Source organism: Cryptomeria japonica, chromosome 8, assembly GCF_030272615.1.
Source record: "Cryptomeria japonica chromosome 8, Sugi_1.0, whole genome shotgun sequence".
Lineage (NCBI taxonomy): Eukaryota > Viridiplantae > Streptophyta > Pinopsida > Cupressales > Cupressaceae > Cryptomeria > Cryptomeria japonica.
This window is the reverse complement of record NC_081412.1, coordinates 300,709,010-300,781,098: the sequence shown is the minus strand read 5'-3', so window position 1 is coordinate 300,781,098 and position 72,089 is coordinate 300,709,010. Positions and strand designations below refer to the sequence as shown.

The following is a 72,089-nucleotide window of genomic DNA, read 5'->3' as shown; positions in this document are numbered from 1 at the left end:
TTCTTTTTTTAATTATTCAAGATCTTCTCTAGATTTCAAAAAGATACAAAAAAGTAGAATCTGATTTCTTTCTTTTAAATAGATCAAATAAATAGATTAACAAATAAAGAGAAATCTGCATTTGTATTTTAAAAGAAAAGAATTTTTTATCACTGCATTTCTTTTGTGAAAAAAAATAGATTTTCTTTCTATCTAACAATTGAAAAATGATTTCTTTCAAAAAGCTATATTCAACTAAAGAATTTAGGAGGAGATATTTCATTTTGAAAATAAAAATAATTTACATAAGGAATTGACAAATGCAAAGAGGGAACCTAGAGAAGCCTTTTGATGTTGAATCCTCTCCAAATCCTCAAGCCTAGCCTTCCTTGATCCTTCCTTGCAAGCTTGGAAAAATTTCTTCAAAACAACCGTAACTATTCTCCAAATGAAAATATGACTACTAAAACAAACTTATTTGAGAAAACTTTCTTCAAAGAATAAGCAACTCCTTCTTTTGAAAACTTGCATACAATATATAGGAAAAATCCCTTAATTCCACTATCTAGAGAAATTAATTAAGAATGAGATTCTTTTCCAATATTGGACTCATGCAAAATTGATTAAAATCCTAGTGGGGGAGTTACATGCAAGGTATTGAAGATTCCTCTAGAAGCTTCTAATTCCTCCTACAACATGTGCCATAATTGGGAATAAAAATAAAAATAAATAATGCCTTCTGAATTATATTCTCCAAGTGTGTGTGTGGGTTCATTATTTATTCTTTTATAATATTTATTCAATCATTTTCAAAAGCTCAACCAAAAATATAATAGAATTGCATCAAATCAAAAGTGATAAAGGAGGGTTGTGACATCCTCCCCCCCTTAATTTGTGCATCGTCCCGATGCACTTATTGAATGTATCCAAAAGAGTCTATAGTTCATGATTAGATTAAAAGAAAAAAGGAAACAATTGTTGCATTTCCCTAGTATCTTCCCACGTGGCATTCTTTTCATCATACTGATTCCATTGTACTTTGCATTGATCAACCTCTCTGTTGCGCAATTGGCACTGGCGCCTCTCCAAGATTCTGAATGGCTCTATCATTATTCCTCCCATTTCTTGGACCTGTAAAGCATCCCAATTCAAAATATGTTTCTCATCAGGTACATACTTTTTAAGAAGAGATACATGGAAGACATCGTGGATTTGGCTCAACTGGGGAGGTAAGGCCAACCGATATGCAACTGGATTAATCCTTTCCAATATTTCAAAAGGTCCAACATAACGAGGTGCAAGCTTGGTCTTTTTCCCAAACCTTATGGAACTCTTGTGTCGCCTAACCCTTAGGAAGACTTTCTCTCTCACCTCAAACTCCCTTGGTGTCTTGTTCTTGTCTACATAACTTTTCTGCCTATCTAAGGCTTCCTTCAATCTTTGCCTAATTTCCTTAGTTTTCCTTTCCATTTCCTTCAACATATCTAGTCCAACAATTACTCTATCTTCAAGGCTATCCCAACTCAAAGGTGTTTGACATGGCCTACCATACAATTCTTTGAAAGGTGCCATTCCCAAAGATGTTTGATATGTATTATTGTAAGAAAACTCTACCAGAGGTAGGTAATCTTCCCATTTCTTTTGTTGGTCCATGCAGTACATGCGAAGTAGGTCTTCCAAAATCTGACTTGTCCTCTATGTTTGACCGTCAGTTTCAGGATGGTATGCAGTACTAAAATTTAGTTGAGTTCCCAGAGTTGATTGAAGAGTTGTCCAACACCTTGAAGTGAATCTAGCATCTCTATCTGATATGATTTTCTCTAGCATTCGATGCAACTAAATATTTCCTTAACAAAGCACCTTGCCACAATAGGTGCATCATCCTTTAGATTCCCTAATATAAAGTGTGCCACCTTAGTGAGTTTATCAATTACCACCATTATTGTATCATGCCTAGAAGGTGACATGGGCAACCCTTGCACAAAGTCCATGCTAATAACTTGCCACTTGTGTTGAGGTACATCATGTAACTGTAATAATTCAGCTAGATGTCTATGTTCTACCTTTACTCTTTGACACTCCAAACATTTAGCCACATACTTGACTATGTCATTCTTCATCCCTTGCCAGAAGTATAACTTCTTTAGATCTGCATAAAGTTTGTTAACCTCCGGGTGCCCTGAGTAAGGGGCATTATGAGCCTCCGACAAGACTACTTCCCTTAAGTCTCCTGAATTAGGGATATAGATTATATTATTGTATCTGAGCAATCCATCTTCATCTAATGTATACCCTTCGACCTTAGGATCGGTTGGATTGTATTCTAAAGTCAATTTGACTTGCTCATACCATGGGTCATGTCCCTACTCATTCATTACTTGCCTTTTGAAAGAAGTTTTGAATGTTGTTATAGTCATCAAGTGTCTCCTCCTACTTAAAGCATCTGCCACCCTATTTTCCTTCCCCTTAATATATTCAATTTCAAAATCATATTCACTTAGAAACTCTAACCACCTTCTTTGTCTAGCATTTAAGTGGGGTTGGGTAAGATGTACTTTAGTCCTTGGTTATTTGACTTTAACTCAAAGGGCTTCCCTAGTAAGAAGTGTCTCCATATCTGTAGGGCATGCACAATCACTGCTAACTCTAAGTCATGGGGTGCATAATTAACTTCATGAGTCTTTAGCTTCCTGGATTCGTAAGCTACTACCCCTTCATCCTGGACAAGTACTCCTCCTAAACCTTCGATAGAAGTGTCAGTTACAACTGTGAAGTGTCCATTCAAATCTGGTACCTTTAGAATGGGTGTTAAAGTTAGTTTCCCCTTCAAAATTTGGAATGCCTTATCACTTTGTTCTGTCCACACAAACCTTTTACCCTTCCTCTATAATGAGGTGATGGTGTTTGCTATCTTAGAGAATCCTTCCACAAACCTCCTGTAGTACCCTACTAGCTCCATAAAGCTTCTTACCTCTAAAACATTTTTAGGGATTGGCCATTCTACTATTGCCTTTATCTTATCTGGATCAACTGCTATTCCTTCCTTTGAATTTATATGCCCAAGGTAGTGAATATTTTCCTCGAAGAAGGCACATTTTGATAGTTTCCCATCTAACTTATGTTCCCTCAACCTTTGCAAAATAATTTGTAGGTGTACTAAATGTTCCTCCTCATTCCTAGAGTAAATCAATATGTTATCCAGAAATACCAAAACAAATTTGTCCAAGTAGTCATGGTGTACACTATTCATTATGTTCATAAATACAGCTGGGGCATTGGTTCCACCAAAATGAACTACTGTGAATTCATAATGCCCGTATCTAGTCCTGAAGGTTGTCTTCGGAATGTCCTCCTCCTTAATCTTGAGTTGATGATATCCTGATCAGAGGTCTATCTTTGAGAAAACTATTGCTCCTTTCATTTGGTCAAAAAGATCCTCTATTCGAGGTAAGGGATACCTATTCTTTATTGTGACCTTGTTCAACATCCTATAGTCAATGCATAGTCTTAAGGTTCCATCATTCTTCTTAATGAATAGGACTGGTTCTCCCCATGGCGATACACTTGGCCTTATTAATCCCTTAGCTAAGAGTTCCTCTAATTGCATTTTGAGCTCTTGTAATTCAGTTGTGTTCATTTGGTAAGGTGCCCTTGATACTGGTTCAGCTCCCGGTAGTACGTCGATAGAAAAGGCAAACTTCCTTTTAGGGGGTAATCTAGGTAATTCTTCTGGAAATACATCATTGAATTCTCTTAAGAAAGGGGTATTTTCAAAAGTTGGGGTTTTTTCCTCTTTTTCTTCATCAATTTCAACCATATAGATTAGGCCTCCTCTTCTTCTTTCCTTGTTTAATTGCATGGCTGATATGGTTTCTATATTAATGGGTTTAAAATTTCCTTGGATTTTGACCCTTTTCCCCCCATCATCCAAACATTCAACAACTTTGTTATAGCGATCTACATTAGCTTGATGATCTGTTAACCAACTCATTCCAATAATTACATCATATAATCCTAGGGGTGCCACATAGAGATCTACCCTTGTTTCAAACTCCGGAAATTGTACCCTTGCCCTCAACAAACACTTAGTTGCTTCCCTAGTTGCCTTATCCCCATATTGAACCGTCCATGATGAATCCATTTGATTAACTTTTAATGCATATTTGCTTACTAATTCAGGTGAGATGAAACATTCAGATGACCCAGTATCAATTAGAATTGAAATTGGTTGTTCAAATAGTGTACCTGCAGTTTCCACAGTAACATTCTAGAATCTTGCTCTTCGGTTCCTAACTGCTGTATGAATCCTTTAATGGGGCCCTTGTTGTGGTTTATTGGCCCTAATCTGACCTTGCATCCTAGGACATTCTCTAGCAAAATGGTTTCCCCCACACAAAAAACATCCACCTAGAGGACCCCTCCTGCCTTGATTCCTAGGCTGATCATTCCTTGTTTCATTGGCCTTGGGTGGATAAGTTATCCTATTCTAGTGGTCATTCCTATTATAGTTTCCTCTGTTATTATTGCCCCTGTTATTATTATTATTTCCATTCCTCTGATATTGATTAGGGGGTGGCCTTCTTTCGGAAGAATTATTCCTTTGACTTTTGTTGAAGTTAGTGTTCCCCTTAAATTCCTGCTTCCTTTTAAAAGAGTGGTTCCCATTGTAGTTCTGCCCTGCTGCTGTTAGGATTTGAATCTTCCTCTCTTGCCTTAGGGACTTTTCAAGTACTTCGTTAATGTTTTTGGGTCCATGCATGTCAACCTCTGCCCCTATGTTGGTATTTAGTCCCAAAATGAACTTCCTCGCTTGGCCTTCTTCATCTTTCTAGTACATAGGTACATACTTAAGCAATTTGGTGAACTTATCCCAATATTGTTGGACTGATAGGGGCCCTTGATGTATATTATGGAACTCCATCACCTTCTCATCAAAGAACAATTGAGGGAGCCACCTTTTTCGGAAGTGGTGAACAAATTGATCCCATGTGATCGTATCCCTGCTATACCCATTTTGCTCCTTGGTGTTGGTCCACCAACTAGCTGCCTCCCCTGTGAGTTGATAGGAACCCCATAAGGCCTTGGTTTTTTTTCTAAAATCTCTTAGTTCAAAATACTTTCCCATTTCAACCAATTCTCAGCTCCTTCACCAATTTGCCTCCCATCGAACTTAGGGGGGGGTGATTTCTTCAAATCCTTAGAGAGTTCCAATATGTTATTTTCTTTTCTATTGCCCATCATATTCCCCTGATTGCTACCAAGGTTCCCATTTTCAGTTCCACTTTGATTTTCAATGTCATTTTGCCTTGCCCTAAGGTCCTGCATTGATTGTTCCAAGAAGTTGATTTTATCCCTTTGTTCAGTTAGCAGGTTGATTATAGCCTCGACACCATCTTCGTTATTCCCTAGGTTATGTTGATCCCCTTCATGGTCTTCCTCATGATTTTCTTCCTAGTTTTCTTCATGATTTTCCTCATGGCTAGCTTCCCTTTGTCTCCTAGTGGTAGTACGTCTTCCATTACCCCTTCCTCTTCCTCTTCCTCTTCCTCTTTCTCTTCCTCTTCCTCTAGCCATTCTAGGGTTTTACCTGGAACTTAAATTATGTAGTTAGTTCTTGATTTAAGATTTTTAAAATTCATTTTCTACCATTGCAAAACATTCCCTTAGTTGTGTAAATTGAAGTGAGCACAAGGCCTAGATCTGAACCTTTTCTCATATACCACATGTAATAACCCACTATACTTAACAGAAAAAAATTTGATCCAATCGCATACTTTGGGCATCCATCCATTTGGATTAGGCATTCATCCATCCAGGATGAGCATCTAACCATATGGAACAAAAGGTTTCATCCATCCAATACAGGATAGGCATCTACCCATACGGCATAGGCATCTATCCAATTTGGGATAGGAGGTGCTCTGGCCATTGACTTAGACTCATCGGGACCATTCAGGTTCTGAGTCACTCACTAAGTACTACACTCTTCTGATAGGAGTGCACCAAGGTTGTCATCCTTAAGAGAAATCAAAATAACATAATACAAGATTAAATTCCACCTCGGAATTTGGCTTAAAGCCTCGGGAAGTCAAGCGAATCCATACGGGATTCCTTCTGAGTATGCATTGAATTACTTTTTCCTTTTTATTATACTTATCTTTCAAATTAGGATTCTACTCAATCCTCCTCCTTACCAAACCTAGACCACATCCACGAATGCCTGAGAACTACGGACAACTTCGTCCCAAGACTGCCTCCATACTCGTTTCGGCACGGGATCAAGGCGTAAATTATGTAGTTCTATTTTCTACTTTATGGTTTGATGTAAACTGATTAGTGGGTACGCAACCCTTTCTATGGTCAGTGTCCTAGACAATTTCTATGCGGTTGCTACCCATGGTGGTAGCACTTAAGCAAAGGCTCAAGATGGCCTATTGCTTGTGGCCTAAAACAACTAGATCTTAATACCTATCATAAGCGTCACCCTTGACCAAATTGTCAATCGACATCAACTCTTCAAGATTAATCAATTTCATAAAAGCATTTCACTCAATCAACCTTAAGGGGGTTTATTATGGTTTAACTAAGTGGAAGTAAAGATCATTTAAGGATTATCTTATTAGATTATCGATCCAAGGGGGATTACCCACCCCTTGGATTTTAACTTCCAAGTGTCCCTTATTACTCCCCGACGATTTAGAGGGATGATGCCACAGACATCATTGATGCAGCTTTATTAGGCATTAAGTGCAGTAGTTCAACACAGCGGCATTACCCATAAGCGTGACCTAGAGGCAATGTATATACCGAATGCTGCTAAGTTTTAGTTTTCCAACTTCCTTTATTTAGTTTTCTAACTAAGAAGCTATGAGAAACATCATGCTTGGAAACAATTATGAATTGAACGTGTATAATTAGACATTGCAAAGCTTAATTAATTGAAATAACTACTTGATGAACCACATGGAATAAAAAACATAACTAAATTATTTGATATTCAAACTTGAAATATAACTTGCATAATAATGACAATTATGAAACTTGCATACTAGTAATTAAACGTGTAACTTACATGAAGATGAAGAAAATGTAACTTTGACATCAATAAATGCAAATAATGAAGCAAGGATAGTGTAAGTTACATGCAAGGTTAAGCAATGTGTTGATTTCTACCATGAGAATAATCACTTATAAAGTCACTAGTCCCAAAAATAGCAATTAGCTTAGAAATAGACAAATTTTGGCTCAAATCATAATAATATAAATTAATTACTTTTAATGAATCTAAAATTACCAACCAAATAACCCAATAAATCTCAAATGGATTGAGGGATTCCAATTATATACATTAATTTAAAATTACCAATTTATTACACAATGATCCTAATTGTTTATAAATTTTCCTAAGTTTAATTTTTAATTTTCAATTTAATATATATATATATATATATAAAATAAAAAAACCGAATCTTTGTTTTAAGAGTTAATGGGGAGGGTGGGGGCCATGGGTCCCATCACCCCTATGGATCTGTGGTTGTAGGCCCGCAGGGATGAGGGGACACCATGGGGCCCTCCACTCCCCCTGCGGCCACTGCCGTAATAGTGACCATAGGGGAAGTGGAGGGTACCACTTCCCCGGCAGTTATATAAACCCGCCTCCCCCTGCACGCTGCCCGATACTTTATTTGCCATAATTTTCGAAAACCACTTTTTTCTAAAATAAAACACTTTGCAATATTTCGCATATTTATTATTGCTTTGGTATAAATTTAATAATATATATATATATATATATATATATATATATGTTTGTGTGTGTGGTTTTTTTATTTATTTCCAGTTTATTTAAAAATATAAGACAGATATATATATAAATAAAAGATATATGTACAAAAGTAATATTATTTTAAAAATGAGAATATGAAATTAATCACAAGGATGAAATAAAATAGAGAAATCTGTTACAAATAACTAAATTATCACAGAGATAGGTAAATGCTTAATTTTTTGATTTCATAGTGATCATATTCAACAAATCTGCTATTATGTTGAGATAAACAACTTTCTTTGAGAGATTCTCATGAAAATAATATTCACAGAGGGAGATTTTTGGAATAAATAAATAGCAGAACAATATTGAGAGGAATTCATACTGATATACTATTTCTCATAGTGAGATTCCTAAATACAAATGATTATATGAAGAGAGAGAAAATAAATTACTTACAGAGATAGGAAAAAAGGAAAATTGAGTTTTTTCAAAAAAATAAATAGAGATGTTAAAAAACATGATTTGCCTTCTTTTTTTTTTATTCAAGATCTTCTCTAGATTTCAAAAAGAAACAGAAAAGCAGAATCTGATTTCTTTCTTTTAAAAGATCAAATAAATAGATTAACAAATAAAGAGAAATCTGCATTTGTATTTTAAAAGAAAAGAAGTTCTTTATAACTACATTTCTTTAGTGAAAAAAAATAGATTTCCTTTCTATCTAACAATTAAAAAATGATTTCTTTCAAAAAGCTATATTCAACTAAAGAATTTAGGAGAAGATAATTCATTTTGAAAATAAAAATAATTTACATAAGGAATTAATAAATGCAAAGAGGGAACCTGGAGAAGCCTTTTGATGTTGAATCCTCTTCAAATCCTCAAGCCTAGCCTTCTTTGATCCTTCCTTGCAAGCTTGGAAAAATTTCTTCAAAACAACCTTAACTATTCTCCAAATGAAAATATGACTACTAAAAACAAACTTATTTGAGAAAACGTTCTTCAAAGAATAAGCAACTCCTTCTTTTGAAAACTTGCATACAATATGTAGGAAAAGTCCCTTAATTCCACTATCTAGAGAAATTAATTAAGAATGAGATTCTTTTCCAATATTGGACTCATGCAAAATTTATTAAAATCCTAGTGGGGGAGTTACATGCAAGGTATTAAAGATTCCTCTAGAAGCTTCTAATTCCTCCTACAACATGTGCCATAATTGGGAATAAAAATAAAAATAAATAATGCCTTTTGAATTATATTCTCCAAGTGTGTGTGTGGGTCCATTATTTATTCTTTTATAATATTTATTCAATTATTTTCAATAGCTCAACCAAAAATATAATAGAATTGTATCAAATCAAAAGTGATAAAGGAGGGTTGTGACATATGGAGTTGCGATCTTTAGAATCAGATCTGAATCTAATTATATTTCTTAGATCTAGGTGCATGCCTCAATCTGACGACTGTAGCTTGTTGTTTATGTGTTTTTACCTTCATTTTCAGCACTTTACCCTAATGTCAGCAATTCAACTTACAAAAGAGGGCAAACAAAGTCATCCCTTGAATCCAATTAGTATATTCAATCCCTCTCTTTGTTGGTTTGTGACTAAATCTATTGGACTCAACACTCTTTTGAATGTAGTGGTCCCATATTAGCAGTTTTCATACATCTAATGGTAGAAACCCTAACATTTTCACCCATTACAGTTATATTCATATTTATTTATCATTTTGGTTGATGCTCTCAATTAGTCTATTGCTTCTAAGCATCGCCTTCAGTTGTGAAGAGGGATCAACATTCCTCACTTAGAGATGGCCATTACAAATATCCTCTTTGGTGACAATACAATTTTGTTTGGTGAAGCAACTATGCAGGAGGCCCAAACTATCAAATTGGTGTTGGACAAGTATTGTGTTGTCACAGGTCAAAAAATCAATGTTGCCAAATCAAAAATATTTTTTCATAACTGCTCTTTAGTTGTTTCTCAGAGATTATTTGAGTTCCTTTGATTTTTCGTAACTGCTCTTTAGTTGTTTCTCAAATATTATCTGAGTTCCTTGGATTCAAATAGGAATTGCTCCCAAGTAAATATTTAAGCATTCCTCTCTTTGTAGGGAAAAACAAAAGATCATTTCGGGTCTATTCAAAATAAAGTTTCTTCATGGAAAAACATTTGGCTTTCTCTAGTAGATAGACTCCTCATGATCAAATTAGTTTTGGCTACCATCCGTAATTACATCAAGCCAGTTCTCCCTATTCCTAAGGGGTCTTTGGCTGGCATAGAATCCAAACTTAGGAGATTTCTCTAGAAAGGTAATAAAGATCCCAAAGAGAAACTTCATCTCTTATCTTGGGATAAGGTATGTACACCCAAATCTGCTAGAGGATCAAGTATACACAATTTGGAATGCATAAATGTGGTCATAGGTGCAAAGCTTGTTTGGAAAATTTTTGTCAACCACAACTCTAAATGGGCAACTATCATGAGAGAAAAATAATTGGATTCTAATGTCCCAGAAAGAATTTTCATAGCCCTAAATCCACCATCAGGTTCCCAAATATGGAACTTCATGGTTAACAATAGAAAGATCTTTCTTCCTTTCTTAATTTGGGTTATTCATTATGGGAGATAGGCCTCTTTTAGGGAGGACTCTTAGAATACCTAAGTTCCTCCTCTAAACAATCTAGAATCATCATCACAATCAAAATCTCTCCTCAAAGAAGAATGGGGTGACAATCTAGAATCATCATCACATTGGAAAGACCTCTCCACCACTCCTATTCCCGCAGATCAAAGAAGCACTCTACAAAAGTAGCCCAATCAAATATTTTTTCACTTAAAGACTCCCAAGGCTATCTTATTTGGTCTCCTACTTTGGGCAATTATTTAGTCAAACAAGGGTACAATATTATTAGGGATCCTAGACCAATTGCAAAGGTGAGATGTTTTTTCTTCTGTTGATCTGATGTAGGTCTTGCAAAGGCAGGTTCATTTTCTTAGTTAGAATTGAAAGGTAGAATTTTAACCAGTGACAGACTCTCTTCTAGGGATTACACCTATTTTCAATTGTGTGCTATTTGATTCTATATCCGAAACCAAAAAACACTTACTTTTGAAATGTCCCTTCTCAAGGTCTTGTTGATTATGGTTGCAAGGAAAATTGCATTGGAGTGCACCACGTCATTAAGATTTGCTAGAAGTATTTGAATCCTAGCCTCTTCTCTACCAAAACTCTTTCTTTGATGTAATTTGGAAGGTTTCCCTAGCTATCTTGATTTGGAACATCTGGTGGGAAAGAAACGAGTGTGTCTTTAGGAATGAGAAAAATACTCTGGAAATTGATCTCACGAATAATGAAAAATTAATGCAGTCATGATCCGAAGGGTCCTTAAAGAGAATAGTCCAGATCATGTAGCAAGAGTAACACAATGGAAGAAACAACAAAACATAGGGAAAATGTTGATTCAAACATCCACAACATCATGGATTCACCATAAACCAACAGGCAACATCCAGTGTACATACGGGCTAACAGGCCTAGAACAACTTACATTCCATATTACAATCCATCCAGACCCTGAAGAGATCCAAATTACATAGCATTAATTCATCTTCATACCATATTTCGCATTTGGAACACATTTGGGTTGGCCACAAAATATCGCATTCTCCAAAGATAGGAAATGAAACATGTAAGATAGGTCGGACCCCATGTGTGAAGATCGCCTCCGTCAAAGATAATAATGAAGTATGGACCACCAAGGAATGTCAACCAAGGGCCTAGGAACATCGTACATGGTTCCAATTAGATCCACAAGTCGATAAATCACTCTGCAAGAGAAGAAATCTCCAACTAGTCGTTAAGCTCAAAAACTACTCCAAAATCAAGAAACAGCCAGTCCAGAAGAAATAACTTATTGGAAAAGAGTCCAAATGAACTGGAAATCTAGAACACGTCTGCAAGCCAAGAATCTTGCCGAAGAATTCTGGAAGTAGCACAGAAACTACAACACAGAACAAAACAATTGAAAAGCAATTTTTTTTTTGGGTTGATGCAAGATTGCTCAAAGACCGGGGATGCTTCTACATCAAACACCCCTGGTGGAAAAAGATGTTCCATGAGAGGTAACTCATAAACATCGAAAAGGATTCAGAATATAGACCCCATGCTCATTTTTTATCCAAATTTCTTCTTTGTCTACAAATTTCTTCTTCCTTACCTCTTCTGGTAACTCAGCTGAATTTCCTAACTTTCTTTCCTCTTCTCCTTTTTTTCCTTGCTTCATACCTGCACACTTTCTCTTATTACCACCCTCTTTCTTCTGCAAATCTGATATATTCCTTCCACCGGAACTCATCTTATATGTCACCACAACTCTAACTTCCTTGTCAACTGGTACCATCTTGCTAACATACCCATCCACAAGATCCTTCCTCAAATCCATGCCATAATCCGGTATAACCTTTGCATCCTTCTTCTCAACATTGCAACTATCCACAAGACTCAAGTTCTTCACTTCCTTCTCTTTCTCCTTCAAAGAAGCCAAAGAAAACTTTTGTCCACCCTTCTCAATAGTGATCAGGTTTCTTCTACAATCATAGAGAGCTCCTCTATCATACTACCAAGGTCTACCCAACAAAATATGACAAGCACTCATTGACACAACATCACACAAGCCTTCATCTTCAAAAGGCCCAATATTAAAATCCACCAAGCACTGCTCTCTCACCTCTACTACATGATCATATTTTAACCAACTCACCTTGTAAGGACAAGGATGCTCAAGCCTCTTCAAACCAAGCTTCTCTACCATCTCCTCGGATACCATTTTTTAGTACTTCCAGTATCCACAATAACCGTACAACACTTACCTCCTTATTTGCATACAATTCTGAAAATATCCTTCCTTTGTGTAGGTCTGGTTTCTTTTTTTCTCTACTCCACTAAGACTCTTCTAAACATAAGGGATTCTCCCTGGTCTAGTGCTATCATGTTCTCCTCTACAGCTATAGTATCTGGTCGCTCACGTGCTAGGAAATTCCTTGTCATTCCTTTATCAATCCTCAAGGAACACTCATAAAATATGTGTCCGTTTACCCCACACTTGTTACATTTACCCATGAATTCCCTGTTGCTACTACCATTCCCTTTTATGTGTGTCTTCTCATCTGGTTCTTTACTGCATTTAGATCTTGACTCATCTTTAGTGATCTGATTCTCCATACTTCCACTCATCTACCCTTTATTCACTATGTATCGCTCTCTTCCCTTAGGGTTATTTTGTTGTCTTATTTACACTTTATCTTCAGCCTTCAAAGCATATTGATAAGCCTCCTCCATTGTATTAATCTTTAGCATACTCATCTCATCTTGAATGTTAAATCCAAGTCCATTTATGTATCTATCCACCTTCTCTTTGTCCAAATCTGATCATCACCTTGTAGAATTCCTCAGTATAATGAATTTAGCCTTCAATCTTGCAACCATATGTCTCCATTGAGTGACTTTCATCTCACCATTCTCCACTCTATCTCTCTGCAACTCTTTCCACCATAATGCAGCATGCCCTTTCAACTTAGTTTGTGCTAACCTAACACTCTACATATCTCTAATATCCTCAAACTCAAAGTAGTCCTCCAATTCTTTGATCCAATCTATTAGGTCTTATGGATTAAACGTACCCGAAAAGTTAGAAACCTCCAGTTTATGAGCCTCACTCACTTGTGCCACCACTCTAAGGAATATTTCTTCCCTTTCATCTTTCGGTCCTTCAGCCTCTTCGACCTCCAATTCCTCTCTATCCTCCTCATAGTCATCCTCTGATTCTGAATTCCTACACAAACCATCCAATGCGTTTCGGATCTCATTCCTCATCTCATTTTTAAAATCCTCCATCATCTACTCTACCCTTTAAGGGTTCATCCTTCTTGGCAGCATCTCCTCCCTTGCTCCAATGCAACTACCTTAGCTCAGTGATGTGACTAAAAGTTTCAATTGCCTCGGCATCAGTGATCTATTGAACACACTTGTAGCTTGGCTCAAATCAGCGATCTATTCACTCAAAGGAATTCCCTAAGGTTCGCAACCAGCTTTGATACCACTTGATGCAGTCATGATCTGAAAGGTCTTCAAAAATAACAGTCCAGATCATGCAACAAGAGTAACACAATAGAAGAAACAACAAAGCATAGATAAAATGTTGATTGAAACATCCACAACATCATATATTTACCATAAACCAACTGGCAACATCTGGTGTACATACAAGCTAACAAGCCTAGAATAGCCTAAATTTCATATTACAATCCATCCAGACCCCCAATAGGTATCCAAATTACATAACATGAATTCATCTTCATACCATATTTTTCTACCCCCAAAGGATCAATTATAACAATATAAATAGTATCTGGAACACATCTGGGTCGGCCATAAAAGATCGCATTCTCCAAAGACAGGAAAATGAAACATGTAAGATAGGTCAGACCCCAAGCATGAAGATCACCTCTTCCAAAGATAATAACGAAGTGCAGACCACCAAGGAAGGTCAGCCAAGGGCCTAGGAACATCGTGTGTGGTGCCAATTAGATCCACAAGTTGAGAAATCGCTCTCCAAAAGAGGAAATCTCCAACTAGTCGTTAAGCTCAAAAACTGCTCTGGAACCAAGAAACAGCTAATCTGAAACCAATAACTTGTCGGAAAAGAGTCCAAATGAATTGGAAATATAGAATAAGGAATAAGAACACATCTAGAAACCAAGAATTAGATCTGCAACGGAAAATGAACAACTACCAGATAATTTTGGAAGTAGCACAGAAATTGCAACATAGAACAAAACAACTGAAAAAGAAAATATATTTGTTTTTTGTTGATGCGAGATTGCTCAATGATCGGGGATGCTCTTGCATCAAAAATCAATATCAAAATCAGTAAATGCATATGCTATTAAATATAAAATAATAGACTCTTGTTATTCATCTAAGGATGACATGATCCTCTCAGAATAGAATATCTGTTGGATACATATTTTGCATGTGGTCTATTCAAAGAATTGCATCATGCTTTGAGCAATCCTCTTGAGATGTTCCTAAGGAAATTTGGATCTGTTCGAATATGTTGTACTCCTACATGCCTCCCCTAGCTCCTCCCGTGATCAAGGATCACATGCCTCACATTTTACTTCTTTCTAAGGTCCTCAAAGGCTTTCTAAGTTTCTAACAGGAAAAATCTCTCAAGTATCTCAAGTATGCTCTTTTTTGCTTCCATTTGGGCTTCATTATGTATCTTGGTAGACCTGCTACTCTCTTTGAAATGGTGACATACTTTGGTGTGTCATCAAATGTGACAATGATACTTTGGAACAACAATGTCATCAACTCTTCCATTTTGAGGATGAGACAGTTTGGGAGGCAATATCCCTTATCCTCAAGCACCACTAGCGATGATGGCTCCCATATTCACAATGGTTAGTTTTTTGAGCTTTTCTTCATCCCATTATTGCAAAAGGTCTCATTCCCAAATGGGTTCTGCATGGTGGGTAGCAAATTGTTGGCTAGTCAGTATTGGCCAAAATCTAGCTCAAGCTTTGGGTGGTATTGATTCTGATTCGACATTGATCTCTTTAGGTAAATTATTTGATCTTTTAAGGGAGGGAAAAGAAGATAAAATGAAGGAGACATGGAACCTCTTCAAATCCTGTGTAACCTATGATGACTATGTGCTCATGAACATCTTCTTTACAAACAATGAGGATTTCTTTTTGGAAGCACACAAGCGAAAGATTCTAGATTTCTTTACAAGCCTTGCTCCAATTGTGGTCAAGTTCAATTAATTGCCTTCTATGTTGGTGCCTCCCTCTCCTTATTTGTTTTGTTTAGGTGCTTCTCTTCAAGTATTTTGTTTTGCTATGTGTCTTTTGTCCAATCAGCTAGTGTTGGGCTCTTTTAGTTCTCTATGCCTTAGTCTCTATTAGTTCATATCTAGGGGTGCTAGATGAGTAATCCTCCTATCTAGTTAATTTTTGCTACCTCAATGATTGAGCCTTGCTCCCATATTTTGTGTAGCCTCTACTTGTATGTAATTCTCTCATGTATTTTCCCTATTATTAATATATTATATGCTCTATACATTTTATCCAAAATAAAAAAAACAATGAAACTTTTACGACGAGTTTGACATCTAAAATATTATGTCGCATGCCTTTAGGAGTAGGAGAGAACAAACAAATTCCTTTTTTTATAATCTAAAATAAATGAATTTACTTATAATTATTTTAGTGCGAAAAATGTTCACCTATTCATATCACATAACTTAGTATCCTCTCATATCATGTGATAGGGAGCTATTGGATTATTTTCAACCTAAATGCATAGCAAGAATTTTCCTGTTCCTTTTAGAGGTCTTCATGTTCTAATAATTTTGTGTCAAGCTCTCTAATCAGAGCCTTATCATAGACATTATAGTGAATTGTGGAAGCAATGACAAATTAACAGAATATATGCTTCTTTCATTTATGAATATAGATTATTAGTGATTGTTTCTACTTCTTTATGGCAACTTGAACCTTTTTCTTATACAAAGCCTACAAGGAGCCTTATGTAATACCCGCCAAAATACCCTAGAGAAAATAAAGCAAACTATCATACTAATGGAGATAAAAAAAAAAATTAAAATAACATCTAATGCATCACATAACATCATCTATGCAATATAAATTAACATCAATTAACTCATAATCATTGTTAACTTTAACATATCACCTAAACTAATTATGCAAGTGGAATTAAACATAACATAATCGTCACCATCATCTCCCTAGGGTATCTCAACGTCATTACTTACTCTACTATCATAAGCAATAACAATCTAACCATTTTCATCACAACACTTAACATCCTTCATCATTAATCATGCACATATGCAATACACTTAGTATTTATTATTCATTAACTATGCACATGCAGCTCAATTACTTATGTCCTTCATGGTATGTAGCCTGCTTATTCAGTAATCTAATATGATATGTTACTCTTTTCAATGCAAGACCAATCCCTTTTTCCTTATGTTCATTTTATGCACCAAATCCAAATGTGTCTAAAACCCTTAATCATTTTCTATTAACATGATCTCTACTCTCCTACAATGATAATGCATAGACATAAATTTTCCTTTCTTATCCAATACTCATGATTTCATAACTCTAGCATGATCATTTTCCTTTACATGATTCCTAAGTGCATAATGCAATAATCATAAAGTCCTTCTTTAACCAAGCATCTTAAATGCTATACATGGTCCCTTATTTCTTTCTAACACATCCATAAATATAAACGCCATTATCACATTCACAATATCATTTATCAACTACAAGTCCTACACTACAACAATCCTACTTAAATAGGTTTTTTTCCACTTTTAATCTACAATCTCATCTAACAATCAACACACACACGTAATGATAAATGCATATAATAGATACAATTACATTATTTTTATTAATTAAGCAATATTTATTACTTTGAGATGCACTCATGTCTTACTCAACTACTAGAGTCGTAACCTCATTCCACATTAACTAAAACAATCTAAATCATTTCCTTAAGGTTAACTATTCATCTTACCAACTACCCATTCATTCTCACAATCTAGAAATATCCGTTTATCAAGAACATCAACCTTTCAATAAGAACATTCATTCAATATTTGTATTTACATCCATACTCAAAGATCATCCTATTGTAGCATAATTATTGCAATCCATCCCAACATACAAATATTTCATCTTACTATGAGCCTTAATACTTATATCTACTAAATGCAAGCTATATAGATACATTTACCTTATCATCTTAATTACCATATCTGATTTCCTATCCTTTTCTATCTTAACAAGAACATAAATTCCTATTACATGATCTTGATATCAAAACTCATGAATCCCTTTTACGAACCATCACAAGATAATCTACAACATATCTATTAACATGAATTGCATTCCATTTCAAAGATAATTACATTTCAATACATCACAATATCCATCTTACAAATTTAGGCCCATTTACTAAGCATCATCTACTATATAATTACTTGAACCCTTCAACAAGAGCATGGCCCTCCTAATTACATAGTCTCATCTACAACTCCTACATTATGATTAAATTGCATAACCCATGATATTAATTACATTATTCCACTATATTATTCAACCATAAGCTGCATTGAAGAAGAATCCACAACCATGCATATGAATCCAATGAGAACATCCCAAAGGTAGAAGGGAACGAACCACACAATCAGAGGAACCAAAGGAACCACCCCCCATGCTAGGAGATGACACAAGGTCCCAACACACACTCTAGACCTAAGTTGACACCAAACTACCAAGGAGACTCACAACTCAAGGATCGCAACTACACATACGCAACAACCAATCATGTGGCAACCACAAATAGAAACTCCCATAGGCGTAACAAGAGTCAAGGCATTACTACAACAAGCAAGGACACATGTAGGAGTGGAGTGTCATCACATATTATTCTTCAAATAAAGACACACAACCCTTCAAGTCTTAACCCAATAGACATGTGGAGTCATCTCAACCTATGAGAGAATCAAGGGAGATTGACTTACCACCGCAATGGCCTTCCAAATCTTATCCTAAAACATCCTCCCTAGGATCAAGTCTTGGGGCTCAACTATTAATTATCTTGATTAGGTGAGTCATAATTACCCAATCCATCTAATTCATTATTAATGTTATCACTTTTTTATAATAAGGAAAACTTCCTATGTGCCCTGGCAATCTAGACAGGAGGCTTATCAACTCACCATCTCTCATGATCTTGGTCATCACATGAAAGCCCACTCCCCCCTAACATGTTCCAAAACAATAATAACAAGGAGGCTCAAAAACATCCAAAAGGTGTCCATAAACAACATATATGCAACCATAGCCATCAATATAATAATCAAGATCCTCAATGCCAAAAGTGAATCAAAACCATCTCAAGGGCAATCAAAATCTGCCATAAGCATAAAGTAAACCTCTACAACGAGGCTCATCAACTTGTTGGAGAAGCACATAGCGTAAATTCATGATCACAACATGTCAACAAGGTGAAGAAGCACCAAACCTCTACTACAAGGCTTATCAACTCGCCGAAGTATAAAACCATAATAAAACATCAAATCTAAGAGAGCACCAAACTAGAAAATGTCAAAAATCCTCAATACAAGCAAACACATTTAGAAAATTCATCACAGACTGAGAAACTGAGCAAAACACATTAACCAGGCAGTTTAGCACATTCACTAAGCAGAGCAGCACATTTGCTAAACTCTGCAACGCCTTTATCTGACCCTACAACACATTTACCAGACTATGCAGCGCATCTACTAATAGTTACAATGCATACATTATGAGATAGCGCATTTACACAATTAAACAACACATACAAAACACAGTGTAGTGCATTTACCAAAAGAAACATCGCATTTACATAAATAAATAGTGCATACGTTCAAATAGCGCATTCGTCCACAACCAAGCACAAACTTAGCAAATTTGCAACAAGGAAATAAAATCCAAGAGACTACGAAAATGACCAAGTAAGGGCTCAAAAGAAGCACCCAGGCAACACGAAATGAATGATATAAACAAGAAATAAAGCCATAAGCAATAGGGAAAGAAAACCCAAAACAAAACTTCACAGTAATGGAGCAAAAAAACTCTCACAGAGAACACACAAAGAACCGAAATGACTCCCACAAATCACAAGACAACAAAATCTCTCAAAGATATATTGCTAAAGCCTTGAAACCTCACACCCAAAACTCTTACAAGAACGGGATTCCAAAATCCAATACACAGGAAGCCATTCACAAAGCCATATACTCATGGCAACAATCTTCAAACCGCTGATAAATTTCCCAAGGAAACTATATTGAAAACCATATAATATAAAGTTTCCCCCATGAAATATTTTTCTATAACTATACAAAACTATATAATAAGATTCATTTCCCATAATACCTTGCACACAGTATTTTTCTGCAGACAAGGAGAAGACATGGAAAATTAAAAAAAATCAAAGGAAAAGAATCCCCAACCTGGGATTTGAAGTGATGGCAACAAGGATAGGATGAAGCGCCCACAAAATCCAAACAAGCTCCAAGGCAAAAATCCAAAGCTCCCAAAACAAAGTTGCAGAAGAAATTCTCAAGAATGGTTGCAGAAGAAATTCTCAAGAATGGTAACCCAACACAAAGCTCAAGCTACTGAATAAAAAGAATTCCAAACCAAAAACCCTAGTCTCAAACCGGCCAATCAAAATAATCCAAAAACAATATATCTTACCTACCCATCATATATTATATTTTATTTCCCCAATACACATGCAGCCAATAGCATTTAACGGTAGGTAGGAATAATAATAAAACGCATTTACCCTTATAACAAGAAAAATTAATAAAATATTATAAAGTATTAATTACCATTGCACGAACAATAATAACCATGCCCTATTAAATATCTAAGGGCCATTTAAAATAAAACCAATTAAATAATTAAATACAAATTGCCAAGGCTAATAAAATAAAAGCCGACTAAATAAATAAATATAAAATAACCAAGGCTCAATAAATAAATAAAAAGCCACCAATAAATATTAATCAACATTAAAATATAAAAGCACTATTAAACAATAAATAATAAATAAATAAATAGATAGATGATTAAACAATAAATTCCAATAACCAATAAATCGATAATACATAAATAAACACTAAATGTCTAATAATAAAATAATCAAATTAAGCAATAATTAACTACCAATTGAATTAATCATTAATAAACCATAAAACCACACATTAATTAATTAATAATTTAAATAACCAAATACTCACAATCACCAAGAGACCATACTCACTAACTGACATGGCAAATTACGCCCAGACACTAATGACTCAAGGTAGACATCTTAAGCCTAGAGAATGTGAAGGGAACTCATGTGATCTCTGACAACTTGCCATTGGGATTTAAAGACATGCTCAGACTTGTGGAGCCAGGTGGAGTCGATGTCTGGTACCTGCAAATCCTGCAACCACAAAGCCACGATACAACATATACAAATATATAATAACAGGAAAGTGATAGAGAATCGCGACGGCATATCATGCTCGCAATGAGTGATATGACATCGTCTCTACTCACGAATACATTCACACAATAACCAAACACATCATAGCACCAACTCGGCACATATAGTCAAGAAGTAGGATTAGCATAATCTTAATGCTATCAAATCCTTAATCCATATAATCAATCTAACATAGCAAGTGCATATAGAGACCGTTAGTATAAATCCATCATATCAAGATCATCAATAACAAGTATCATCTTAAGCATCTGAAATATAACTAAAGTCGGCACATCGTATATTACCATCAAATATTACCATAAAGTAAACTAAGCTATGCCAATAGAGTCTATAATGTACAAGGAGAAGGATGATTCAGGGTGGGGCACTACACCCTACATCGACAGAACCCTTCCAACGCCCATATCTTTGGCCCCATCTACTTTACTCACCCCAATTTGTTTTTCAAACCTTAGCTCACTCCAACCATTATTTATTTAACATTTATTAATTATAAGATATATGAAATAACATTGGATTTAGATAGATTTAGGTTTCTAAAGAATATTTTGGTATAAGAATTTTCTCTCTTATAATGACCTTAAGAGATCTGTAGCTAAAAATCCATCAACAAAATCCCCTTCTCCAAACATATCAAAATAAATGGTCCTCTCTTAAGAGTATCTAGCATTAGTTTATTTGCTTCCTCCACATATAGCTACATGTTGGAGGTACCATCAAGATCCGATATCTAATAACATTGTCCTTTGCAATAGAAAATAGCACACTTTTATTCTTTAAGCATCTTATGCAACCTCCTTCGTCCTATAGGTTTCATATCATCCTCCTCTAATCCTTGTCAAAAATTCAATTTTGAAACTTTTTAAATAAGCTACAGTTGGCAAGCGTAAAGCCAAATTACACAACCTCTACTTCCTCCACAACAAATTTCCTTTCAAATTGTGGAAGCGTCTATAGAGCATGTTAGGGGAGGGCGAATTATTTTGAGCGTATTTATTTTTATTTTATTTTTTCATTTGTTTGTTTTACTATAAACATTTCAATTGAAAATAGTCAAGTTTCATCTATGCACCCCACAAGGTAGCAACTTTAGACTTTTATCTTGTATCTTTACATACATATAAGATGTGAGTTCATTTCCAAAAGTGAAAGGCGTAGATTCATTTCATAGAGGTTACAGTGTGTTCGGTAGAGCTTAGAGTGCATGTATATTGCTCCACACAATATGTTCGACAAGAAATTTGAACCAGTTTAAACAATATGCATACATAAATGATTGAAATGGTAAAATTTGCATTGCATTGTCAAACTACATATTAACAAGCATACTCTTGTGTTAAGTTTTGTTGATGACCCAATACTAACAAGAGCTCTCCAAATTGTTAATTAGCCTAGATTTATAAAAGATTTTATTTTCATGCAATTATATAAGTAATGAGTATATATCTGCACATTTCACAAAATAATACAATTATTCAAATGTAAGAACACATAAGTCCTAATATTATTCACATGCATATGCAATCTAACTACATAACTATAGTGAGTGTGTCTATCGATCACACCATGAGAGCTTACTTCCATTGACTATAACATTTTTTATGATACTCTCTCTCAATCTAAGAAAATGTTAATAGTTCCTAGTACACTTACGAAAATAGAACACATAATTAGTTATCACCATCACAAGTCATTCTTGATTATACTTCAAAAGACATTTAACATATTCAAATTTTATTTCCTAACTATTTGCTAATAAACAATTAACATAATAACTTAGTAATTAAACTAGACAAATTAAATGGGATGTGACATTCTTCCCCCTAAAGATAGTTGATTGGTTTCCATTATGTCCATTATGTTGTTGCAGAATGTCATGCACTCAACCTAGTTGAGGTATTCAATGGGGTAACCTAATGTCCTAATGGAGGTTCACTTAATTGTCAACCAAGGTGTATCTTCAGAGATGGTACTGGCACTATATGTACAGAAAATGATTCCTAAGCTTCTATCGTTATATAAAGAAATCTTTAACTAATGAAGATATAATAGTTCTTTAACTAAGGACTACCTAATACAATGGTTGTTGATGGAGACATGCAAAGTAACTCAGCAATGGTTGCAGGTGACAATGAATAACTAACAATGAGTGATAGATTGGTTGCAACCGAACTCCTACCTATGACAGTATTAACAGACCAAAAGCATGTGCTCACAACAATTAAGAAACTAATTGTAATCAACTTTGCATTCATACCAACTTAATTAACAAAAAGGAAAGAAGGAGAATTACATTACCTCAAGTGGCCCTTGTTGGAGGAGTGCAATCTCCGAAAAGTAACAATACACTTAACTCAGAAGATAACAATCATTGTATATTTCATCCATAATGCATATCCCAGATAACAGAATTACAACTACACAAAAAATCTAGCAATAGTCATTGTTTGTATTATCTAATTCTTTCGTAAATTAACTTGATAGCTGAAAGAACAACTTAACACTAACTAAAGAAGATCTTGACTAACACAACACTTCCTCCTTTCAAAGCAATTTGGACGAAGTGGATCATTACTTCTTCCAACTAATCTTGGACAAATGTCGCATCTCCCTAACACTGAGGCAACTTCTTAATTAAGAAAGACATGAAACAACAAACTATAGAGTCCCATTCTAAAACAAACTCTTTTATTTGCTAGTAACACGGAATCAAGGACATGGTCCTATGCATTGAATTGGATTTAATGAGGCATAACCTCCTTGTGCTTCATAATGTCAAAATTCCTCCATGTTTGTTAAAGACACACAAGAACTCCAACACAATTGGAACTCTCTTATCATTCCTTGATTGTTTCCACACGGCCAACAAAGTATGTCTCCCTTGGTTGTGGGTGGATCAAAGATCTATCAAGTTGTTGTTGGCTTAAGACTCCCTTCAAGCTACACATTAGTCCTTTGCAACAAATAATAATCCAATCAAACCATAATCAATAACATTCAACAATATATCAATCATAAAGTCACATAAAACATTCTATATCAATATGCCAATTATATATTATAATTGCACATAATGTAGCTATGTAGATAGTTAAAACATAGAAAAGTCTGATAATAAGTTGGTAAAAGTCTTACTAAAGTAGCAAACAAACTATTAAAAGTGGAACATTCCCAGGACTCATCATACCCCCCAACTTTGCATTTTGCTTGTCCTCAAGCAAATTGTTCACTAAGATTAAACCCTAAACCATCTAATCTATAATCTAAGGAATAAGTAATGTCTAAGCACTTATTCAAATAGAAGTTGTAGACACCCAATTCTATCCACTTAATTCAAACTATTAATTAAATAAATAAGACATATTTGTTTAATTAATTCATCTTATCCCCTCTCACATTTAAATAGATATTTATTTAGATTCCTAAAATCACTCACCTACTCGCATCTTATAGAAAATGCAAGTTGCAAGTTAACCCCCCTCCTAACCATTTCTAAACCCCCTATCATTAGCCTAATCACCCTTTAATGGTTTGCACATTCCTAAACCAAAGGTTAACCCAAAACCCATCAACTCAAGCCTTTTATGGCTTCCTCCAAATTCTTCAAGCCTCTAATGGCTTCCTTCAAAGTCTTATTAAGCCTTTAATGACTTCCTTCAAATTCCTCTTCAGCCTTTGATGGCTTCCTTCAAGTCTTCAAGCATTTAATGCCTTGTCCCCCTCTCCTCTCAAGCCTTCCCTTGTTGACACTTGTCAACATGTGATTGGTTTAAAAGAGAGCACAAGGATTGAGGATCAACACTTCCTCAATCAATCCTAACCCTTCCTCCACCAATTCAATCTCAACCCTTCATTTGCCTATTTTCCCTATAAATAGAGCTCTTTCTTTCATTGTTAGGGGTACAAAAGGTATCCATATGCATTGTTACTTTGTTTTTTAATGCTTGTTTGAAGGAAATCTTTGTATTATGTTTTAGCTCTTCCACTAGTTGGAATTGCTATTTGACATCTAATACTCCATTCACATCTTTAAACATCCACACTTGACTATCATCAACCATCTCCCATCCTCCATTTGACATCCTTTGTGCTAGTGCTCAAGTTGAGGGCATACTTCATGTAGTGGCGGGATCTTGGAGTGGAGGAGGACAAGGAAGAGTCAAAGCATGGGAGCATCATGAGGGAAGTAATATTCATTTTGTTTATTGTTACTAACTTGCTTCTTTGCTAATCTTCTTTAATATATTGTTGAAATGGTTTGAATTCGTTGTGCTTATGGTTGGGCTCTTTCTTTTAATGAATTCATGTTTATTCCTAACCATCTCCATTTCTAGTGATATCAGAAATCATTATCATCCACAATTCTCTCCCAGTGTTCTCTTTCTCTTGATTGATTAATCATCTGATGCCTTGAACAATGTGGCACTGGATAGAGAAGAAGTGGAGGATGAAATCTAAGTGTCATCTATCTTATCCATGCATCCTCTGAGGCTTTCATGTATCTCTTAGCTCTGAGCTCTAGGGCAATATAGTTGTATAGGGAGTCCGACTCCCTTTTCTTGAGTTCATTGGTTAGTTCTAACCATCTATGTTGACAATGTGCCAATGTTTTCTCCTTCCTTGTATGCATGAAAGTCTTGAATCTATGTTAGTCCTCACTTCTTCACTCATGGAGTTTAATCACAACATGGCATGTTATTCATTCTAAACCATTCCACTACAATCTTATTTGTATCATCACTTACAGCTCTAATCATTAACGGGTGTGACTTTTCTTGTTCGTCATAGAGCTGATACAATTCCCCTCTTTCCTGTTCATCCCTAGGATAGGTTGTGATCACCTTCAATTGTAAGTCCCCCACATAGAATAAGGGGTTCCAAGTAGTATTGTAGGTGATTGCCAAATTGTGAAGATATAATTCACATATCTAGTCTTAAGTATCTAGAGTAGCTTTAGAATAAGTTATTAGAAATGATCTTGGTGATAAAATGGAAAAGGTGAATTATTCAACAATTAACTAATTTAGAAACATAAAAACTTCTCTTGCAGATACAGAGCATATACCGGAGTAGGAGGACGGTAGTTGCAGAGCTGATTAACTAAATCAGCCATTTTCTCCAAATTAACAGTCAATTTATTGACTTTTGTAATCTTTTCTTCTAATTCTACCTCGTGTTTTTCCTAGAGTGTTTGTTTCTCTTCTCCCACAAGTGTTTATGTCACTTAAACTTTAGATGATGTTTCCATAATGCCATACCATGAGTAACTATGGTTACTGGTGCGAATTCACCCTTCTTATTAGTGGTGAGGCGTTCTTTCCTCTATGATTATATAATAGCCAGATTGTCTAATGTTTGTAGGGCACCACCTTCTTGTAGTTGCAATTCTAACTGTGTCTATAATTCCTACTCCTTTCCTTTTAAAACCATTTATCTTTCCTTATAATCGGCTAGTTGTTGCTCATGTTATTTTATCCTTTGAAGAGTTGCATGCAGCTTTGCTTTTTCTTTTCCTTCAAAACTATATTTAGGACTTTTGAAAATTCAAGAACCAATATCAAGTTCATCATCAAGGCTATACTGGTCCATGGGAGAAATAATTTTGTAATCTTTTGGGATAGATGGTTTGGTAGGTATCTTTTCAGGGTCAAAGAGATCTTCTTTTGTCCTATGTTCAAAAATTTGTAGTGATCATGCTCCCCTTGTATTTCTTCTCTTACATTTTCTGCTTTAATTTCTCCTACTTTCTTCTCCTCGGCCTCTTTGTATCTAAACATATCTTCCCTCTCAGAATTTGTCTTTCACATCTCTCCCAGACCCTTCCACTCTATCACCCCTATTTGTTCTTCCACTGTATCTAAACATTCTCCTTCACCCCTATTTTTTCTTCCTCATCTCTCCCAGACCCTTCCACTCTATCATTTATTTGTTCTAAAATGTGTCTTAGAAACCTACTGTAAATATCATCGCAAGTTTTGAATTCTTCCCAACTCAGATTTTAAAATTGCGAAGATAAACTCCTCTTAACCAATAAAACAACCAAACAATGTTGCGATAAGGAAGAGAGTTTCCTCTTCTTCCAACATTCCACAACCATTGTGGTTAACATGTGATGTAGAAAATTCAGCACATTAACCAACCTTCTCTGAAAAATGACTCAACAATTTCAAATTAGTATAAACCATAGAATGTCTACTGTCGTAGGTAAAATACCTAATAACTTGAGAAGCCATGGTTTGCTAGAGCAAAGGAAGAGATAGACGATAATTGCCTTTAGAAGTTGACTCAAACTCCTCATTGGGGAAAGCAAATTCTGCCCTCGCTGCTGTTGTATCCAATAATGTGGGAAACTCTTCTCCCATTCTTGGAAGACCAAAATCTTCAAAAATTGCCTCTTCAAAAGCATCTACCCTTATACCCTTGATAGTCGCTTCATTATTCCTAAAAGTGGCCACGAATTCTTTTGTTATTTCATTATTATATTCAATCAGCTATAGGCAATAATATAACCACCCTGCTCTCTCAAAGAATGGCAAAGTGTATCTCTAAGCAGCGAAGCATGGTCTAAAGGTTCCCTTCTGATGGGGTCACCATCCATCTTGCTTCTTCTTTCCCTCCCTTTGTCCTACTCTTTCTACAATTTGAGCTTTAATTCCCTACTTTTTAGCTCCAAAATTTCAATTCTACTCAAAATGCAGCTCAATTCAGATCAAATCCACGTATCCCTGCTTAAACGCTACTAGTCTGAACCATGGTGATTGAAGAATTTATGAAGTTAACACTTTTAAGCAAAGTAAAAAAGATGCTCGGTTGATTAAGTTGCTCCTTAAAAAAAATAGTTGCAAACAAAGGGCGGATATTACAAAGTAGTTGTATTTGATAAATATAAACCTTAAATAGCTTTATGACACTCTATTGAAGCATATCTGAAATTAGAGTTGCAAAAACTACCATGTTTGAGATAATCCTACCTAAATTTCAAAAGTATACATTTCGGAAATCCAATGTTAGAATCAACTATCTACAAATGTATGTTTAATCAAATGATGTCCCATTTCAAGTCAACTGGTGCACCTTGCTATTCAAACTTCCTTTAGCAACTTTGCCAACCATATGTTTGGTCAATGGTACACCCTAATATTTTCCCCCTTCCAGTAATGCAGAGGTGGATCTTTGTCCGATCAAATCCAAAAGACAAGCAACAAATATGACCATATATAATTCTATCCCATTGCCACTCATAAAACAAAAATTTGCCTATTAGAAGCAACAAACTGTTTGAGGTAAAAATGTAGAATAGTAATGAAAGCAAAAACAATTCTGATTCTGTTGAAATTAGATGATTCTTTTGAGAAAACAGGTTTTTTAATAGTCATTATATGATACAAAATGGAGAAAAGTGTCAAATTGTGGAAGCATATTTGATAGCTGGGAATGCCAAAATTTACATGCACTTACAGTTACAATGCCAACAGCATCTCTTGAACCGATGCTACAAGAAGATCAAACATTAATGAGACTGTCAACTTATAGTAAAACTGATTGAAAAGTTGAAAAAAGATCTTAATATCGCTGGTTCTCTTTGTGATTCTCAACAATTATAGGGCAGGCAGAGATCTGTACTTTCTAGGAAAAAGCCTTCTAGTTTTGAATAAAATCCCGACCATGGATTGCATATCTCATACCAGAATCCTTATTTTTCATACGTGCAAGTGGGCTTGAATATTTGAAGTGAATGGCCACTGGCCAGGTAATATTTCGGGCATAACATGTGAATGCCACCACAAGGACAAAACCCAGTGGGAATCAATGAACAGCGATATCAAAGGATGGTTGAATATGAATCATTAGTTGTGAATATCTAAAATAAAAAGTGTGTCACTAAATAAATGAGTTAAAGGATGCTACATACAATATGAATTTAAACATACACTTGTTGATTCCAAAAGATGCATTATTCTTTATGGTTCATCATAATTATATCATTTATATCCTCAATTCACATGACAAAATGTGGTGAATTTTTTTTCAAGGAAACTGGCATTAAACCTTTCTGTTGTAGAAATTCAACAGATCTATTTAGCCTCATCTTTTTTTCCTCTCTTAATATTGTGTAGAAAAAAGTGCAAGGGTGATAACTATCAGGTTTAACACTGCGTTGGCTTAGTAGCACAATCTGAGCTAGGAGAAAATTATTTTTTCTGTGCTTGTTTTATCATGAACTGGCTAACCTATTTTCCGCTTTTCCCTTTACACCTGTTTTCAATGTTGAATCAAAAGTAATGCCAGCTGTTCATCAGAAATTTTTTCCTCCTTGTATAATTTATGTGCATCTGCCATTTTTGCTGCCAGCTGATGCTTGCACTGCAAGTGAAATGTTTGTTTTTAAAAATGATAGAAAGTAATAAGTCCCAAAAGAGAAAAAATTGAGAAACATTCAAGAATGTCTGAAGAAAACAAACTTACACATAATTGTTCTGCTTTATTAACAGTCTCATAAAAAAAGGAATAGCATGTACAGTGGTGCTCTGGGAAACATATATATTGATCCTTGTTTTTTGATTCTCCGGCAACCTGAATGTCAATAAATGAAAAAAGCATCCCAATGTCTCATGTTAAAATGAACACATAAGTAAATTGATAAAGCAAATTGGGTACCATGAAAACTGAACGGTTGCTGGGTTCACCAATTATGAGCTTTACACCACCTTGATCTAATATCCGCATAGCTCGTTCAAAATTCTTCCCATAAAGAAAGTGAAGGCTGTGTCATGAAAACCACAAGCTACAAAATAAACAATATAATCAATATGCCTTCTGTAAAAGGAAAAGCAAAGAGAAGGGTTTAGTGATGTATAATGAATCTCTCTTTGTTGGGTGTCAAGGCAGTAATCATAAGGCAGCTTGTATATTCCTGGAAGACGCAGATTCAAGCAACTAACATGGCATCATTTTACATGCATTTTGTCTCTACTATTTTATTACATTAACTAGTAGCGACCATAACATCTAACAGATGAATTGAAACAATTATTTCTAGCATCCCTAGACAAATTGGTCTATTGGATCTGTTACATATACCTACATTGTATCTGGAAAATGTATACATTTTCTTGGATCTTAAAGATAATTTCTGAAAACAATTTGCTCCTACCTTCTACACAACTTTGTATCTTATGTGTTTCTTAAGGGATGAAATTTGGTAGTAAATATTCTAGGAACTTATCATATGCTAAGCACCTATATATACTGTTTTTTCTGATCAAAGACGCATTTGTTCTTCCAAATGAGCTTTTGGGAAAGTGTAGCTAACAATCTCATTTCTCAGATCATTGGAATTTAATTAGTCTGACAAAAGTGCACTATGTTTCTTATCTCTAAGGTGTAGAAAAGTAACATGGCAAAGTGAGTTGAGAGCTCAGAAGTCATGTTTTCATTGCAGTCATTTGTAGTTCCCTACAGTTTTGACATGCTCCAGTTCCCAGTTTTATGTCATATGCTTCACAAACATATTCTCCCAGAACCAAGCATTCTGTCCAATGAAGTTTAGTCAAAGGTCAACAACTAGGTGCTTCGAGTGCTCATGCCCAGGTTCAAAATTTGATAATAATACGAGGTTGCAAGTGATGATTTACTTGCAATCGTTTTCTGTTTTACATCATCCTGCTTCTGTAATTTAGGCAATGTGTTTCACATACAAATTTCAGTTTGTTTCTAGCATTCAAAAATTCCGTACAAGGGGAGTTTGGTCAAGCAGTGATATTCTTAGATGCCTTGCATACCCATACCCAGATTTGAATTCCATAAAAGGAAACGTCTCCAAATTTTCATTACTGCATTAGTGCAGGAGTTAATTACGGTGTACAAAACAAGGTGCAAGTCCTTCCTTGCAATCTTGATGGCCAACATTTGAGCTAAATCTCAGAGTCCTCACAATCTTGATGGCATATAAACAACCTATATCTCCAAGTTCTTGCAATCTTGATGGCTGGTGCAAGAGCACCTTAGGAGCCTCTTCATGGTCCACATGGTCAAAATTGAAATTTTGATTGTTTTTTGTGTTATTTCATTTCAATAAGGCCATTTTAGACCATTATGGATCATTTGGACCTATTTGTGCAAATTTGGGGTCCATTGGTCTAAAAATGTAAAAGTTGTAAAAAATTGTCAACGTTGTCATGACAATTTTCTTGTCAAGTGACAAATTTTTCAAAAGTTTGTTAATAACTGTTAGTGGGGCGGTTGTAGGATGGTTGGACAGCATAATTGGATGGCACAAGCATATATTTGAGGCTCCAACTCGAATAAGGGGTTGGTTTTGTAGAAAAAACAAGAATTTTGAATTAAAAAATCTTGAATTTCCTGCGAATTTAACATTCTGCTCTGTTCTTTCATTCTGTACGGATTGTATGGAACTCATAATGGTCTGAGACCACTTGGAGTTGTTTGGCACTTGAATCTAGTTTATTTTGCTTTTGGTTCATTCAAATCCATTGTGTATCTTGAAAGTTATTGTCATTTTTCTAAAACTGGTCTGGAACCCTACTTACGGTAACCAGTGACCTAGAATAATGTATAATTCTCCATTCCACTGGTAGAAAATGCTAGAAATCAGTGGAATGGTAGATCATTGTACGTATTTTCATATCCCATGCTTGCAGGACTGGAAGATTTGGTTGTCACGTGCATATAACGGACTGTGTGCCTGATATCATCATGTATCAGGCCTAAGATGAATAGAAGGCCAAGTTTGTGAAGGTTGATGAGTGATTTGGACCCTATAAGGTTGGAAAGTGTTGGGGAAGGGTGTGTAAGGGTCATATTGACTCATCCTAATAAGGAATGGTGCAAACAACAAGTCCTTGGGCCAATGTTCATGACTGTCCTAATGGGACAGTGTTGACAGTCTTGGGTTAAACTGTGAGAAATCATAGTTGTTCTTGCTTGGAGATACTTTGAAGCCTTCCTAAGGGTATGTGATTGTGAGTCAGGGGTGTTCCTAGACCAGCATTGGGTTAGAGAGTCATTAATGGTGTTGTCACTTTGCTCAAGGGTTGAAACCCCATACTTATCAAGTCAAAACAGTGCAGTCCTAAAGATAGGTAATTTGGTGTTGTATGTCAACAAATGAGAATACCACATTGTTTCTCAAGACATAGAGAAAGCCTTGGTCAAGCCTTTCCCTTGTCCAAGATCTATATGTAAAGACTCAAGCCTTTAAGTGGCACATGGTGGAGACTAGTAGATGTGTCCAAATGAGTAGTCCTAATGTTGTGTTGCAGAAGCCCCTACAAGTTGATAAGACCATCTTAATCAAATCCCTGCCTCTGCATCAAATTGGTATCAAAGCAAAGGTTGATCTAGAAGAGGGAAAAGTTGAAGTGAAGAGAAGTAAGGATGCCTCCAAAAGGGAATCCAGTTGCCAGAGAGGCGAGTGAGTTGAAGGAGAAACATGCAAAAGAGATGAGGGAGATGAAGGAGTTGACAGAAATCCTTCAAGCCAGGCTTGATGCGGTTGAGACAAATCAGAGAAGAGAAGTGGTCACAAGAGATGTGAGTGACCAAGAAGAAGAAAAAGAAGTGGGTGAAGAAAGCACACCACAAGGAGAATAAGAAGAAGAGAGAGATGTTGAAGAATTGAAAATGGAAAGACTACTCAAGGCTGGCAAGAATGATGGTCCTAAGGTCAAAATGGACCTACCAGTGTATTCAAGGAGTTTGAGTGGAGAAGAACTCCTAGATTGGATAGGAGACATGGACAAATACTTTGATTTTGAAGAGATACCTGAGGGGCAACAAGTGAAGTTGGCAAGGACCAAACTGAAAGGACATGCATCTTTATGGTAGAACTATATACAAGATGAGAGAAAGAAAGGTAAGCCAAAGATTTCATCATGGGATAGAATGGTGGCAAAGTTGAAGGGCAAATTCCTTCCTGGTGACTATGCAAATTCAGTTGTATAGGAAGTTGCAAAACCTCAAACAAAAAGACATGGATGTGAAAACCTACACTGAAGAGTTCTGCAAATTAAGGATCAGATCAGGCCATAAGAAAGAGGATATGGACAAGGTGGCAAGGTATCTAAATGGGTTAAGATTCAACCTTCAAGATGAACTCACTAGCCCCAGAACGGTAGAAGAATGCTACCAATTAGCCTTGAAGGCTGAAGCAAAGTTGCAAAGGAAGCAAGAGAAGCAGAGTAGAGGTAGGAGAAGGACAAACTTCAGAGGAAGAGGGACATTTGCTGGTAGAGGTCAGTCCCAAAGGTCTCAAGGAGAGACAAGTGATTCCCAAGAACAAAAATCAGATATTAGGGGCAGCTTTGGAGGAAGAAGACCCAACAATAGGGGCAGATTTGGAGGCCAAAGAGGAGGATCAAATGGATTCAGTGGTAAATGCTACAAGTGTAACAAGTTTGAAGGCCATCAAGCATGGCAATGTCTTGAAAATCAATCTACCAATTCATTTGGAGGTGAAAGAAGAAATCAGATTGCACAAATAGAGGATAGTGAAAGGGTGAACTCTCCATCACATCAAGCTGATCCAAAAGTTGGTGAGTCCCTAATGGTGAGAAGAACCTTGATAAAGGTACCCATGAAGAAAGAACCACCACAAAGAAAGTCACTCTTCGGGACCACATGTAAAAGCCAAGGTAAATGTTGTAAAGTTGTTATTGATTCTGGTAGTACTGATAACTTGGTTTCTGTTGAAATGGTAGAGAAGCTACAGTTGAAGAGGATTCCTCATACCATTTCATACAAGGTATATTGGTTGAACAAAGAGCAGCAAGTGTTCGTGAATGAACAAGCTTGGGTAGAGTTCCACATAGGGGGCTACAAAGACAAGGTCCTACATGATATCATCCCTATGGATGTTTGCCATCTACTACTTGGTAGACCATGGCAATATTATAGGAATGCCAAATATGATGAGAGGAAGAACACATATGCCATAGAAAAGGATGGAGTCTCATACACCCTCACACCTTTGAAAGATGAAGACAAAACACCACAAGTGGGGCCTAGTGTGATGTTGATAGGAGAAAAAGAGTTTTTGAAGACCATGAAGGAGGAAGTAGGATTTGCAGTCATAATCAGACCAGGGACAGTCTTAATAGCAGCAAAGGTTGATGATCTTCCTATGGAGGTCCAAAGATTGTTGAGCAAGTATGATGACATTGTAGTAGAAAACCTCCCAAACTCTCTACCCCCAATGAGGGATATTAGCCATTGTATTGACTTCATACCAAGAGCCAACCTACCTAATAAGGCAGCCTATAAGATGACCCCACAGCAGAATGAAGAGATTAAGAGACAAGTCCAAGAATTGCTTGATAAGGGATTGATCAAAGAGAGCCTTAGCCCTTGTGCCACTCCCACTATCTTAGCACCCAAAAAGAATGGTGAATGGAGGATGTGCATGTATTCTAGGGCCATCAACAAGATTACAATCAGATATAAGTTCCCAATACCAAGAATTGGAGATCTCATGGATTGTTTGAGTGGAGCAACCTACTTTTCCAAGATAGACTTGAAGAGTGGCTACCATCAAATCAGAATTAGGCAAGGAAATGAATGGAAGACAACCTTCAAAACAAATGAAGGACTTTATGAATGGTTGGTAATGCCTTTGGCCTCTCTAATGCACCGAATACATTCATGAAGCTCGTGAATGAGGTCCTGAAAAACTTTCATTGGTAAGTTTGTAGTAGTCTATTTTGATGATATTTTAGTTTTCAGTTCTACTAAAGAGGAGCATTTACATCATTTGGATTTGGTGTTGAAAAGATTGAATGAAGAAAAACTAATGATAAATTTGAAGAAATGTGAGTTCTTGAAAACAAAGTTGGTGTATCTCAGTTTTGTGGTCATCGAGGGAACACTCAAAATGGATCCTAGCAAGGTTGAAGCCATATTGAATTGGCCCACTCTAAAATCAGTTTTTGAGGTGAGCAGTTTCCATAGTTTAGCAAGTTTTTATAGGAAATTCATAAGGAATTTCAGTCATGTATGTGCTCCAATCATAGACACTATAAAGGGGGATAAAAAGAAAAAGTTTGTTTGGACTAATGAGGCTGATAAGAACTTTCAGTATTTGAAGAAGAGTTGCAAAGCAGCCCATCCTTGCTTTGCCTGACTTCAATAAGGTGTTCACCATAGAGTGTGATGCAAGTGGTTATGTCATAGGTGCTGTCCTAAGCCAAGATAGCAGACCGGTTGCCTTTTTTAGTGAGAAACTCAATGAAGCCAAGAGGAAGTATCCATCCTATGACTTGGAGATGTATGCCATGGTGCAATTATTGAAGAAATGGAAACATTATCTCCTTCCTAAAGAATTTATTGTTTATACTGACAAACATGCTCTTCAATTTCTTAATAATCAGGACAAACTCAGCCATAGACACATAAAGTGGGTGGAGTACTTACAAAGCTTCACTTTCACAATTAAGCACAAGAAAGGGCAGTCCAATAAGGTGGCTGATGTATTGAGTAGGAGAACATTAATGGTCCAAGAAATTCAGTTGCAAAGTGGGTATTGAAGCCCTCAACGATATGTATGTTGATGATGATGATTTCAAAGACATTTATGCTTCTTGTAGTCAATTCAATGGAGTTTTTCACGAGGAGAATTCTGATTTTCAGATCCAAGAGGGTTTGTTGTTCAAAGGGGTTCAACTTTGTGTGCCTAAGTGCTCAATGAGGGATAATTTGATAAAGGAAAAGCATAGTGGTAGTCTTGCAGGTCATTTTGGTCTAGATAAGACCTTGGAGCAGGCAAGAAGGCACTATTATTGGCCAAAGATGCAAAATGATGTAAGGAAATTTGTAGAAAAATGTGTTATTTGTCAAAGAGCAAAGGGATGTAGCACCTTGGGAGTCAAATAGGCCTTGGGAGTCCATTAGCATGGATTTTGTTATGGGATTTACCCAAAACACAAAGAGGTTTTGATTCAATGTTTGTTGTGGTAGACAGGTTCTCAAAGATGGCACACTTCATTCCATGCAAAAGCACCAATGATGCCTCTTATGTTGCAGGTTTGTTCTTCAAGGATGTGGTAAGAATTCATGGTTTACCTTTGAATATTGTTTCAGATAGGGATAGTAAGTTTGTTGGTCATTTTTGGAGAACTTTGTGGAAGAAACTTGGTACTAATTTGAGTTTCAATTCTGCCTATCACCCTCAAACAAATGGGCAGACCGAGGTGGTTAATAACTTAATAGGAGCCTTGGGAACCTTCTCAGATGTCTAACCAAAGAGCATTCAACCCAATGGGATCTGATTTTGCCTCAAGTAGAGTTTGCCTACAATAACATGGTGAATAGGAGTGTTGGAAAGAGTCCTTTTGAGGTTGTTTATGGTTTGCGGCCAAAGGGTGTGTTTGAATTGAGAGATGTCAATGGGATGGAAAAGAGGAGTGCTGAAGGTGAACAATTTGTTGTGGCTATGCAGGAGATCCACCACCAAGTCAAGGATAATCTTCAAAGGAGTATAGACAAGTACAAACACCATGCTGATCTAAAAAGAAAAGAGGTTCACTGCAAGGTTGGGGACTTGGTTTTGGCTCATTTGAGGAAGAAAAGGTTTCCTAAGGGGCAGTACTCTAAACTACAAATGAAGAAGATAAGGCCATGTAAAGTTGTGCACAAGTTTGGGGACAATGCTTATGAGATAGAACTTCCTCCAAGTGTTGCCATTTCACCTATTTTTAATGTATCTGACCTATACCCTTATAAAGGGGATGTTGTTGCAGGTGGTGATGCAGATTCATCCACACTCTCAGATGAGGAATGGTTCAAAGATCTTCCACCCAGCAAGCCTTTGGAGTTGGAGGCCATCATTGACACAAAAGAGCTCAAAAAGACAAGAAAGAAGACCTATTTCCAGTACCTAGTCAAATGGAAGGGTCTTCCCATGGAGGATGCCACATGGATGTCCGAGAATGACATTATTCAACATGGATACATAGTTGCAGGTCTGAACTCGTGTGGAACTTGAGTTTTTTCTTCCTTGGGAGTATGGTGTAGGAGCACCTTAGGAGCCTCTTCATAATCGACATGGTCAAAACTGAAAATTTTGTTTGTTTTTATGTTATTTCATGTCAATAAGGCCATTTTGAGCCATTATGGTTCATTTGGACCTATTTGTGCAAATTCGGAGTCATTGGTCTAAAAATGTAAAAGTTGTAAAAAATTGCCAATGTTGTCATGACAATTTTCTTGTCAAGTGACAACTTTTTCAAAAGTTTGTTAAGAACTGTTAGTGGGCGGTTGTAGGATGGTTGGACAACATAATTGGATGGCACAAGCATATATCTGAGGCTCCAACTCGAATGGGGTTGGTTTTGTCGACAAGAGAAGAATTTTGAATTAAAAAAACCTTGAATTTCCTGCAATTTTAAAGTTCTGCTCTGTTGTTTCATTCTGTATAAATTGTACGGAACTCATAATGGTCTTGAGACCACTTGGAGTTGTTTGGCACTTGAATCTAGTTTATTTTTCTTTTGGTTTCATTCAAATCCATTGTGTATCTTGAAAGTTATTGTCATTTTTCTAAAACTGGTCTGGAACCCTACTTAGGGTAACCAGTGACCTAAAATAATGTATAATTCTCCATTCCACTGGTAGAAAATGCTAGAAATTGGTGGAATGTTAGACCGTAGATCATTGTATGTATTTCCATATCCCATGCTTGCAGGACTGGAAGATTTGGTTGGCACGTGCATATAACGGACTGTGTGCCTGATATCATCATGTATCAGGCCTAAGATGAATAGAAGGCCAAGTTTGTGAAGGTTGATGAGTGATTTGGACCCCATAAGGTTAGAAAGTGTAGGGGAAGGGTGTGTAAGGGTCATATTGACTCATCCTAATAAGGAATGGTGCAAACAACAAGTCCTTGGGCCAATGCTCATGACTGTCCTAATGGGACAGTGTTGACAATCTTGGGTAAAACTGTGAGAAGTCATAGTTGTTCTTGTTTGGATATACTTTGAAGCCTTCCTAAGGGTATGTGATTGTGAGTCAGGGGTGTTCCTAGACCAGCATTGGGTTAGAGAGTCATTAATGTTGTTGTCACTTTGCACAAGGGTTGAAACCTGTTGACGTGTATTTTGTACACAATCATACACAGAATAAAATACCCAAAGGCATCTTATCCTCTCTTGAATAAAGTCTCTAACTGCTGAAGATATCGCAAGAAGGATCAGTTAGGATGACTCCAATGTTCTTGTAAGTAGGGTCTCTACGTGTGGATAAGCACCAGTGGTCGTTGTGATTGCTGTGTCATCAAGGGGCCTTACGTCGCCGAAGATTTTTCCTAAACTAAACAAACTTTCAAAAAATGCCAAAAGAGTAGGGTTTGCGAGAGGTCTAATCTAATCTAACCCTAAGAATGACTCAATGTGGACAAGGCTTGGTGAGATTCTACCAACTTCAATATTGCCATAAATTAACAACTCAATTGAAATTGATGCGATCTTCTAAGGTAATAAATGATTTTTCAATACATCAAAGATCAAGGACACTATCACGAAGGTACATATCCAAGATACAACAATGATTGAAGGTTTAAGCGATTCAAATATCTCCAGTCGACCACGCAAGGCGTTCCTACAATCAGCAAGAAGCTAGTGGTTTGGAAAGCGAATCCTACCAAAGATCAAGTCCAACACTTTGTCCTTCGAATTAACACACTACTTTGATTGAGAGTGATTCAAGAAAAATGAACAACCATGAAGATAACCAAGAGAATTGCAACAAAACACCATAACTTCAATATTTCATTGATCTCAAAGCCATCATGTACAACAATTGTTTGAATTCCTTTCTCAAAGCTCAATCTTGCTACAAAAGTAAATTGCTTCTAAACTCTCTTATTTCTCCTTAATCTCTAATTTTTCTAGTTCTAGTTCTAATTATTACAAAATGAAAAAAAATGAGGGTATATATAGCATCCTCAATTACAATGAACAGTCCAGATCGAAAGAAGATCAATGGCCAAGATTATGACACCTAAACCCTAATTAGGGTTTGTTACAAAAGTTCCCCTTTTATTGCACAACATTAAATGCATAGCCAATTATTAAATTTGGCACGAAAATCTAGGAGACATAAACCAATGACAATTAAGGTGCCATGTCATCTATAACAATCTCTCATCTAGAATCTTATTCCCTTTCCAATGCTCCTTTTTAGCATATGCAATGAATCTAGACACGATTCCTTCGATCTCAGCAATTGGAATCTCGGGAAGATTCTTCATTCTCTCTTCCAAGTGGATGACCTGATCAAATGCCTGGAGAAGAGCAGCGTCCCAACCAGGTTCAAGTTCCTTAGTCTTCTCAATCAAGAGCATGGTAGCAAACATCCGGTCCCGTTGCTCATCTGTGATAACATTAACATCCTTGCAAAAGATGATTTTGACTTTATCCTCCAATTCCTGCAAATCCACATCTGTCTCAACTTCGATCCTCCTGCCAAGAATGGTACGCAGTACCTCAAATACTCTGTCCTGGATCGGGTGGATAACCTCCTCAACATGATTGCACCTAGTACTGATGTCCTCGAAGAGAACTTCCTTCATCTGGAGTAAGGTTGACCACTGAAGTAAACTGTGAGGTCCTCCATCCATGATCTTTTCCTGTGCTAGGACCTTCCTTGACGTTTGTCTGATTACTTGCAAGACAGGAATGATAACATCTTTGGTATGAGCAAAAGCGGCCACTGTTATCATCAAGTTGTGGATGATCTCAAGAACCTGAATAGCTCGGTGAATGGTCTGCATCATCCTTGTTGCAAATTCAATAGCAACCGTATGGGATTTGTCAATCCAAGTGCTCATAAGCTGGACCATACTCCTGAATCTCTCTGCCTCACTAATTGATTGAAGGGGAAGTGCCTGTACAGGTGATCTTGCTGGATCCTGACGTCCCAAAGGTTGATTGAGATGGCTGAAGTATGTTCTCCATGCAACGACCTCTCTCTCAAGCTTTCTATTTTTCTCCATTTCTTCCCTAAGCTTATCTTTCAATGCCTCAAATGAATCGGTGGCATCATCTAGTGTCTGCTCGGCTGTGAGTGGACCAAGCTCAAATGTCTCTACATCATATTCTTCTGCAAGGATCTCACCTTCATACTTGTCCACGGCCGGGGTAGCTATCTGCAATATTCTGGATCCAGTCTCATCTCTAATCATCTTGGACATCTTGGTAACTTTTCTCTTCTCTGTCACTTCCTGGGAATGTCCAACAAGGCTCTCCAAATCAATCACATTGTCCTCGTCCTCGATTACAATCACCTTCGTTAATCTTTCCTTTAACCAATCTGGGATGGCAGATCTTGTCTCTTTACCCTGAATCTCCTTAAGCATTTCTTCTTTTCTGGGAGGAGATGTCACTTCGTTATCTTCCCTATCTTCATGCAACTCATTATCTTGGAGAGATCCACCTAGAGACCTTCGAGGTGCCTGTACTTCTTTATCATTTTGTACCATTGATTCCATGGATTCCTCTATCTCAGATGTCCTCTTCTCCTGTCGAGAAGATGTGCCGGATGAACGATCTCGGTTGGCCTCTTGCTTCTTCTTGGAGGATTCCCTTTTCTCAGGTCTTTCTTTCCTCTTCGAGCCTCTAGGATGGAGATTACCTTCACTTGCGCTTCGAAGGTTGCCTTCACTTGTATTTCTGGGATTAGGATTACCTTCGCTTACACTTGCCCCACCTTCAACTGGTCTCTCCTCCAAAGTGAAAGTCATAGCTATGCCCTGCTCTCTCAACTTTTGATGCTGCACATCAACCCATCTGCGAGTACAAGACAAGACTGGAGCCATCAAGGCATCTAGATCCACAACCTCGGGCTCATTCCAATCTAACCTCACTGTTTTGCTATCTCGATCATAGGATGATTGGAGATGTCTGCCACTGTCCTGAGCTTGGTCGGCCACTCTGTAAATCTTGCATTTCCTGATGAAATCCAAAGGTAATCTGGAATGCATTTTCCTTTTCACTTCAAGATCATCTAAGAGATTCATCATAAAATCTTCTATTTGAAACTCATGCTTAAATTTCCTACCGACTTTCTCCTCTATATATCCATGTGGATCAAAGCTTTCTCTCAAGGCAAAGAATGAAAATGAATACAAAGCTAACTCCTTCTCTGCGTCATCCATGGCTAAAGCATTAGGACATACCTCAACTGAATTTCCTAATATGATAGGTACAGGAACTCCATTTCCATGTCTGTGTCTGAATGCATTCGCATAAGCTGCCAACTGTCTAGTTACTTCAAGTAACACTATTCTGTCTGTCGGATATCTCGGCAACATGTATGGAGGTGAAGGACATCCATGAACTCTGATATAAGTAAATTTCGGAAATTGGATAAACCAAGCACCGTACCTCTTTACTAGTTCTTGTGCATCCTGTGATAGCCTATTGTGAATCCCACCTTGCAACGTCCTAGTGATGTTCATCGTGAAGGTATCATTAACTAACTTGTAGTTACTTCCTGGTGGATGATGCAAGTGGACATAGGAATCACAAACTCTGACCTCACCGGGTCCTCTTCCAATCACTCCTCTGTGAGGTAGTCCTGCATATTCAAAGCTCCTGATTAAGGCATATATGACGTATGAACTCATGTGGAAAGACTTGGTAGCCTTCAGTCTCCTTAACTGTACGTCCAAGCAATGGCTAATCATTCTAGCCCAATGAATTGTTCCTTTTCCCTGAACTATCACTTGGATGAAGTAGAACATCCACTTCTCGAAATAGAAGGCTTGAGGGGCTCCTGTGACTCGGCTGAGCATTGTTATCAAATCTCTATACTCCTCCTGGAAATCGATCCTATGTGGTGTGTTCGGGATCTTGCTCAGGCGAGGACGACTCTTAAGTAACCAATTCTTGTTGATGATGCTTAGGCAAGCATCTGGATCATCTTCGTACATGGACCTGGCTCCTTCTAAGCTTTTATAAATCATATCTTTATGTTCTGGTAAGTGAAAAGCTTCACTTATAGCCTCCTCTGAAAGATAAGCAAAAGTGTCTCCTTCCTTGGACACGATCGTTCTGGACTGAGGATCATAATGGCGAGCACACTCGATCATCAACTCATGGCACTGGACTGCTGGAGGGAAGCCGGCCGCCTTAATGATGCCACTTTCAATTATCCTCCTGGCGACAGGTGATGGCTTGCCAATATAAGGGACCTCTCGAAACTTCTTCGTACTGAAGTTGCCCAAGTTGGTATCTCCAATGTTGCTCCACTTAGACACGATCTTGGTCTCCAGTTCTTCGGTCTTTTGATCTTCCTTCATAAGAGCTGGACGACTGGTGGATGCTCCCGCCTTCGGGGTCGCCATTGTAACACCTACACAACATTTCACAATAAGTAATAGATTTTGCAATGTAAAACATAGATTAGATTAGAGATTGAATTTAGGAAACTTCATGATAAGTCTTTGAGTTATCATTTCCTAAAAACGATTAAGCTACTGAAATTCAAAATTTCAAAATTCAAAATTTAAGGCTATGACGATCAAAATTCAAAATTCAAGACAAGGAATCACATCGCCATACCTTACTTGAGAGCTAACTCTAAAATGCAAAATAAGGAGATTTGTCTAGGCAAAAATCGGAGTTTGGAAGATTTCAACGTGATTCCCTTCAAACGAACGTCCTCCTTAGCAACTTCGCCACCTTTGGGGGGTCTTCAATGTCTTGACGGCAAGTTCGCTCAACTCCAACCAAACTTCGCACTCCTTTCTAATGATAATTTCGCACTTCCTTGTCTTCTCCAAATCGCATGCAAATGAAGGTTCGAATGATGATTTGAAAATGAAATAATTCACCTCCCCTTTATAGGCGCTCACCCCCTTATTCACCTCTAGGCCGACTTTGCAAAATAAGGTAATTTAAAACAATTTTTTAAATAAAAACCAAGGGCCGACTTTGTAAAATATAAGATTTGAAATTTAAACGCTCACCCCACTTTAATTTTTATTTAAAATAATAATTAATTCATTTAATGCCCTTGCAATTAATTAATTCGATTTTTTAAAGGCAAAAAATAATTAATTAAATGTTCATGCACAATTTTAAATGCCAATTTTAATTAAATATTTCAATTTTCATCGATCTTAGCATTTAATATAATTTGAAAAATGTCATTAGCGCCAAAATTTGGGAGATGAAAAATACAAACCATATCGCTCTGGTCCCTGGGAGAGGGACAGGAGCGAACTTCATTTTGCTCTTGATTTTCACGTCCTTTTGCGTTCAAAACTACCTTCTCCACTTGCAAACTAGTACCTTCGTTGGGTTTCTTGAGCTTGATTGATTCAACTTTGTGGATAAATGCCTCTTAAGGTCAATATCGCCCTGGTCCCTTGGTGAGGGACAGGAGCGAACTTTGTGTTTCTCCTTGATCCTTGTTTCTTCGATCACCAATCTTCATCACGAGGCAAGTAACAACGTTATCCCTTCATAGCACGCATAATTTACTTGTCTTTTACAAGGCACATTTGATGTTTGAATGATTTTCGCCCTGGTCCCTTGGTGAGGGACAGGAGCGATCCTTGTGTTCTAGCCAAAACTCGTCATCTCTTAACCTTAACTTCTCGTTCATGACCTTTGAAATGACGTATTCGATCTTGTGTACCCTTGCTTGACATGATCTTTTGGGACGAATGATTGATTTAATTAATATCGCTCTGGTCCTTGACTGAAGGACAGGAGCGATTTTGTCTCCTTGCTCAAGTTGATCACTTTTTGACGTTTGATTTCTCGCATATCACCTTCTCAAGAACACTTTTGCCCTTGTGCAACCTTGTACGTCCTTGCCTTGACGTGATTTTTGAAAGAACTGGCTAGTGTGGTGAATATCGCCCTGGTCCTTGCCTGAAGGACAGGAGCGATCCTTGTTGTCTTGGGCTCATCCTTGTTCCTATCAACTCTTAATTGCCTTCACAATGTAAAACAATGTCCTTTGATCCTTTGTGAACGTATGAAATGTGATTAACATTCGAAACTTGAACCCCCATAGAGATTTCGCTCTGGTCCCTGACTGAGGGACAGGAGCGAACTTTGGGCATATCGTGTAAATCCTTCATCATATTGACTTGCAATTGTCTTTGAGGCGCAAAATGATGTTCTTTACTCCCTTTCGAACACTTGAAATGTGAGTGGCAACTTAAATTTGGACACATTTAAACATTTCGCTCTGGTCCCTTGGAGAGGGACAGGAGCGAACTTGGGCATATAGTGCAAATCCTTCATCTTTGGCGATCTTTGTAACTTCATTCTTTGTCGAGGCGATCCAGACATCATTGCTTCCTTGTACCCTGACTTGGAGTGATTTAAAACTTGGAGAAAAAGCCACATAACTAATATTTCGCCCTGGTCCCTAGCTGAGGGACAGGAGCGAATTTACACTTGTAGGCTCAATCGTGCTTTGCTAACTTCCAAATTTATCTTCAACGGATTCGTTGTGCCCCCTTTCACTTATCCTTGGCATGGCATTCGTTTTATCTTGTTGCGAATTTGATCTAAGGAAGAAATCGCTCTGGTCCCTGACTGAGGGACAGGAGCGCCTAGGCAAATATGGGCCTCGCTTCGGTGTCTTGCAATCTTCAATTTGTCTTCAATGGGTCCGTTACACCTTCTTTGCTTGCTTCAAACTTAATCTTCACTTGATCTTCGCCCAAATTTAGCCCTATAAGGAATTTCGCTCTGGTCCATGGGAGAGGGACGGGAGCTATCATCAAATTTCGCCCTGGTCCCTGACTGAGGGACAGGAGCGATTTTGCTTCTAAGTCTAATTTTCCTCATGATGACATTTCCAAGTTATATTCAACTGCCAGGATGTACTTCCTTGGTTCTCCTCAAATCACGAAATTGTTGAAATCTTGCAAGGACAAGGCAATGTTGGATTTTAAGCTCCGGTCCTTCAGTGAGGGACAGGAGCGATTTTTGCTCCTGGCACATTTCCATGTTCGCAAAATTCTTCAAATTATATTCAACGGAAAGAACATGCCTCCCTTTATCTCTTCCAATCCGAAAATCATCTTGATCCTGCAAGGACAATAAAATTTTGAGAAACAAGCTCCGGTCCTTCAGTGAGGGACAGGAGCGATTTGTCTTCCACAGGCCAAAATATCACGATTTCAAGGGTTTAATCACTTCACCAGGCAAAGTTAGGTCATTTCCAATACCCGGGATCAATCATCAAAATTCCAAAATTTGGTCAAAATCATTCAATCATACAAGATTCCATAACTCATCATCAACACTTGGGCAAAAATTGGACTCTGCATCAAAATTCCGACTGAACCTAGACCAACTCACTTGACCACCTGACGAGTTCACCATATTCAAAATTGCATCCTACGGGAGGAAGCTCAATAGCTCTCAAGATTAACTGGACCCTGGCCTGAAAACACTAAAACGGGAACCCTAAGGCCTGACCCTAGTCCAGACGACTGACACACTAACCCAAAACCCTAAAAAGCAGAGAGAAAGGCAAGCAAAAACGAGCAAAAAGAGGGGGTCCCCATTTTAATGGGGCGATGTGTGAAATGGTCACAACAAAACCTCACACTTATCAAGTCAAAACAGTGCAGTCATAAAGATTAGGAATTTGGTGTTGTATGTCAACAAATGAGAATGCCACATTGTTTCTCAAGACATAGGGTAAGCCTTGGTCAAGCCATTCCCCTGTCGACGATCTATATGTAAAAACTCAAGCCTTTAAGTGGCCCATGGTGGAGACTAGTAGATGCGTCCAAATGAGTAGTCCTAATGTTGTGTTGTAGAAGCCCCTACAAGTTGATAAGACCATCTTAATCAAACCCATGCCTTTGTGATGTCCAACCTAAATGCTGCGGTCATAGTTGAACTACTTGCCAAAACCAAAAACTCGGCAAAAAACTCGATAACTTAAAAAATTGCTTAAATTTAATTAGAAATGCATTTTTTTTGCAAAATTCAATGAGAAGACGCATCCAATGAGTCAATAAATGAGAAGACAAAAGAAACAAGCTGAGTCTAGATATATTTAAACGCCAAGTGGGTACAAAATCGCATCCTCATGAGGAATGTTGATCGCTCGAAGCAAAATAGTAAATAGTTTTTGTATAATTGGTGCAATCACCGGTTAGGAAGGACCTCAAAGAGATCAATCCGAACCGGTTGAGGTCCTTCCTAACCGGGCAGCAAGAGTAAATACAATGGAAACAAGAGGATATGATGGAGGCAATGCAAAACTGAATGAATTAGATTATGAAAACTTTTTACAAATAACCCGCAATATCCGGGATACAAGATTCGGCTCACTAGCCTGCTACATACCTGCTCAATTACAGAATCGGTTAACTCCGGACCTCTAATTCTTAAGATCTATCTTCTAACTTTCCTGAAATTAAATTCTAATGCTCAATTACAATGATTTATATCATAGATGGCACACTCGCCGAAAACTCGGCGAGTGACAAAAACTCGCCGAGTTTTTGGACCTGGCGAGTAGTAATGACTTCTACTCGCCAGGAAAACTCGCCGAGTTTTTGCCAAAAACTCGTCGAGTTTTTGGCGAGTTTTTGTCAAAAACTCGTCGAGTTTTAAAGAAAAACTCGCCTAGGTTAGCATAACAGCAGAAAATGGCCAAAAATACATGCATTATTTGTTTTTCTATATGGTTTTGGGCTGAGAAGGGGGAAACTCACTTGGAAGGGCCACGCTGAGAGCCCACTATGCCCTCAAGTAATCGCCGAGTTTTTTGGTCTATCCGTCAGGATTCATATATGGAATATAACATTTAAGTATAAGAAAGAAGAAACCCTAAACATATTCCATATATACTGTCAGGATGTTTGAGAGTGGTTTCGGACCTCCAGGAGTTATAATGCAAAATCTAGTTTTTGGAGGATTCTTCAATTTTCCAGACTTAGTCAAATTTCAGGATCCTTCGGCGACGCCCCTTGACCCCAACTTGGGGCCCTGCCCCCAAACCCCCGTCAAAAAATATAGGGGGAAATTGTGTTGATGGAAGTAGGGAAAATTTAACCTCCGAGTTTGATTAGGCTCCATATAACAACATAATTAGCATTGAAGAAATCCTGGTATTATACATTTTAGAGTTGAAAGTTTGAAACTATGAGTATGAATGATGAAAGTTTGAAACTATGAGTATGAATGATGAAATTTCAAATATGATGAAAGTTTGAAAGTAGTTTTAGCTAGAGCTGGGAAGAGGAAGTTGTATTTACTTTTGGTTTTACAAAAACTATTTACTATTTTGCTTCCAGCCATCAGCATTTCTCATGAGGATGCGATTTTGTAGACACTTTGCATTTAAATATATCTAGAATCAGCTTGTTTCTTTTGTGTTATCATTTATTGACTCATTGGATGCATCTTCTCATTAAATTTTGCAAAAAAAATGCATTTTTTATTAAAATTAAGCGTGTTTTTACGTTGCCGAGTTTTTCGCCGAGTTTTTCCGAGTTTTTCCCGAGTTTTCTCAGGGGCTTGGCGAGTCGAGCCGAGTCGCGAGTAGTTCAACTATGATTTATATGATCCAGGGAGATCCGGTCGGCCCAAAAGGGATCAAATGCTGAAGAACAAGATCAAACGTGTAAAACCTACAAGTCGGCCTCCACCAAAGAGATTCCTCCGGAAAATCCAAAGGATGAAGCGCAGATCAAAGGGAAGGTCGGCCACACACCAAGGAACATTGGAATCGACGAACTGGGGCCCTGCAAGCTACGGAAAGGATTCGCAAGATCCGCCAATATTGGTCCAAGCGGTTCCAATGTCCTAAGCCAGAAAACAGTCTCGGAATCCAGAATCGATAGCTTGCCGGAAAATGATCCAAATGCTCCGCAGTTTAGGAATAAGGAAGATGATCATGTCCTCAAGAAAAATCCAACTCCGCAAGATCCGGTGAGCCAATGCAAGAAAATGCAGAAAGAAATGATGAAACTGCAAAACAAAAAACAAACTGGAAAGGAAATGTTTTTGGTTGATGCAAGATTGTCAAGAACCGAGGATGCTCCTGCATTAATAACTAAAAGTAAATACATCGTAAAAACTAGGGGAGAGGTAGAACTAGAGGGTCTAGTCCTAGAAGTCTGCACTAGGTGTGACTATGCCTCCTCACTCAAAATGTCTAGCTCAAGTTGTGGCTCGTCCTCCATCTTGAATGTAGCTCTGCCTCTAGCTGCACCTGGCACTGGCAATGACTCCTCATCCTCCTCAATGTCATCTAGTGTGAAACCAAATCCACCCCCCTCCTCCTCCGTAGCCTGCCTCTCCAAATCATTGATGTCATATTTTGTAAACAATGGAGGCTACTCCTGCGATGTCCAATCACTGCAAGGATCTATATCATCCAAATCAATTGGACCAACTGGTGCTTCCTCTACCTTCTTTATGCGCAACCAAAGATTATATTGCACAAAGACAAGGTCATTGAGGCGTTTTTTAGCTAGCTTGCTCTTCTTCTTCGTGTGGATGGCCTTCAACAAGCTCCAATTGCGCTCACAACTGAATGAACTACAAGGCTAACATAAGAGGGGGCAATTTTTTTGAGATTTGGGGTATTTCCACCCCAACTTTGCCACCAAGCATCTGCAAAATAAAATTAGGTTGAGGGTAGCACCCCTCGCAGGTGTTTGAGGGTGAGAAAGAGAGTGGTAGAGAGATAGATCTAGATTTTGGAGGAGAGGAGAGAGTGAGATGGAGAGTGGTAGAGAGGGGGATAGCAGAAGAGTGATAGGGAGATAGATAGGTCTAAAATTCGGGGCAAATAAAGTGAGTGAGATAGAGAGAGCGAGAGAATGCTGATAGGAGCCTACTAATTACTCAAATTTGACTATCTGAAAATTTAAAACATCTTCTAAAACCTAAAATCTGCATTATAACTCCTAGAGATCTGAAACCACTCTCAAACATCCTGCCAATATATACATGAAATAAATGTTATATTTCATGTATATATTCTGATGAAGAGAATGAGACTGACTTGAAAAAAAAATAGATAATTTTTTGACATGTTTGGGCCTTTTTTTTAATGCAGACGAGTTTTTTCTAGAAACTCACCAAGTTTTTGTGAAAAACTCGACGAGTTTTTCTGGCAAGTTAAAGTCGTAAAAAATTGCCAGGGAAAAAATACTTGAGTTTTTTAAAACTCGCCAAAAACTCGGCGAGTAGTCCAACTATGGCTGCGGTGTTGCGGATTCCTACTGGACATGTACCCAGGGCAAGGACCCACCCACGATCGGGCAGCCACGTGTACACGAGGGGGTTGGCCTGTGCTGGCACTCTGGTGGGACGGAAAACCCCACTCTTAACGCCACTGGGCGCCATTCACCACCAGTCTAGGCTTTTGGCGTAGTGGTGGCCTTGCTTGGTATCAAAGTCGAGGTCTCAAGGTCGAGCCCCGCGAAGCATGGTGGGCTGTGATGTCCCAACCTAAATGTTGCGGTGGTGCGGATTCTTGTTGGGCATGTACCTAGGGCTGGGACCCACCCACGATGAGGCAGCCACGTGTCCACAAGGGGGCTGGCCCACGCTGGCACTCTGGTTGGACGGAAAACCCCACACTTAACACCATTGGGTGCCATTCACCACCAATCTAGGCTTTTGCCGTAGTGGTGGCCTTGCTACTATAATGTCCCCTCCAATTATTCGTTATGACTAATCAAGGGGCCATCTTAAGTCATAAGTTATGTCTCCTAGGCGAATTCATCAAGGGGGGTTATTTAATATTTAATGAAGTTGTAATTATTCTTCTAAGTCGGCAAGTAAGAAGCCTCTAGAGACATCGACTGCTTTTCTTGGCTAGAGTTTTTATAAAAGGATCGATTAGGGTTGAGGATTATTCATTGATTACTTATTTTTATCTTAACAAGGTCTCGTGAAGCTCTGCAAATTCGAATTACAAGACGGAACCCCTGTATTGTCTAGTCTGGACAAAACCCCAGCCCAGTGGAGGCATATATCAGTGGGAAAATCAAGCAAGAAAGGCTACGATTCAGTGATATAAGATTGGCATTGTGAGAAATAAGGAGAGTTACAGCGATTTTGGCATCTATTCCATAGACCCAGAAAACCTATTCCTCAGTCTGATAACAATGAGCAGTACGGCAGCAATTATCAACTTCAATAGCAGATAATCGAACGAGCGCAAGCAGAAACAACTCTGTTACAACTGTAAATTTAAAGTTATGGAATAAGTCGCCAGGGTTTGAAATCTTCTAGGTGCTGCGATCTCTTTATTACGCATTATCTGTGTGCTCAACATTGAAATTCTTGACTGTCTACAACAGCAACTCTGTCTGGGCGAACATATATAATTAAATACTCTTTTTCGTAAGTCTCAGAGTCTGTGTTTGGTAATTTAAAATGATAGGTGGCATGTAAAGGTTCAATCTTTGAGATTAAAATACTATATATAAGTTTAGTTAAAAATCCTAGAGAGAAGTCTTAGTATTTCCAGTAAAATTGTGTGATAACTTTGCATTAAATTCTTCAAATACGAATTCCTTGTTTTCTTAAAAAATAATTAGCAAAGGATATTTTAGCCTCTGCATCAATGGCCCACATATGGAGTACATCTGACCTAGCGTTACAAGACTCGCACTCAGCAAGCTGAATTTTGACTCGGCACCCAAACTCAATGCAGACTTGGCAGGAAAACCCAAAAAATTCAGAAATTTTTAAGGATTTAAAACTTGTCTCATGCACCCTTTAAAAAATAAACCTTTAATACAATAATCTCATTAAATAGAAGCTACTTTGATCACATACACAAATATAAATCAATCTCATAAGTACAAATGCAAATTTTAGCTGGAGGAAATAACACATTTAGATATTTAAATATTATCAAATGTATACAAAACTCATGAAATATGAAATCTATGGCATCATTAGCTCCAAACAACTATCAAAACAAAATCTAGAAGTTTATGGCTCAAAGGAGCCTGCATCACTTAGACCTCTTGCGTAAGCGTCTATGATAGGTCCTAGATGACGATGCAATCATGATATCTCTCAGTGAATTAGTGACACCCACACCAACATCCAAGATGTCTACTCGTGCTCTATCCTCCTCTTTTGCCATGGCTACTGCCTCTGCCTCTCTATCCACTTGGTCAGCCCAATTGAAGTTCTCATCGCTAAAGATAGGATCCTCAACCTTAGTGATCCAATCAAATTGTTGATCAACCTCCTCTAGTGTAATGGGTGCTAAGTCAATACCCAAAATTTGTTTATCGCGGAGGTGGAGGTTGTAATGAACATCGACTAAATCATTCAACCTTTGCACTGACAATCTATTGCACTTCTTGGAGTGTATGTGCTCAAACATACTCCAATTACACTCACATCTCAAAGCACTACATGGTTGGCTCAATACTCGAACTACAATCCTTTGAAGGTTTGATACCTTAGCACCAAATCTTTCCCACCATGCATCTGAGATGAGAAAAAGAAAAACATCAATTGCATTATCCAACTTTAAGTTTCAATATTTAATAATAATATAAAAAGAATAAAGTTTTAATCTTTAAACTAAAATTATGCCTTTAATAGATTTTTACCTAACTGCAATGTCAACTGAATTGTCTTGCAAATATCTTGTGCATAAAGCTCTCCTTGTGTAAGTGTAAAGATAACAATCTCCATGACTATTTGTGCTTAAACACTAGAATCAGGCATCATCCATTCTATGACTGCGTAGAGCCCAATCATAATCCCCACATTCGCCTTGAATTCAAAGCGAAATTGGAATGTTGGATTGAGGAAATAAGCAGCAACATGTAGGGGCTTGTGAAGTTGGAGATACCATTGTCTATCAATAATTTCCCAAATGGGGCGATATTTATCCTCAACTCCTGCATAAATGGATCTAATAGCCTCCATGGCCCTATTCATGCCCTCATATATGTAGCACATTGCAAGCTTCTCTCCATTAGCAACTCGTAGGAGAACCACTAAAGGCTCTATGAACTACAATTATTGTAAAACAAAATCAACATAAGTGTAAACAAAAATAAGCAAATGAAAGGAAAATATGAAAAAAAAAATATAATATAGAATTAGATTTGTTGGCATATGCACACTCCAATGAGACATTGTAGGTGATTGAAGGTTTTGTCATTGATGGCAACCTTACAATCCTATGGCACCGGCAAGGCATTACACTACACCGGCACTAGCAAGATCAGACTCTACACCGGCACTCAGACCACCGGCACCGGCAGAGAAAGGAAGTATACCAGCACAGAGGCCGACAGGATTTTTGATATATTATATTTTGTTTATTATTGTAAAACCTTTGTAAGAAGACTTGGCAAGTTGTAAAATGACTCTTATATATAAGAGAGATCATTATAGACATTTTGTAAGCGAAAGAAGAAGTGATAAGAAAAGATATTAGGCAGACCTATTATGCGAAATATAGGTTAAGGTTTTATGTAAAGAACAGAGCAGAAACCGGTACTGGATCTGGCATTATAGATGCTATTGTAAAGCAGTACAAGATATTGGATTTGTATAATCCATCATTGTAAGTCGGTGAGACTTCCCATTTTGTGTTTGAGTAGTGAGCTCTAGGCAGTTGGCCTTCCTGCATGTGCAGGCCCCTCTTGTAGCAGTATTATTCTCTTATTGGCCAGTAAGTGAATATTGTGGGTCAAAAATCCCACTGAGGTTTTTCCCACACCGGGTTTCCTCGTTAAATCCTTGTGTCATGGTGTGCTTTTCATGTGGATGCTTTTAATTCTGTTTATTGTTTTATTTCTTGCATACCGGTACACTGTTATAATATGTTCTACATGTTTTAAGTTAAGAAATTCTATTCACCGGTTAGATACTGATTCACCCCCCCCTCTCAGTATCTGTGGGAATCCTAACAATTGGTATCAGAGCCTGGTCCTCTATTTTTAGAAGCCTAACAGCTTGAGGAAGATCTTGACACCGGTAGATATGGAAAATCTGATGAAACAACTTGAAGGAGCTCTCTCAAACTATGATACAGAAAAATTGAAAAATATCAAATTAGAAGATGATCTAAAGGCAGCTCAAGATATCATTCAGGCACTTCAAGAGAATCTTACTATTGCAAGAAATAAGAGAAGAAAACTTTGTGAAAAGATGCAAAATGAGAATGATAAAAAGGAATCACTTAATGATCAGATAAGCAAGCTGAAACAAGAGAACATGACAACAAAGAATGATATGCAGGATATGACTATGAGATTCTGTAAAGAAATTGAGGATAGGAAAAAGAATGAAGAAGAATTGACCAAAAGACTAAGTGATGCGGCAAATGAGAACACAAGACTTAGCTATGAAAATGATTTATTGAAGACAGATCTGATGCACACTCAGAATGACTCCAATGAACTGATGAGGCAGAAAGAAGTCTTAGAAAGAAAACTGGATACTGCAAATCAACATAAAGAAAAATTCAAGAAAAGCTCAGAGGAACTTGGCACCTTGTTGAAGAATCAAAAACCTAAGGGTGACACTTCTGGAATTGGCTTTGAAGTTGGTGAAAGCTCCGGTACTGCAAACACACAAGATCATAGCAAACCAGTAAGGCAACCTAATACTTATAAATTCAATGGAAAATGCTTTAACTGTAATAAGTATGGTCATAGAGCAAGTGAATGTAGATCTAAAAATTATCAGAACATCAACACACCCACCGGTCAATGTTCAAAATGCAACAAAGTTGGTCACAACTCTGAAAATTGCAGAATGAATGTGAGTTGTTATGTTTGTGGAAGATTTGGACACCTATCTAATCAATGTAGAACACAAACCGGCATAGGTTATGGGAAAGCTATTCAGAAGAATAATGTGACTTGTTATGCATGTAACAAGATTGGGCATATTGCAAAATTCTGTAGAAGTAAAGGATCACCGACAGATAACAAAAGTTCTAGCTTGAAAGGGAAAGAAAAAGTTGAAGAGGTAAAACAAGAATTCTCAAAACAATGGATTAGAAAAGCTGATCTAAATGTTGGGAATACTCCTCCACCGGTAGAACCAATCAACACTCTACCGGCAGAACCGAGTATTACTCCACCGGCAGGACAGAGTAGTGCTCCACCGACAGGAAGTTCTTCATCAAATTGAAGAAAGTTTCCTTGAGGGTTTGGCAATCTAATGACACATGTGTTATTATTCCCTCAGTTAGAGATGAGAAGTTGGAAATTACTTCATTATCGGCAGACAAATGTTAAGTGACTACTTAACCGGCATGCATTAAATGTGGTAGATGGCAAATAAACATTATAAATTTGTGGTTTTGACTCCATTTCACTTCACCGAGATTTCAAACATTCGAAGAGCACGACATTTGCAGAGCTAAGGGATTTCGAGCAAAGAGGCGAAGCACTTCAAGCAATCAATCCATCCAAAGGCAGAAAAAGGTATTTATCATCATGGCATCCACCTCTGCACTTGAATATATAGCAAACCCTACTGTAGTCGAGGTTATAAAATGCCCTAGGCCCGTGTTTCAACTAGTTCTCGAGGTAGCAAAGAAAGATGACACTGTAGGTGCTTTTTCTCAAATTCCAGAAGGAGTTGTTTATGCTGAAGACCCCAGAATTTACATTCACTGCAACATAGAGGAATTAGGAGATGAAAAGATCAAAACAATGTATAAATCTATCATATGTGATAATTTCGGAAATGTAAAACCGGAACATAAAATCATTGAAACCTTAGGATTTACTGAAATCCTCTGCATTCCTGAATTTCCCAAGGATGTGATTAGGATAGTCTTAAGCAAGGTACATGGTGAATTTCTTTGGTTAGATGCAATTCACAAAATTACCAAGGAAGTTGTGAAAGCTGTCACAGGGTTACCATCCACCGGTAAAAGACTAAAAAGGTCTCCAATAACCTAGTTATGAACTTAACTGGTGCAACATCTGACAGAAGGTCCTTGAGGGTAAATGATGTAACAGATATAAATGTGAGATTTGTTAGCATGATTTTAGGGTATAAAGCTACTCATGCAAATAGACTCAACTCAGTTTCAAGTTTGTGCATTAAGAGTGCTTATGATATGGTTACAGACAATGTGAAAATTGACATATGTGAATGGTTAAAAGATGAGTTAATTGACAACTTAGGCAAGATAAAGAAAGATAAGAAAGGAACTTTTAGGTTTGGTAATCTGCTTGTATGCTTGATGCTACACATAACCAAACAGGTTCCCGGTATAGGCTATAAAGCACTTGGTTTTGATATACCGGTAGGAAAACAGTTAACAGAACTATTGAATAACATGGGTGAAGACAAGGAAAAGAACATTCATGATTATTTTCAAGCACTTAAGGCCAAAATGAAGAAGAGACTCAGATTATCAAAGAAGATTGTTGACAAGTACAAGGATGATATATGTTTTGTAGTCAAAAAGGATGAGATATGGATGGAAGCAGTCGTCCCTAGAACAATCTGGGTAACAGAGATGGGTTATGAGACTGATGATCATATAATTGAGACTTATGCTAAAGCACTTCTTGAAGCTCCAAATGAACCAAAGGAAGAAGTATTTGGTAGTGCTGAAACCATAGAAAATCAAATACAATCTAAAAAGAGAGTGAAAAAGATTGAGGCAGTTGTGAGAAGAGGTTCTAGACAGGCAAAGGCTATTAAAGAAGATATACTGAAACAAACCGGTATCACTGAGGATGAGTTAGCAACCCCACAGCCTGAAACTCACCTATCACCGGTAGGCACTTCTTCGGAGAGTGACATGCCTGCAACTTTCAAAAGAGTTGTAAGGAAAAGAGATCCTTCACTGGCAACCACACCCTCACCTAGGAGAACTAGACAAAAACAGCAAGCAATAAGGTCTCCAGTTAGAAAGACAACACCAAAGAAAAAGTTGACACCAAAGAAGAAGAAGAGAACAAAACAAAACTTGGCCCCTCTTGACATATTGCTAAATGAAATTACAGAGGAAGGGAAACTCAAAAACATAGGAAAGGTCTATGACACTTTGACAGCAAATGAAAAAGAACAAGTGGAAAACAGTGTTATTTTGCACATGGACATGTATAAGAAATTTTTGATGGAAGTGATAGATGAAGTACCAGATGAACTGTTCAAAAGACTGGAAGCAAGAAGACAAGCTGTTATAGAGCTTGATAAGAAAATTAAAATTGAAAAGTTACTAGTTGTTTATCCAGTAAACTCACCTAAGGAGATAGATGATTTAATTGTTGAAGCCAACCCGTCAGTATTCTCTACTGCACACCGGCATATTGCTTTAATGGTTGGAAGAGTTAATGAAGTAACTGAAGAAACAGAAAATGCATGGGATATATTCCTAGTTGAAAAAGAAAAACAGGAAGAGTACAGGAACCCCAAACCTATAAAGGTATATCAGAAGGAAAGAGACAAGGGTAAAGGAAAGGTTGGTGGACCTCCGAGCATCAAAGTTAAAGATAAATTATCCCCACCGCCTCAAATTACATCACCGGCAAAAACTACTGAAGATCAACTGGCAGATGAGAGTATGAACATAAAGGATACAAATCCTAATCCCGAGGTACTATACACAGTAGATGTTGATACACAAAAGATCAACATTGTGGTAGATAAAGATACAACTGGTATGACAGACATGGCTAGTGAGCCACCGGTAACTGAGCAAACTGATCAAACACAAGAGAGACCGGCAGATGATAACACAGAACAACAAACAGAGAAACAAGAAGAGCAAAAGGGTCCGGAACAGGAACAGGTACAGGAACAAAGTCATGTGGAAACAATACAACCGGCAACAGGAGATGTACACAAACCATTTCTTAAGGAAATGCAAACACAGACTGACCTACCAGAGGTCACAACAAGCTTGGTTACTTCCTCCACCGGCAGAATTCAGAATGTTGGTTCCTCCTCAGCAGGCCACAAATCAACTAATGTAACTGAAGTACTTTTGGACTCAATCAAAAGGATAACAGATTGTAGTTCACAGGCTTATAAAGCTATAGATGACACAATCCCAATTTTGAAGGTAATAGCTCCTAACTGTAACATAGACAATAAGGATTCTTTAGGACAACTTGATACTTTGTGTAAATACATCACTAAGAACACAGTGACTATTGAGAAAATAAAGGAAGAGACATTGAAGGACAAGGTAGAAATTGAAAAGCAAAAATTCTTTGAAGATCAAATAAAGAAGTGTACTAGAGATTTTGACATGTACTTCTACCGGAACTGTGTAACTTATTGACAGAATTTAAAACTCTGTACAAAGATACTTGCAAGACAAACTTTTTGACAGTAGACATAGATAAGAAGATGAGCAAGGTACAGGATGAAATCAATAAACTTGCTGATAATTTTGTTAACTCACCTGATACATTATCAGTTTTTGAGCAAAAGATAACAACTTTTGAGGAAGAGTTACTTAAGCTAGGAAGAGAAAAGGAGAGAATAGTAAATAAGGCAAAGAATTTGAGACTAAAACTGAGTCCAAGATTGGAATATCTAGCATCATTACAGAAGGAAATATCTGAGGCACTAGTACAGGGATAGAAAACATCGGCAGAGCATATGCAGCACCTCACCGGTACAGTTAAAAGAACAGAGACAGCAAGAAGTTTATGGAGAGTATAAACTTGATTTTGGCAGAGCTTTTTCAAATTGTAACCACCCAGTTACAAGGTTGAGACTACAACTCTATTGACACCTTGACAACCTTTGTCATTGATGCCAAAGGGGGAGTAGTAGTATGAGAAAATAACCGGCAAAAGACTTCTCTGCTCAGGGGGAGTTCTTATATTTTTGGTAATATATTTTTGGAAACATTTTTGGATTACAATTTTGGATTACAATTTTGGATACACTTTTGAATTTTCTCATGAGTGTTGCCATCAATGCCAAAGGGGGAGATTGTTGGCATATGCACACTCCAATGAGACATTGTAGGTGATTGAAGGTTTTGTCATTGATGGCAACCTTACAATCCTATGGCACCGGCAAGGCATTATGCTACATCGGCACTAGCAAGATCAAACTCTACACCGGCACTCAGACCACCGGCACTGGCAAAGAAAGGAAGTATACCGGCATAGAGGCCGACAGGATTTTTGATATATTATATTTTGTTTATTATTGTAAAATCTTTGTAAGCCGACTTGGCAAGTTGTAAAATGACTCTTATATATAAGAGAGATCATTGTAGACATTTTGTAAGCGGAAGAAGTGATAAGAAAAGATATTAGGCAGACCTATTATGCGAAATATAGGTTAAGGTTTTATGTAAAGAACAAAGCAGAAACCGGTACTGGATCTGGCATTATATTGTAGAGCAGTACAAGATATTGGATTTGTATAATCCATCATTGTAAGTCAGTTGGACTTCCCATTTTGTGTTTGAGCAGTGAGCTCTAGGTAGTTGGTCTTCCTGCATGTGCAGGGCCCTCTTGTAGCAGTAATATTCTCTTATTGGCCAGTAAGTGAATATTGTGGGTCACAAATCCCACCGGGATTTTTCCCACACCGGGTTTCCTCGTTAATCCTTGTGTCATGGTGTGCTTTTCATGTGGATGCTTTTAATTCTATTTATTGCTTTATTTCTTGCATACCGGTACACTGTTATAATATGTTCTACATGTTTTAAGTTAAGAAATTCTATTCACCGGTTAGATACTGATTCACCCCCCCCCCTCTCAGTATCTGTGGGAATCCTAACAAGATTTACCTGTATGATCCCTACAATCGGTACCCAAAAGCCTTGATCATCAAAAATCAAATTTGCCACATCAACTCCTACATTAATCTTAGCATATGATGAGGAAGTCATTAGGAAAATTAGGAAAATGGAGTTGCAAGATCATGTCTAGCTTTTAAGATGTTAAAGTTCTAGTTTTTGAAAGTTGTGAACAAAAGTTTTGGAGTCAATTTTGAGGGCTTTAGAGGCTCCAAAAATGGCCCGAAAGTGTCCAAAATCGGCATAGCCGGATGTAGCTTGATAGAGCACGTCGTGAGCTTTCTAGCGCTTCAAACAATTCATCAATAGGACACCTAGTTCAAAAGTTATGGCCTCCTCAAGTTGGGTCTCTTGAAATAGGAAATTTAAAAACGCATTGGATACATAAATGAGCCATAAAAGGGAGGTACACATGTTTATGTGTGTTTTATAGGACATCTAGGATTGAAGATAAGATGGGTGCCACTTTATTGGATGATTTTAGCCCATGGTTTTATAATACCGTTTGACAGTTTCATGTATTGTATCTCTTATATATGAGGTGCGTGAGATGGAGGTTGTGTAAGAGTCTTATAGCTACTGAGTTACCTTTGAATCTCTGATTGGTGATAATCTTGTGAAAAGATTGCTCTACAAGTATATTGTAGTTTGTTATTGATTTTTGAATAATATAGTGAGCGGCTTTTGAGTGTGGGGTTTTTCTCCCGCAAGGGTTTTCCCCACGTAAATCATTGTGTTGTGGTATGCATACTATTTATGATCATTTCTATTAAGTTTTTGTAATTGTTGTAAAGATTTGTAAAAGTTTTTGCATTACCCTCCTCTCAAGGTTAGTGTAGGAAGTTGTTTCGCTACTTAACTTCCTTACGGAAGTCCACTCCTCACTAGCTAGCAGCGCTTCAAAGCTCCCTTTACTTGAAGCAAGGATTGTAATGTGATAAAATTGGTTGCAAACCGAGTTATTCTAGGACGAGCCAACTCCTTATGCCCTATGAATTGCCTCATTAGGTTGAAAACCCATTTGTAATTGTATATGAATTTACAAATATTTTTTGCTATTTCCTCACATGCTTTGATCCATGGAATCTTGATAAGATCCTCGAATATGAGGTCAAGGCAATGAGCAAACATGTGGAGTCCAAAACAATGATGGGTGCCTATCCATTAATAGTCTACCTACAGCAACATAATTTGCTACATTATCAATAACCACTTGCACCACATTCTCCTCACCCACCTTAGCCAAGACTCCTTCCAAACCTTCGCAAAGGAATTCAACATTTTTGGGGTTTCCTGAAGCATCAATAAATTCGATGAATACTATGCCACCTGAGAAAGAAACAAAATCAATGATTCAATAAAGCATAAACTAAAAAATTTAATCACTAAATTAATGCATTTTAAGTAGGACAATCACCTAAGAAAGAAACAAGAAAATTTAGCAACATTCTATTTCTTCTATCTACCCAACCATCAATCATGATGGTGCAACCTGTCATCCCCCATATCTCTCACCACTACTCTATTGGGGCTTTCATATCAACCACCTTTGGTGACAAAATGGAGCCTTTTATCTCCTCATCATTTGGGGCTTTGAACTCTGTGTCGCAAACAATAAAGGCATCAACCATGTTTTGCCAATAAGGAGACCTAACACAATTAAATTAAATTAAATAAGTATTGTAAAACGGAGAGTTTAAATTTGAATTCAACATAGCTCTAAATATGAAAATTCAAGAGAAACAATCAAGCTATATATTTTAAAACAAATTAAAAAATAGAATTACCTATCTGCATGGAATGGAATGTTGCAACAGAACCAAACGTCTCCAATTGCACTTTTAGCTACATCATGTTTATCTTTGTTCCAACCCGTGCTCTCAATTGACAATTGGGAACTTGGAGCGGTGTGTGGCAAAATATATGAATCTAACCTAGATGCACAAACTCTAGGCCCCATGCTAACACTACAACCACCATTAACCGAAGAAAAATGAAATGGAGCAATGGAAGAAGAATCTTCAGTTCCACCAATGGCTGCCATCTCTCTTTGCCTCTTTTTTAGTTCTTTTTGTTGCTCAAAGATTTCTAATTGGACTTGCACTTCATACATAACCTCAACATGCACATGTGGGCATGAATTAGCATTTCGGCATGGTATATGTTCAAGATAATATTTTAATGTGTTAATGCATCCCCCTTGAAAATTTGTTTTGCAATGAAAACAAGTTACCTCTCCTCTCTTTTGCCCAGGGGTAATAATAACATGTTTCCAACAAGAGGTCCCTTTTAACCGAGGTTTGGGACAATTTATAAATCTCAAAAATGCTGCAATAACATATAAATAGGAAAAAATCAAGATTTATGGTTTATAATTTGCAACTATGAAACTACATTTTTTTTTTACAAAAACAACTAAGATTTGTTCAACAAAAAAATTAAACACACCTAGGGTTTGTTCTTTGGTCCACTAAAACAAAATAGAGAAAAGAAATGTAAAAGTGAAATGGAATTTTTGTTTAAAAAAACAAAAAAACTTTAAAAATAATAACTTACCTCTTAAATCTTGCTCCAAATCAATGGTGAGCTCTTCCCAATCCTTTGTAGACTCCTCTACATGCACCAAAAGTAGCTAGAAACCTGTTCAAATATGATTCAACCACCGACTTTTGCTCAATCTCCTTGCTGGTTTCCCTTCAATGCAATCAAATTTTGGCTCAAAACTCTCTTTTTTCATTCTCCTCTATCTTGAAAATCAAATGAAATTGCTTTTAGGGTGTAGGCCACAATCATAAAACATTAAAGTTTAAGTGAATTGCTTTATTAATGTGTTTTTTTTTTGGCTTTTTCAATTTTGGTCAGGACTCGCCTAGACTCAGCAAGTTTAGCGAGTCTAACAAGTACTCAACTGCCCAGTCTCCCAGACTCACCGAGGGTGACTCACTTTGGGACTTGCCGAGTCTAGGTGAGTCTCAGCAAGTCTTGTAACTCTGGACTAACCACCCCGGTCAGGTTCCTGAGGAAGTTGACAAAATATATAGCCCTAGGCTGGGTTGCTACCTTCAAGAAATATTTCCTAAGCCAAAGAAAAGACCTAATCCCATTTTACGTCTATTTCAGGCAGCTGTTTTTCAAACTCCTCTAAAGTGATAATGGTTCCTGCCAGTGTTTGATGTTATAAACAGGACTTGACGCCTTTCTAAATCATAAGATTTGGGGTTTCAAATCTAATCATTACGGGATTGTTTATGTTGCGAGCTACGAAAGGGAATCTTTTGTCTAATTCCCATCAGTGTTTGATGATTATGACAAGCCTTTAATGCTAAATCGGGACCCTGTGTTGTAAAAAAACATGAGGTTTATTGTAATACAAAAGTGTATAGTGTAATGGTAATTGAATGCACCCAGGTTCAAGTTCCCTGCATCTCATGAAGGCGATTCACAAAGCCCGCATCCCGGAAGATAAGTGGCAAGGTTAGAATGTGCCAAACAAACGATCCATTCAAGTGTGATAAGCATGGGGTGCATTCAAGTATAACCAGCGTTTAAAATCTTAAGCACGAGATGTAGCAAACAAAAGACAGAATAAAAATGAAAATTACCATCTGATAATTATTTTAGCTTAACCAGGAGGCAAGCTTCTATCAGACGGCTAAAGCATGGAAAATATCCTTTTATAATCTTTCCTAACTTCTAAAAACCCTTTCCACTAACCCTTTTCTGAAATTCTATTAGAACAATTTCACTTTTTTTTCTCAGGAATTATGCGAATCATCAGAAACTCTATACACTTAGACAATCCCTCCGTAAATTCAAAATAAAAAGAAATGACAGTCTTATGAACCCTGAAATTAAATGTTTAGAAATACAAAGAATCAAAAGTTTAAGGCTTACATGGAAATCTGCTCATCGGACACTGCATCCAAAAGTAGAAAGCCACAAAGAAAGACACCCAAATCCAATAATGTAAAAATAATAATCACCTCAACAGACTTGAAGTGGAATTAGAATAAAATGTGAGATATTTGAGAAGTGGAGGAAAGACCTGAATTGGCCGCCTTGATGCTTCGGAAAACTGCGTCTCCTACTGCTGCAGCTGTCATGGCAGAAGCTAAAAATCTTTGAAATTTTGAAATGTGTAAAGAAAGTAGTCTCTATAATCGAAAAGAAATCGAATGAAGCTTGGGGAGATGATTGAGGTGATTTGAAGCGAGAAGAATTTATTCAGGATCGTTTTTTCAATTTTCTCTTGTGGGTAAAAGGTCATTTCTTTAGGCAATTCATAGCTGATTCACACGGATTTCTATACACAAGGGATAATTTATATTATCAGCTAAATTGTGAGAAAATTAATATTACTCAGATAATTTATATTACTAATGGTCAGAAAATTAGTTAAAGATAAATCTATTTTATTACCATTGCCGATTTATTATTATTATTATTATTATTATTATTATTTTTGTTATTGAATTAAATTTTAAAAAAATATTCGTATGTAACATTTATGAATCAATATAACTAGCAATCACACCTTGGTGTGCATTGGAGTTGGAGGGAGAGATAAAGATGGACAAAGATGGGGAGAAATAGAGTAGACAGATAGAGGAAGAGGAATAGAAATAGATTGAGAGAGGTATAGAGAGAGATAAAAATAGAGAGATGGGGAGGTAGATAGGGAGAGATAGAGAGAAATAGAGTAGAGTGAGATAGAAATATATATATATATATAGAGAGAGAGAGAGAGAGAGGGGTAAGAAGTGAAGGATATAGAGATAAATATAGAGACGAACAAACATAGAGTAGATATAGAAAAATAAGATGGAAAGATGGAGATAGAAAGAGGGAGAGAGAGATATGGGAAGAGAAAGAGATTAATACATAGGGAGTGGAAGAGAGGGAGTGGAAGAGAGGGAGAGAGATATATATAGAGAAGAGAGAGGAGCAAAGAGGGAGGGTGGACAGAGAAATAGCATGGAGAGTAGAGATATAGAAAGATCTATGTAAGCATAAATTTATTGAAGAAAAAATTGATATCAAATTAAGGAATGTGAGTCTTATAAAAATGCACGGATCTCTACTTGAAAACTGAAATTTAAAGTAAAAACGATTTATGTTAATTAGTATCTTATTTATAATTATAAATAGGAGTGACATACAATATAATATGTAGAAGAATAAAAGAAATTATAATATATACAATAGTTAATATAATTATAACATAAAATTTCTATAAACAAAATACATAATCAAATAATAAATATATAAATTTAAAACTTATTTTAAATCTTATATGCTTAATCACGTTCAATTGATTAAATTTTTCTTACTTATCCCATCCATCACATCTATATTATTTGAATTATTTTTAAAATATTTTCATTATTTCTAAAACTATACTATAGTATAAATATAAAAACACACTCAATAAGATTTTGCACCTCATATTAATGTTATGTGATAGTGAATTAACTCTTGTAAACCATAATTCAATATTCATGTAGCTTCACTAACTACAGTATGAATAACTAAGAGACATTATTAGTTCCTGCCATGTATGGAACTATAGCCCAGGAGCAAAGTTTAAACAATGATTAAACTAAACATGAACACCCAATCAACATTCAATCTTTTTAAAGATTTATTTTTATTTTTTCTTACTTTCATAAGAGAAGTTGCATATTTGTTAATGCAAATTTTAATCAAAGTTTTTTTTTTTCATTCTATCATTGGCTCCTTTTCTATTCTATCATTGGCTCCTTTTCTGGTTGTAGAATCGCATGAAAAGTTTTTAGTTTTTTGGCATTCTATTATTGGCTTCTATTTCGGTTGCAGAATGGAAGGAAATTTGCAATGAAAGAGAACGCACATGCTGCAAGGTCTCGAGCAGTGTGTTGCAAGGTTGATATAAAATATAGATGACAGTTGGTAATCGAATTCAATGCTAAATGGCGGAGACATGTGGGATTTCGGGGTCTCTAACAGTGAGTTGCAGGGTTGATGCAGAATACATATAACAGTTGATGATCAAATTTAATGCCAAATGGCGGAGAAATGCGTGGGATTTGAGATAGTTTTCAATTTTACTCATTTTCAGATGTAACATGGTTTCACCTTTTGCAGGCACGATTTCATCTTTGAATCTCCTATGTGAAAGCATGATCTACTATCTGAAGAGCGTGATCTACAAATAAGGCATCTTCCTCTTTCCTATCAATGATTTTTTTTCATGATCCTTGGGTTGATTTTGTTTGGCTGATTTTTTAATTGACCTGCATCTTTTTCACATGGCATTCACTCGTTAAGATCTCATTTTTTTAAAACATTTCAAGAGACTTTAATCTGATATAATTTTTCTTTTACCAGGCAAGCTTTCCAAATTCATTGATTGTGAAGTCTTTTTTGGTGATAGATTTTTTATTTATCATTAGTTGGAATTTATTATTGTCATCAAAATTTGGTGGCTAAATTTTCTTTGGTTCTTTTTCCCCTTAACTTTTAGGGTTGATGGTAACAATTTGTCTCTTGGGTTGTTTGCAAGGCCAAATGCTGATGGTAGGCTAGAAATCCATATCAGAACGGACTAGAGTTGGCTTATCTTTTGTTGGCCTCTATAGAGATGATAATCAACAAGCAATAAGGTACCACACCAGTGCCATGTTATAATGGTGATGTAAAAGTGGAAACACATCAATGCTGACTTTTATTGGCCTACCAATCTGTTCCTACATTTGTTCAATTACGATTTTCCTCATTTTGTGAATTGTAGGTAGTTGTGCTGAGCTAACTCTTTTGCTGGGAGAGCAAAGGATATTAGGGTTACCATTTGCAGGACGGGGCTATTCCTTATGTGATTAGGAGTACTTCCTTGATCATTTGAAATTCTCATCCTCTGCCAACTAGTGTATACCCTCAGTGGGAAATTTATCTGCAGCAGAGCTTTGGACTTGGGCATCCTGATAAGAAGCATGGGTTTGTTGTTGCTTAAGACCCAAGCTTGCCAGCTCAAAATAAATAAAGTTAATTGCCTTTGAAATTATTATTAGGTTTTAGAACTTTAGACCCACATTTTCTTCATTGGGGATATTTCAGCAAAATACGTTCTTTTTTAAGAAAACATTGTCACAATTTTTCAAAGTTTGATTAACCTGCATATTTGACAAATTGAAGCCATGAGGGAGACTTATGGTCAAATTGTAGTTGGCTAGTTGTACAAATCTAGAGAAACTTATGGCCAACGTGTAGCTGGGTGGTTTGTACAATCTAGATTATCCATATGGACTGCCTAAATGCAAATGACCTTACTTTTGTACGACTAACAAGATTAACTAGGATGATGATTTGTAAGAAGTTTACAAGACAATACTGTAGATGACTTGCCAGTACATTAAATGTTATGGATAGAGTTGTACAAATCCAGTGGCCTACATGCCTGACAATAGCAATACTATGAACCAACAATGCGATGGTAGCAGTGAGTAGGCATAATATTGATAGTCTAAGTGGCACTTACAACTCTCGTGTCAAGCAAGTTCAATGTCAAAGGTATGGATGGTTGGTCATTTAATGAAGTTCATGATTTCATGTCAAAACCAACAAGGGTAACAATGGTAAGACATTCAAATTAATGATGAAGTTGGAAGAGCAATGGGATTTTGTAAGAATGGTTGTTCATGATATGGAAACTAACAGAAGAATAACTCATTTTGAGACTACTTGAGTCATTTTTTTTGGGAAAGTAGCAGGATTGCAAATGGGGTAATAAAGCAACAATACCACCAGTAGGAATATATATAAGTTAACTAACAACAATATCAAATTTTCTCTAGAGAAAAAGTAAGTTGTTATGTAACAGGTTGCAGTTAGAATTTAATCCTTGAATAAGCAGCAGTGTACTTTGCTACAATTACAGTTCATGCCAAGGCATTAGTAATATAAATTAGGACAGTCATAATTCAGTCAGTTCATTCTTCAAATGTTGTGGCATCAGTTGCATTCTTGTCTACTCCATAGTTTTTAACTTCTTAGGGATACTGAAGCCTAGAGGAGATAACGTTGTCCCTCAGCATGTTCATATACTTATATGAATGTCATCTTTTTATAGAACTACTAAATTTAAGGAGATTTATGTAAATGATCCTTTCCACAATTTAAACAAAAATAGATAATATACATGCATTTTCAATCCTAATTATTTTTCTTTTTATTACCCTAATGTCCATTTTTTTCATTACATTATGTAAATGTCAAATAATATGAACATGGGTTTTACTCTATTCCTTTTACACCATTTTGAGTTGAATCTGGATTGTGTGGAGAAAACCCCATATTGATATCTACGATTCAATTTCATTGATCAGATACAATGAACTGTAATGATTGAAAATGAGAATGTTGTTGCCTTAAAATGAAAAAGATAAATCTGGAATCATCTATAAATAGGTTAGTTGATGCCTTTTCAACTTAATTTAAAGGCACAATAACATTTTGTAGAAATTATTGTTGTCGCCCTGCAACACAATGGCACATGAAAAGTGGCAATGCACAAATTAGTTATTAGACATGAAGGTGCCTACTAAACAAAATATATACATATATATATCATTTTTTCGGTATGGTTGTAGATGAATAATATTCAGTTTGATTGGCAATGACTACGTGAAGAATATGCAATGCCCATGGAACAATAATTGCACTCAATATTGCTCCAAAAGGAGGAAGGCATGAATCACCTTACACGTTGGATTTTTGAGCTCCTTAATTGATGTCTTTAATGATGCCTTTAATGAAGCATACATCGCATATGTTTGCAGTTTTGGGGGTTGTGTGCGCAAGTACAGATTTGACACTGCAGCATGTTATTTGCCTGAACAGTGTAAACTTGTCGATGATAACAGAAGGCTTCGATGAGTTCAGTCATCTTGCATTGCAAGAGAGATGATTTCAGTCGTGGATGGTGGAAATGAATGAATGATTTTAATGACATTTACGAGACTAATCAGTCTATGGGACCAAGAAAATCACAGCATCAGACCCTTTGAATTTCTTTCCATGTCAGATCTTCTGTTATGAATCTTGACCAGATAGCTAGCAGTTTGGTTGATATTGTCCTCATCAAATAAATGATACATGTTGTCGGCTTTGAGCACGTATATCATTGTAAGCAGTGCACTCTTTGGGTCTTAACCACCTACCCGTTTCACATCTGAGATAATGTGAACCAGTCCTTAGTTGAGCAAGTAACAGCTTTGCCTTCCCTTTAATAGCTGTCCCTAAGTATGCTTTCTCTTCATGAGGTTGTCCAATATTTTCAAATAAAGTAACAGCTTTGCCTTCCCTTTAATAGCTGTCCCTAAGTATGCTTTCTCTTCATGAGGTTGTCCAATATTTTCAAATAAAAGACTCCTTCGACATTTATCTTTAACTTTTTTTAAACAATAAATAATTAAATAAAAAATATATTTAAACTACCTTCTTTTATTAAAATAATTATAATACTATATTAAATAATTTTTTTTTTTTTAAATTAGGTGAATGGAGATTTAAATGATTATTCTTAACAAGTAAAATTTAATTTAATTATTCTTAACAATAAAATTGCTATTTTATGTAATGATTATTATTTAACTACATGACATTTATTAAATAAATATTTTATTTAAAAAATAATATTTACATAAAAATTATTAAACTTCAACTATCTTAAATTTATTTAAACTTCCTTAATCAAGATAAATAATTATTAGTTTAACCAATCATTCAATTTTATGTTTTAATTAGTTTAACTAATCATTATATAGAATTAAAATTTTAAAACAAAAATCCTATAATATATCTTTAATTTTTATTTTAAATAATTTTAAAAAATCATTTACCTTCCTTCTTATTGATCATAGAAAGTGTTAATTGTATAAAATAAAATATGTGATTGTGTCAAAATGAATGAGAATTAACTAATGCACAATATGTCCTTAAAACAACTTAAAACAAAAGATTGCTTCTTAATAGTACCTAAAATCATACAAAAAATGGATAATTTGCAAGCCCTAACAATGTCCAGTTTGTTTAGATGGGCAAACATAAGAAATATTGACACCTAATCCATAAGACTATAATTGACCGGTACAATCAAAATGTACTTTCCAAATGAGCATTGGCACTCAAACATTAAATACAATTGACCTGAACTCAAATTTTATGGAACCACAGAAAAGACCATCAATTATTGCAGTCACATACAAAATTAAAGATTGACATTTGCAAACCCATTTCAGTTTCCTTTCCTTTTCATGAATATATACTCTTCTCATAGAATATTCTTCCGATGCTTTTGTGGATGGGTTGTGCCTGCAAGACCGGAATTTGAATAAACAGCATTAAAGCGATGTGCAAGAATATAAAGCACGGGACATAATAGTTTAAAAACTATTTTCCATCGCTACTTTTCAGTATCATATAATATGAAATTAAATATTTTCATTAATAAATATTATATAGAATCTAATTTTAAAGAATAAGTTGTCTTTAAAGAAGGAACAAATGTAATTAGCTTTAAAGTTAAAAGTAGTCTAATAGTATAAAAACTATTTTTATATCTATGTTCAGATAAAGCCTTTTTTACTACTTAATATTTCATTGATATTTTTAAATTTTTATTGAATTTTATTTGATTTTATAATTTATACAGGTTTTAAAATTATTTTGATCTTTATATTTTTTTTTTAATTAAAAATTTACAAGCTATTAGATAAATTATTATCGCCACAAGCATATTACTATGCAATCTAAATCTTACTGCAATACAAGATGAATGATGTAGTATACTTTGTTGAGATCAAAGTTTTATATTTTTACTTAATAAGAAGATAAAGGTAAAAATATATGATAGATAGCAATCTTTATTAATCGAATTTTTTTTTTTTTACTTTCAAAACATTATCTCTGAAATTATTAACTCCCAAACTCAGTAATTTGTAACCCAGAAAATAATGAAGTTGCCCTGAATGCATTGTGGGTCATCCACGTGTCTTCCTACATGTCTTCTTGCTACCTAAATGGATTGTGTGACCCCCACGTATCTTGTTGTACATCTTTTGGACATATGAAAAGAAATATATGCCGCTCCAATTGAGAATATCAATTCAACGATCCATGCCTTGTAAATGAACCCATGTTAATTTCTGAGATTTCTAAACCGCCATTTTCCTGTAGAGGCAGATCGAATTCTTCTTCTAAAGAAGAGGTTATAGTGACATGAATATGAGCTCAGAAATACTTACAAAAATTGGGTGCATACTTCTTGTCATACCAATTATGGGTTTCTGGCTCAACAAAGCAGTGCCCAAGAGGAGCTAACGTAGATTCCAGAATGAAGGGCATTAACATGGGCATTTACTTGCAGCGTTGAGATCAGAGTGAGTTGCAAAAAGTAAAAGCTAATTAGATTAGGAAGACATATTCAAAAGACATCGGGATAACAGGTAACCAATGAATACAAAACTGAAAAACACTCTTTCTACGTTGTGTAAGAGATGGAAACAAAGGATGAAGAAAGTTCATGAGTATACCACTGGGTTTTTCAATTAAGTTTATATCAAGGAAGGCTTCAACTACATCATGAGAATTGGGCAGCTCCTGCAGTGGCTCATCCTCTAGATCGTCTAGATATGCGATGGCGCCTGGGAGAGCCCATAACGTTAAATTCCACGACTAAAATATATCAATATGAAGCGGAGTGTCTCATGTCTGTCCGAGTTTTTTCTTTTCTTCTTGGTTTCTGAGTTTTTCTTCAACTGGATGTCATGGAATCCAAGAATGCAGTTCAAGAAAAGATTGATCCAGATCGCTGGATTATTCAGGTAAGGGATAATCTGCAGGAGGAAGAACAAGAAGATGAAGAACAAGAAGATGTAGAAATTCTATTGCAGTCACTGATTATTAATCTCCTATCTCATAAAAATTATTTATTTAACTGCTGATTATTAATCTCCTATCTCATAAAAATTATTTATTTAACTGCTGAAAATAAATTTACAACTGAATATTGAAAAATAACACAACTGCAACTTCATTTATGTGTCTATGTGTTCAATGTGCCCAAGGACCCGTTCCAAGCTAAGCTGGAAGCATACACTCCACAGTGTGTTTTCATCGGGCAAATGGAGAGATACAAGCTCACTACTGCTCGAGCATTCTAAAAAAGAATTGATGGTCACATGTTCCAGGTGAGATCGTCTGGAGACCTAACTAGTTATGGGAACTGAATTTTCTTCTAATATCGTAGGTGCTCTTGCCTCTGCTTTCACAGTGCTAGGTGATATGCAATGGCACTTGGGAGAGCCCATAATTGCCTTTGCCTTTTTCAGAATCTCCTAGGAACCCACGAAACTTACTTGCATCCAAATTTTTTGGCGACGAGAACGTATCAAAAACTTTTCCGAGTGAGCGTGACACAATTCCGGTGGGCAAAGCCCACGTTATCATAGCCTATCGGCTAATAAATTTATTTATTGTTGTCATTCAAATTGTATACAATTTATTCTTTCTATATTATAATGTAAATTGTAAAAAAGTAATGGTTGTGTAGGTGTTACGTACTAAGCCTATTATTAAATTTTATTATTCATCTTAGTTCATTGAATTTAATTTTTTTAAAGAAAAGAGAATAAATGAACAAAAGATATTTATTATTATTTTAATAAATTTTTAAATATATGATATATTATTTATTTATTTTTATGCAAAATATTTATTTTGTCCAAGGGGTTGTGTTCTATTGGTTAAAGCATTGAGTTCTCATTGTGAAGATCAAAGTTCAAATCTCAAAGGGACATCTAATATGTTACAAAGTTGCGACTCTTAGTCTTCCACAGAGAAGTTGATTCTAGTGTGGTTGCTCGAAATGAGCTAGTATTAGTGTCATGGTTGTGGTTACTCAATATGAGTAAATATTAGTGTCATGTAAAGGTCTCAAGTTGATGCTCGTATGAGCAAAATATTTGTAAACGATCTGGAATATAAAAAATATTTTATTTTAATATATAATAATTAAAAAAATTATATACTATTATATTATAAAATTATTTTTATTTTTATTTTTTATTATTAAGTGCTATCAAAAGGGGATAGCTCCCATACATTTAGCTCATCCGACTTACATAGAAACTTAAAACAAATAACAACCATTGTTCAGACACTACTCCAAATAATGGAGAATGATAAAAACTCTTTCCCCAATATCAACCACCCGAACCGTCGTCGTAGCAGAGAGCCAATTGTCTGTGGAGTACAACAATCTCCTAAAAGGCCCCAAATCAAGGTTCATAACTCCCACCTGAAATACCTCCCAAGCCTCAGTAATGAAATTCTTCCTTCTCTCCCGCTCTGCCCTATCCTCTGCAGCCTCCTCATCTTCAAAATCAGAGCTCTCATCCGACGG

The 72,089-nt window shown here is 36.6% G+C and overlaps 1 protein-coding gene across 6 annotated transcripts; it reads right to left on the bottom strand.

The window, feature by feature from the left end:
- Positions 1 to 28,824: 28,824 nt before the first annotated feature.
- On the bottom strand, positions 28,825 to 62,972 carry LOC131060550 (uncharacterized). Of its 6 annotated transcripts, XM_059209668.1 has the most exons (7): positions 62,697 to 62,972; positions 62,546 to 62,567; positions 61,208 to 61,291; positions 60,885 to 60,979; positions 29,567 to 29,672; positions 29,375 to 29,482; positions 28,825 to 29,272 (listed from the first exon to the last, which is right to left on the bottom strand). In XM_059209668.1, the coding sequence occupies exons 4-7, from the start codon at positions 60,917 to 60,919 to the stop codon at positions 29,171 to 29,173; spliced, it is 351 nt and encodes a 116-aa protein (XP_059065651.1). In that variant the 5' UTR covers positions 60,920 to 60,979; positions 61,208 to 61,291; positions 62,546 to 62,567; positions 62,697 to 62,972; the 3' UTR covers positions 28,825 to 29,170. The 6 variants fall into 6 exon arrangements, with proteins under 6 accessions (XP_059065651.1, XP_059065650.1, XP_059065649.1 ...); XM_059209667.1 differs by lacking the exon at positions 62,546 to 62,567; XM_059209666.1 differs by lacking the exons at positions 60,885 to 60,979; positions 61,208 to 61,291; positions 62,546 to 62,567; positions 62,697 to 62,972 and adding exons at positions 59,889 to 59,980; positions 60,069 to 60,301; positions 60,439 to 60,852.
- Positions 62,973 to 72,089: the final 9,117 nt, after the last annotated feature.

Bases quoted from the DNA above. Each gene is read 5' to 3' on its own strand.
- LOC131060550 (XM_057993800.2), bottom strand. From the start codon at position 60,764: ATGTATGAAGTGCAAGTCCAATTAGAAATCTTTGAGCAACAAAAAGAA. The intron at 29,483-29,566 runs GTACCCAATTTG...ATTGACATTCAG, and splicing joins GCAACCGTTCAGTTTTCATG to GTTGCCGGAGAATCAAAAAA. The intron at 29,273-29,374 runs GTAAGTTTGTTT...TTTCACTTGCAG, and splicing joins ATAAAGCAGAACAATTATGT to TGCAAGCATCAGCTGGCAGC.